The sequence below is a fragment of the Aotus nancymaae genome, unplaced genomic scaffold, assembly GCF_030222135.1.
Source record: "Aotus nancymaae isolate 86718 unplaced genomic scaffold, 86718_ANA_hifiasm-v0.15.2.pri h1tg000021l, whole genome shotgun sequence".
In the NCBI taxonomy this organism is placed as follows: domain Eukaryota; kingdom Metazoa; phylum Chordata; class Mammalia; order Primates; family Aotidae; genus Aotus; species Aotus nancymaae.
In genome coordinates, this window is record NW_026988433.1 from 27,706,059 (window position 1) to 27,778,147 (window position 72,089).

Genomic DNA, 72,089 nt, shown 5'->3' on the forward strand with positions numbered 1-72,089 from the left:
GGGAAAATTGTTGGTGAAAGAATCAATGAATAAATGAATTCTGCTAAAAACCTTAGAATTAGAATTCATTTTATCCCATTGACTGAAAATTTCTAGGTACAGAAAAGCCTAGTAACTTCCCAAAGGCCCTAAAAATAATTCCAAAGATACTGTTGCTCTTTTTCTTTTTTTCTTTCTTTTTTTTTTTTTTTTTGAGAAAGAGTCTTGCTCTGTGGCCCAGGCTAGAGTGTAGTGGCGCAATCTCAGCTTACTGCAACGTTCACCTCCCAGGATCAAGCAATTCTCCCGCTTTAGCCTCTCAAGTAGCTGAGACTACAGGCATGTGCCACCATGCCCAGCTAATTTTTGTATTTTTAGTAGAGACAGGGTTTCACGATCTTGGCTCAGCCAGTCTCGAACTCCTGACCTCATGATTCACCTGCCTCAGCCTTCCAAAATGCTGGGATTAAAGGTGTGAGCCACCATGCCCAGCCAATATATTGTTGCTCTTAAGAGAGATGACACTGTAGATGCCCAGAAGGCCTATCTCTGTCTGGGGAGAAAGTCACAAATTATTTCACTTTTACACAAATACAAGGCCTTTTCTTCATGATGGGTCCCTGAGGCTTGACTGTAAGAATTAAAAAGAATATACAAAGCCTGTGCCTTCTAAGGAGTCTGCACTATTTTAATATTAAATATTTGGAGAATACCCAAATTATATAATTGAATGCTTCATTATCTAAGTGTTACAGACTCCTCTGAAGGAGAAATACATTTGTCTTTTTCTTTCTTTCTTTTTTTTTTTTTGAGATGGAGTCTCGCTCTGTCACTGGGCTGGAATGCAATGGCATAATCTCAGCTCACTGCAAGCTCCACCTCTTGGGTTCTAATGATTCGCTTGCCTCATCCTCCTGAGTAGCTGGGACTACAGGCACATGCCACCACATGTGGCTAATTTTGGTATTTTTAGTAGAGACAGGATTTCATCATGTTGGCCAGGCTGGTCTCAAACTCCTGACCTTGTGATACACCCACCTCAGCCTCCCAAAGTGCTGGGATTACAGGTGTGAGCCACCGTGCCCAGCCAGTGGAATAGTTAATGGAATAGTTTTGTGAGAAAAGACATAGGAAGCCAAGCATGGTGGCGTATGCCTGTGATCCCAGCTACTTGAGAAGTCAAGGCGGATGGATTGCTTGAGGTCAGGAGTTCAAGACAAGCATAGCCAATGTGGTAAAACCCTGTCTCTACTACAAATAAAAAAAAAATTAGCTGGGAATGGTGGCACACAGCACTTGTAATCCTAGCTACTTGGGAGGCTGAGGTGGGAGGATCACTTGAACCCGGAGGCAAAGGTACAGTGAGCCGAGATCAGACCACTGCATCCAGCCTGGGTGACAGAGTGAGACTCATCTCAAAAAAAAAAAAAAAATGGGAGAAATATGTGAAGCAACAGGATAACCTCAACATTGTCACAAAACCTGAACTAAGCAGCTGGTGATTATACCTGGTGCTGGGATAGGCATGGCCGTGCCCTAATGGAATGTTCCTGACACACTCATTGCCTGGCTACATCTACCCCCACACAATGCACCTGCAAACTCCAAGTAGTTTGTATAATATTATAAATTAAATGGGAAAGCTGCACCTTCATAAAGCATGGTAAGTACTGCAAATACTTTTATCATGCCTACTACAGAGACCCACAAACCAGGCACTGGAGGAGAAACTAAAACCAGTCAGGACGGCCCCTAAGCACCTGAGCTCCATGACTGCTTCATTCCCCAGTGGCTTCCCACAGGCCTCAGAAGTTCAAAGGTGACCCTCCAGGCTCCAGGCAAGCTCACCTTGCCCGCCTCTCCCATCCCATTACCATCACCTCCCACCCAGCCAGGCTCAACTCGTAGCAGTTCCCAGGTTACACCAAGGGTGTTCCAGGTGCCTTTGCACCTGTGGTTCTCTGCCTGAAGCTGCTTTTTTCCTTGATGTGTGCTGGCAAATTCACACCCTCCCTGTGGCTCTGCACCGGGGCCTGCCCTCTGGGAAGTCTTTCTTCATCCACCATTCTGACTCAGGCGTCCCTGCTTTGTGGTTCCAGAGTAACCATGCCACCCCAGCCACTGCTCCAGATGTTCCTTCCAGGCTACCCAGGGTATCCACCACTCATCTGAAGAGCCTTGAGTGCACAGACTGGGTCTTTCAGCTGTACCCCAGTAACCACTGCCCATCTGGGGCACAGCAAGAACTCAACTGGTGATGACTGCAAAACAAATGAAAATCAGAATTGGGTACTGGGACAAAATCTACAAAAAGCACCTTATCCTTCTGTACTGCTTGAATTTACCAGGCGCATTCAGTAAATGTAAATAAGTATATAAAATGCAAACTATCTTCCTGGGAATGAGTTGCTTACACAGAAATTCTTCACACCCCTCGGCATGGATACAGTACAGATACACTGGCTCCCATTTGCAAGACTAAGCCTGTTTTCTCATCCTCTTCAAACTCTTGACAATTCAAAAAACCAGAAAGGCAACTCCCCATTGTATTAACGTAGTGCCTTCAATCGTTGTGCCTCTCTCCCCAAAGTCTCATCCAGATCACTTTCCAACAGACCAGCATTCTTCATAGCACACGAGAAGTCAGCTGTACCTGTCAAAACCAGAGTTTTCTACATTCCAGAGTTCCAAGCAGCTTCTCCAAAACTAATGTTATAGCTGTCTTCTAGCTTAGGTTTCTTAAGAAAACCTATTTTATTCAGACAATCTTATCAATCAGAAAATCTCAGAAACTCATCTCTTCATTGTATTTTTAAATAATAATCTTGCAAAGAAACCATATGTTGTTTGAAAAGGCATTAATTCTTAAATTTCAGACTTTTTTTTTTTTTTTTTTTTTTGAGACGGAGTTTTGCTCCTGTTACCCAGGCTGGAGTGCAATGGCGCGATCTTGGCTCACCGCAACCTCCGCCTCCTGGGTTCAGGCAATTCTCCTGCCTCAGCCTCCTGAGTAGCTGGGATTACAGGCAGGCGCCACCATGCCCAGCTAAATTTTTGTATTTTTAGTAGAGACGGGGTTTCACCATGTTGACCAGGATGGTCTCGATCTCTTGACCTTGTGATCCACCCGCCTCGGCCTCCCAAAATGCTGGGATTACAGGCATGAGCCACCACGCCCGGCAAATTTCAGACATTTTTAAGTAGTTACCCATCTCTCACTTTTCTTCTGAAATGTTTTAATGTTGTTCATTCTTCTCTAAGTTCTTCACTCAAGTTTCTTGCAGTACTTAATAAAAATTACAGTCATTAGCTTTAAGATATAGGTAAGTGGGTGGCAAGTGAGAATCACAAGGTTCTAAATTTAAAGAATGTCTAGTTGAAGGAAAATGCCAAGACTTGTCACAATATGGAAATCACTATTCAATTACGATGAAATGTGAGGAAGTTTTAGGAATGTGTTTTAAACTAAATTTTGAATTGGATTTTTATTTTAGAGGGCTGCTTGTTACTAAACATCAACCAAAGGTGGGGACGGGGGGTGGGGGGGAGGATGGGGCATGTCAGAGCCAACCTGAAAAAGCTCCCAGAGACCAAAGCTGGAATAATTTGAGCAACAAAATAGCAAGAGTATTGGATTATAACCTAAAGGACAAAATAAATATCCAAAAGCCTATACTGATGCAAATGAATGATTGAATAAATAAGTAAATGGAGAAAAAGGGGCAAATGTTCCTTAGAGAAGAATTCCAAATAATACAGGTATAGAAAAGAGGGAATAGAAAGTCACCATTTTTATGCCACATAACAGATGCTGCAGATGAGACCCAAGGATGACCCTAAAATTTGTGGGCAAAACTCTAAGGAGAAACAGGGTATTTGCAGGGTCTCAAACTATCTTCTTCAAAATACTTATTAATTACCATGGTGCCTTTAACAAGTGTCCAAAAATTCCTTGATACTCAAGAGGTGAAGCTTAATTCCCTGTCCTTGATTGTGGTCTCAACTTAGTGGTTCACTTATCACTTACAAGGAACAGGGGATGAAAACAGAAAACTAGAGGCCATGTGTGGTTGCTCACCCCTGTAATCCCAGCACTTTGGGAGGTTACGGCAGGAGGACTTCTTGAGGCCAGGAGTTCAAGAACAGCCTGGGCAACAGAGCAAGACCTCCACCTCTACAAAAAAAAAAAAAAAAATTTAATTAGCTGGGAATGGTGGCTTGCACCTCTAGTCTCAGCTCCTCAGAAGGCTAAAGTCAGAGGATTGCCTGAGTAAAGGAGTTTGAGGCTGCAGTGAGCTGTGATCGTGCCACTGCACTCCAGCCTGGGCAACCGAGTGAGCCCATCTCCAAAATAACAAAAAGAAAAAACTAGAAAGCTTATCGAAGAGAAACCTGCCAGATATCATCTAATCAAGTAATCAAGGTTAATATCGGCAGTAATAAGTCATGTTGAGATCATAAGATATAATGATATGATCTAATGAGGGGGCCATTTTACCTCTGTGGTCCTCTTCCCAACAATCTTTTTTCCAGAGACAGGGTCTCGTTCTGTGGCCCAGGCTGGAGTGCAGTGGTGCAATCATAGTTCACTGTAGCCTCAAACTCCTGGGTTCAAGCAATCCTCCTACCTCAGCTTCCTGAGTAGCTAGGAATATAGGTGTGTGCCACCACACCCAGCTAATTTCTCTTCCTAAAAATCTATACTCCCAGTCCAATCATAAGAGAACAGACAAATTCAACTGAGAGATGCACTACAAAATATCTAATCAGTAGGCTACAAAAGTGTCAAGGTCATGAAAAACAAGGAAAGATGAAGAAAATACCAGGAAGAGGAGATAATGGAGACAAATGGAGAATAAGAAGACAGGATGATCAAGTGCAGCAGAATGCAATGGAATCTTGGATTTGATCCTGAAACAAACAAAAAGGATATCCGTAGAAAAACTAATCGAAACCAATTAAAGGCTGCAGTTTATCACATTGTACTTATGTTTAATTTCTTACTTCTGACAAATGTACTGCAGTCATGCAAGATTAACATTAGAAGTAGCTGGGTTAAGCACATAAAGGAACTCTTCATATGATCTTTACATGCATCCATGAATTTAAAATTATTTCAAAATGTAAAGTTTTTAAAGAGTCAATCTGGCTGGGCGCAGTGCCTCACACCTATAATCCCAGCAGTTTGGGAGGCCGAGGCAGGTGGATCACCTAAGGTCAGGAGTTCGAGACAAGTCTGGCCAACATGGTAAAACCCCATGTCTACTAAAAATACAAAAAATTAGCCAGGTGTGGTGGTGCATACCTGTAGTCCCACTACTTGGGAGACTAAGGCAGGAGAATCTTTGAATCATGGAGGCAGAGGTTACAGTAAGCCAAGATCGTGCCACTGCACTCCAGCCTGGGCAAGAGAGCAAGGCTCCATCTCAAAAAAAAAAAAAAAGTCAATCTATCTATCATCCTTAATAGGACAAACTGCTGATATTCCACATAAATACCATTATGGACTTGTGGATATGAGACGGGAATGAGTGTATTGGGATAATTTCTTAGTAATTCTTAGCTTTGACATTTTTAATAAATTTGATATCCCTGTGGTTGTCACATGGACCAAATATATAAGATAATGCCTTTCTTCTTATGAAAACTGTTTTTTCATAGTAACCTACTTATACATTATTGTCTTTATATATATATAATGTATCTATACATCTCAATGCCATGTATGACTTCTTTAGTGTTCTTTTGAAAAATAATTAAGAAATGTAGGTGAAGAGGGATAAAAATGTTTTAATTGTTGAAATAAATTGGTAAATTGAGTAACTCACTTTTCAATACTAAGTACATACATAAGTCATTATCAAATTAAGAACTTTTCAGATAGCCCACTAACCATCCAAGTCCTTGAAAACAGTTACAGAATTAACATGATGAGATGCCGTGATGTCGAATGAGCAACCCAGTGGCTATGAAGTATTTGTAGTTGCATAAGCCTTTCATGAAAGAAAATAAAAATGTCATCAACATGTGCCTATGGCATGCCAATTTGAGTTTATTTTTAATATTGCAATGAAATACACTGTTCCTAAAAAGGAAATTCTGACATTTAAATGAAATTTGAAAACCAAATAGTAAAAAACTGAATGAGATAGTTGTAAGAAACCATTTACCAATTTTACAGCTAAAAATTAACATGAAGTAGAAATAGCGAAAGCTAACAGACAAATATATTATTTTAGGTCATTCATTTATAGTGCCTTATCATCTTAAGTTATAAATAGAATAAGGATTTTGTTATATAAAAACTATCAAAAAAGTATCAGTGAAAAGCCATGACCTCCATGGATTGTGTTGAGTGGCCAGGGTGGAAATGTTATCAAAATGCAGCAGCCCTGGCTGGGCAACAACAGCCTCCGTGACAGTTCGTTAACTTGTCTTTCGTAGGTGGCCACAGAAAGTTCCATCAACAAGTGTACTGTCTAACCAATTCCCTTCTAGTACCATAACAATATGTACCCAGGGTTTTACGTACACACTTAAGATTTGGGGGAACGAAAGAGGGAAGGGTGACTGTTTAGAATTTCCTTGGAAATGTCTGTGCGCATTGCAATGTCCCACGGAGCCAAATTCCTTCCAAATTGATGAGCAAGCTACAGAAACAACAGAAGAGGAGAAAAGAGTGAACAAAGGTACAACTTAGGTCAAAAAATGTATTAGCCTTAAGCCTACAAGTTATTTACTGACTTTCTTTTAAGTAAAGCATGTTTAATATTCACCCAATATTGATTTAAGACTTATGTGGCCACTATAGAGGTAAGCACTAATGATAATTATATAAAGAGGCAAAGATGGGTAAGAAAAGAGACTTGCAAACTTAAAATTAAAATATATCTTGATAAGCAATGCCCAAACCTAGCTGCATGTATGTTAACATCATCCAAACTAAAAAGAGAGACTGTTTGGCCACAATTCTATCCCTTCCCTACTTGGTCCAAACCTCCTGGGAGAGCCTAGTCCTCCACATTACATGGCACTCCCCCAGAAGATTCTGATGTAGCCAGCTCATCCATTGTCATCTGAGAACCATCACTTAAGCCCCTCTGTGCTAGAAATACTCTGCACATCTAAGTGGGCATAACTTTCACCATAGGGTCATCTGCAGAAGAAACTACACATTTGCATCCTGACATAAGTAATTTTAAGGGATTCTGAAATCATTCCTCAATTTGTTTCAAAATCAACAAAACCAAACCAGCTTTGAACTTTGGTCATTGTATGAATTTAGTTCAAAGAGAGTCTACATGTTAGGTTAAAAAACAACCAACAATGAGAGTGTCTCCAATCCTTTCCATGAAACATCTCCTTCCTAAAGAATAGTCTTTGCATCAGGATTTCTGCCCAAGAACTAAAGCCTAGAAAGCCATGAGTCCAGATATGTCACAGATAAGCACCACCATGGATGCTCAGTATCTACGGAAAATGCACAGCCTATCAACTTAGAAAACTATTCAGATAATTCAAACGAGGCTACAGAAAGACCAGGATCAAACTGATTGTTTAGAGAGAGACTTAAACACTGCATGTTCTCACTCGTAAGTGGGAGCTGAACAACGAGAACACAAGGACACAAGGAGGGGAACATCACACACTAGGGCCTGCCGGGGGGTGGGGGGAAGGGGAGGGAGAGCATTAGGACAAATATCTAATGCATGTGGGGCTTAAAACCTAGGTTACAGGTTGACAGATGCAGCAAACCACCATGGCACATGTATACCTATGTAACGAACCTGCACATTCAGCACATGTATCCCAGAACTTAAAGTAAAATTAAAAAACGAATAATAACAATAAATAAATAAATAAAATGTAAGGGTAATAGGAAAAAAAGAGAGTTAAAGAATGGGGAAAACAGCTAAAGCAGCACACTCAAAGTCAAAAAAAAGTGATGAACCTCACTGTTCTAAGAATGAAAGGCCAGCATGGCCACCACCACCCATCATGACAGATGGTGAAGATTTGGATTACACTCATTTTACAAACCAGCAGAGTTCTACACAGCATTTCTCAAAATCAAAGTCTTCTCATAAAGGTTTTCATTACAAGCATTAAAAACCTAGGAACCTGCCTTGAAAACTGACTCACTATAGCAACTATTACTGGGTGATACAGAATAAATTCTACACTTATTTTTCTCTCCTGTGTTTGCATTCCTGGGATTTATCCTCATATTTCTGACCATAAATAATTTTAATTCATTTCAAATGTTTTGGTTATTCATGATCACTTGGGCAGTATAAGAAAATGTAGCTTCTGAATATTGGCTACCTCTATGGAGCATATACTTCCTGGGATATAGTAACTAAAAGCTCTGTAACCTGCTATTTTGTAAGGTATGGAGTTTGGTATCTAGGGAATAGGCCTTATTTAGCAATTCAAATTTTATGGAGATGAATGATCAAAGTAAAACAATGTAGTAAAACGATGTTTGGATGCAACGCAGAATAAAAGAATATAAGAAATTTTTAAAAAAAGAATGGGAAAAATTGAGAAGACGGGTGGCAATAAAATAAAATATATTTACAGCCACGAATAGTAAGAAATGGTTTAGCTAGCTGCCTAAAGTTACATGGGCTTGCTCACCAGGATTATTGCTAAAGTGTTAGCGGCAAACTTCAGATCCACCCACAAGGTTGAGCAATCATCATGTCTAACACTCCCATGAGAAAACTGATTGAGAGAAGCTGAGGGAAGTTAAGGAACTCATCTTAGGTCTGTGTTGGTAGCAGAGCTACCCAGTCTCTTGACAGCTATCTAGACAGCACCTCTTTCCACTCTATTCCTATGCTTTTTGAAATGCATTCTGTTTCCAAGAGGGTAAAAGACAGTATATTCTTGGTTTTGACTCACGTTTTCTATTTGATATAAATAATAGAAGTACTTCTGCACAGGAGAAAACTATTAGGGAACCCAGAAAACTCTATGGAGGGCTAGAGCTATGTTAAAAATACTAGAAATAGAAAATCTCCAGTGACTTCTCAAAAAGAAACCGAATACTCTGTGTTTGTGGGTACTATGGGATAAACCTCCATAATGCTGCCTTGAGAAAATCTTCAAAGAAGTAGCTAACCAAAGATTGCTCTAGTTCTTGTCAGGAAGAAACTGTTAACAGTTTCTGTGTCTCCTTTCCCCAGCAGGTAAGCTTGTTTGTCTCTACCTGTGAAATTAGTCTGTAATCCCACCCCATCCCAAACAGAACTCCAGTACTGGCCCTGGGTAAGAAGATGGTTCAGTATCAAATCAGTCGTGCTTTTGGTCTGCCAATGGTTAGATTCTGGTTATTAAAAAAATTAATAGTATGGTGATGATGATGATGGTGGTGACAATGATGATGATAGCAGATGCTACCATTTATTTCATATTTAATCTTAACAACAACTCTTCAGTCTAAGTCTTGGTTCCATTTTTCAGATAACAAAACTCAGGTCATAAAGGGGAAGGAAACTGCCCAGCTAGTAAATGAGAGCCTGAATTCAAAACCAAGGCTGCCTGACTTCCAGAAGAGAATGGGCTCTCTCAGGAAATAGGACATTCCTAATCACTGGAGGCTTCAAAAAAGGTTGAGTGTCATTCAGCAAGACTAAAATGCAATGCGGAGCCCAGCATCGAATGTGTTGTTAGACCCCTGTTGGACCCAGTGAACTAAGATTCTTCGCCTGTATGGAAATGCTGCTCCACGTCTTTTAGAGACTGGTATGCAGGGTAGTTAATACATGAAAGCTATTTTTCTCTTGTCCTTGTTCTTGTTTGCCTTATTATAATTCTAACTCCTAGCTCTTCGCCATGTCCATACTGAACGTGTTTTGTAAAACCAATCTGTTAACTGATTCCCTGATTCTTACTATTCCTTCCTGCATAACTACACCTCTGTTCAGTTAGATTAGAATCAATATTGTTTGGCATTTAATTGACTGACTGCCCATCTCTACTGGAGTTTTGGTACTGACACATCTCCTCTCTGTATATTAACCACTGGCTAGTACCACTTAATAATGATTCTAATCTAATTCCCAGTTCTAGCCTCTCTGGTCTCTCTCTGTCATTTCTCAAGTCCTAGGCCCTCAAAGATTTTTTGCAATGAAAAAGGGTGAGATCTCAATGTTTTAAGTAGACACTTAGGTTGCTCTTACTAAAGTTTTATTTTTAACAAAATGAAATGAAAGAAAGTAGCTGAAAAGAAAATTAATCTAATTATTTACCTCTTTGCAATAAAACACCTTCAATTCCATAGGATGAGACCTGTCCTTTAAATTGTAAAGTGCAAGATTTCTTAGAAATATAGAGCAAATAATATCTACAGTCCATTCATCAACAAGTCTAAATATACAGAATTATTTAGAAAAATATACAGCACCTCTTGATTCTTGAGTCATGAGGTTATTTTCTTCTAATCTTAAAGAGAAAATTAAGAAAAGTTAAATGTTCAGATTATAAAGGGCATATTCTAGTTTTCTATAGAACTACACACAGTAATGACATATATGTATTTGCTAGTCTAAATCACAGAGTACAGAAAGAGCAATGAGGAACAAATATAGTATGTTAAAAATAATGTAATACAGGCTTGTGTATAAAGTGAACATATTAACAGTCATTTAAAACTATACATCAGGCAATATACTGTACAGTGGTTTTGTAAATCAGCATTGTTTACCCTGAGCCTCACTTAAAAACTGACTTGAGCAAGAAGCTATCTATCAGTCAAAAGGTGCCTATTAGTCAAAAGGACTTCATCAGTCCCACAACTGCTAACTATTAAAACTCAGAAAATAGAACCTCATTTCATTTAATTATGCAATAGGCAATTATTTTCCTTTAAACAGCAGATTGCTTATCAGTCAATCATCTTATATTACAGAAATTTACCTTTCTGTTCTATGAAAACTCCATAAACTTACATAAATATTTGCTTGCATTTCCATACCTGATCATCACTGAAATTAACAAGAAATTGAAAATACGGAGCATAACCACAAACAAAAGCTAAATATTGCTCTGGAATTCTTCTTACCATGTAGGTGGTCATTTCAACGAATGATTACAATGAATAGATGGTACTTGTACGTAGTTCACTGCAGCTGATACACAGGTTGAGTCAAGTAAGCCAAAATATAAATTTCATGTTTTTTCATAAAACATAAAAATAAATAATTAGGGAAAATCAATAGCACATGATTTCACTTACTTTTCCGAACCGTCTTTGTTTGACTGGACGTCATATTGACAGCTTCAGATGGTAGGCCAACATATACTCCCCCATAGTTTCTTAATAAAAAGAAATCAGACCAATTTCAATGGTACTATCTATTTACAGGAAGCAACAGAAGCATGAAGTACTCCAAACAATTATATAATTATTAAAATAAGTCATGATTTTTCAAAAGTAGAATTTAGAGTATTATTGCCCTTGGGAATATAATTGGTTTCCCATGTTAAAAAGAAGTTGTTTTTTTTTTAAAGAAATATGTATTGAATTAGAATTTTTAGATATTTTACTTGAAATGAGAAAGAAGAAAAGAATTTGGGATGTTATAATTTAGTATAGTACTAAATATCAGTAGAGTGATGTGTCACAGTTAACATTTATCAAGAATTCAGATGGCTCACACCTATAATCCCAGCACTCTGGGAGGCCAAGGCAGGCGGATCACCTGAAGTCAGGAGTTTGAGACCAGCCTGGCCAACATGGCAAAACCCCGTCTCTACTAAAAAAAAGTATGAAAATTAGCCAGGTGTGGTGGCACAGGCCTGTAATCCCAGCTACTCGGGAGGCTCAGGCAGAAGAACTGCTTGAACCCGGAAGACAGAGGTTGCAGTGAGCCAAGATTGTGCCACTGCACTCCAGCCTGGGCAACAGAGTGAGACTCTGTATCAAAAAAATAAATTCAGAGTGGTCAACATGGTATGATATTAGGCATTATGGACACACAAAGATATCTTACTAATAGGGAGATATAAAATGAGGGTAGAGAGAGCTAGAGAGAAATGAGGGTGGAGTGCAGTGAATCAGAAAAGGAGGAGGAAGGGGGGGGGCTGAGAGAATGAAGGGAAGCCGTCCATTTAGGAGGAAGAGCACACCCAAAGGTCACAGGATAAAAATTAGCACACGCCACATGCGCAGGACAAAAACAAGTTTGCTTGGAATGAGCAAAGATGATAAATCCTGGGCAAGTTCTTTTTCAGACCATATGCCCCTACCTGTATTCTCTGTGCCACAGTTTTCCTGGCAGAATCTGTGCTATTGGGAATGTGCTACAGTGTGTAAAATCCATGAGGTATGGCCAAAACCATTCAAACTAAAGCCAGCTGCAACATCAAACATACCTCCTCTTGTCATCTTCTGTTATGGATTCTTCTGTTCTAAAAGGTCAGAAACATTTGCTATGAGACACTTGGTTACATAGTTGGGGACTACTGAGTTAAAGGCAATTTGATTTCAAGTGTTTCCATCAGACTTAAGCAGAGGAGCAAAACTACCCATCAAGTGTTTCTGGGACAATATTCTGCCTTCACATCAATCGTCCATATATTAAAACTTGGTAATTTTCTACAAACCAAAATGTGCAAATCCAGCAAATGCCAAAATGCACAACTGCCATAGGAAGTGGAAAACTGAGGGCAGCTGAAATTGGAAAGAAGCCTGAGTTCTCGTTTTGTGTATGCCACCCACTCCCTGTCTGACAGACAGGCTGTGGGTGAGCTGCCACCCTGTGTTTCATTTGTAAAATAAGCTGGTTGACCAGATGACCCCTCAGGTCTTTTTCAATCCTAATACATGATTTTAGATCTCTTATGCCAGTTCAGTGGCACAACTATAGGTACAGAAAGATTTCTTCAATGCAAAAACAGTTAATGCCTATTTGATTTCTTTTTATCTAAAAACATGAGCCATTTCATACACGACCTATGCAAAGAGAGGGAGAAATGTTTACAAGGACACTTTTAGAGGGGATCACTACTTTAAAATGCACAGATTCTTTCCTTGAATTAAGAGGAGTCCAGGCCAAGCGCAGTGGCTCATGCCTGTAATCCCAACACTTTGGGAGGCCAAGGCAGGCAGATCGCCTGAGGTCAGGAGTTCGAGACCAGCCTGGTCAACATGGTGAAATGTTGACCTGTCTCTACTAAAAAGACAAAAATTAGCGAGGGCCTGGTGGTGCACCCCTATAGTCTCAGCTACTCATGGTGAGGCAAGAGAATCGCTTGAACACAGGAGGCAGAGGTTGCAGTGAGCCAAGATCATGCCATTATATTCCAGCCTGGGCAACAGACAGATACTTGGTCTCAAAAAAAAAAAAAAAAAAAAAAAAGAGGAGTCCATATTTTACAAGAATTTTTTGACATATTTCCAAGAGAATCAGGATGCTTTCCTTGAATCACTAGTTGGCATACATTAGTTGCTTTTCTGAAAGAAAAAAAAAATTCAACAAGATTCTAATGTATCCAATACATCTGGTTAAACTCAACTTGTAATGCTAAGGTGATTCGGTTGAGAAGAAAGCAGACTGGAAACATCTAAACATCATTGACTCTTCTGATTCAGAGATAGTCTGACTATGATTTTACCCACTTAAAAGTTGTGAATATTTCAAATGTGACTATATATGTGCATGAGATTTTTGCTTTATTGCAACAGCCAGTAAGTCCAAGTCTATGAAGAAGGAAAGTGTAGATTTGACAATTATCTGGTAAATGCTGGCCATGAACAGCTAATACTGGAAGAGAGTGCAAAATACATCTTGAGACCTAATTTATCCAGACTGAGCATATAACCTAAATTCACTAGATAGTTAACAACTTCATTTACCTCTTGTTAATGCTGGATCGTTTTTTAATTCAAAAGTGTCAAAGTCATACTAACGGTGTTATGCTTATTGATGTGGTATATGAAGGTGTTGTTTACTAGTTTTTTTTTTTTTTTTTGAGACGGAGTCTCGCTCTTGTTGCCCAGGCTGGAGTGCAATGGCGCGATCTTGGCTCACCGCAACCTCCGCCTCCTGGGTTCAGGCAATTCTCCTGCCTCAGCCTCCTGAGTAGCTGGGATTACAGGCACGCGCCACCGTGCCCAGCTAATTTTTTTGTATTAGTAGAGACGGGGTTTCACAATGTTGACCAGGATGGTCTCGATCTCTCGACCTCGTGATCCACCCGCCTCGGCCTCCCAAAGTGCTGGGATTACAGGCTTGAGCCACCGCGCCCGGCCTGTTTACTAGTTTTAATTAAAATGGATTTATAATCCTTTCATATAGATAATGGAGAAATGACGATGACAAACTTGCTCAAGATTATCAGAACTATTTACTTTGGTCCTGAGTGATTAACTTTATCATGGAATCACTTGAACCTGTATGTAACTGGTAGCTTATGACACACATTTCCTGACATGACTGTTCTTTTCACATCCATTTACATATCTGTTTATTTTAATTCTTTCTCCTTTTGCCTAACTGTGCTTAAGGATATATTCAAAGTTTTAAAAGATATTTTCACTTTCCCAAATGTAAGAAAATAGTCATTTACTTTCTCCTATTAATTATTCAATTATCTTAAAACTCAATCTATGTTCTCCATCATAAAATTAATCAACAACCTTATACATACAACTGGCACAAAATGATAATGTAGTTGCTATATTTATTGGATAATAAATTAAGCTTCGGATATAATGCCAAATCTTAAAAAATACCACCTATAAAGCCTTATAAGATGTCCACACTTCTAAACCTTCTAATACGTTGTAAAGCCTGCCTTTGTATACACACACCCGTGTTTAAGACTGTCACTCTGGCAGGGCACGGTGGCTCATGCCTGTAATCCCAGCACTTTGGGAGATCGAGGTGGACGGATCACAAGGTCCAAAGACCGAGACCATCCTGGCACTCTGTTGCTCACCAAGGACGTGATTATTTTCTTTTCTGGTCACTACAGCTCCAGTTGTAGGACAGTGACTACTGCATGGCCTGCAGCTGTGTTTGCTGATGGACTGCAGAATTTGTCTCCCAAACCAGAGAAAGAAATGGGGAGGGAGAACAGAACACAGAACGACACCCTCCCCAGCCTTGTGAGAACAGCAGCCACTGATAAGGCCCAGAAGGTCCTTGGAAGGAGGCAGCATGGCCCTAGTTTCTGCAGTCCTAATGCAGATCAGTAAGAGCAAGGAATGAGATTACTTCACCCTCTAGAATCTTCCCTTAGAGAGCAGGGCCTGGAGATTGAATTATTCTGCGCTGGAGATACAAAGTGAAGATGAGGGCAATTCACAGTGGATGAAACTAGAAAAGAGGTCAAACTGTCCTGCTGCACTTGATCACACTCTTTGGGAGTTAACTGGTCCAAATCTCTCTATAAACTCAGTTAACCCGTAATCTTGCTCCCTTAGAAAAGAAGCAGGTGGACATACAGCAACCAGAATAAATCTCTCATAGCACAATAGTAATTTTTATTTTTTATTTTTTATTTTTTTTTTGAGAAGGAGTCTGGCTCTGTCACCCTGGCTGGAATGCAGTGGCACAATCTCAGTTCATTGCAACCTCCACCTCCCGGGTTCAAGCAATTCTCCTACCTCAGCCTCCCAAGCAGCTGGGACTACAGGCACACATCACTACGTCTGGCCAATTTTTGTATTTTTAGTAGAGACGGCGTCTCACCATGTTGGCCAGGCTGGTCTTGAACTCCTGACCCCAAGTGATCTGCCCACCTCAACCTCCCAAAGTGCTGGGATTATGGGTTTGAGCCACTGAGCCCAGTTAGTAGTAATCCACTTCTAAATAATAGCCTCCTGGGGTGGGGGGCATACTTCAGGAGGCAATGCCCAGACACCCACAAGCCAAGGCACTAAAAACTGGAAAATGGGAGAGAAGCAACTTCGAGACAACAAGAGTATCCCTTAATCTACTATAAATGGGGAAGAAACCTTGAGAATAAGGCTTATACCAAGAAAGCCAAAATGCAGAGTTAGAAGAGATAAGGGATCAGGTGCCACAAAACCAAATCGTCTAAAAACAAAAAGTAACAGGTGAATTCTACCAGTTTCTGTCCCACCTCTTCTGCCCTGGCCCCAAGAATTGAGGCTTATCAGGACTTCTCCAGTTTCACAACCATGGAATCAAACGCTGGAGCCGATGCAGGGGAAGAGAAACTACCACAAATTACCAAGGGATGGAGGGTAATCTAGAAATAAGCACATGGCACATCAAGACAAAACCTGCTCTTGCTAGGGCACTGTGCTAGACATTAAGTCCATTAGAGAAGAGAAAGGGGAAGGAAGACGCAAGGGAAGGGACAGGAACCAAGAGCTGGAGTTTGGTCGAAACATCGTCCGCTTTACAGCTGTGCCCAGAGCCAATCTTAGAAGGAAGACTGATTTCTGTAGTCCAAAGAGTGCTGGAGGAAGCCAGTGCTAAAGTATTTACATTAATTTTACTGAGCAGTGTTCCATTTTCTCGTTATACACAAGCCAGTACTCTAAAGAATAAACTTGTATGATAAGCTCATTTTTCCAGAGTAAGTATGACTGAAAACCTATCGATAAGTTGCTTTCTCTGGTATTAAGGCAATGTTTTATTTCTCATCATATACACAACTGAAAACTGTGTGGAAAGTAACGCAACATTTGAAAAAATGTAAGAGTGAAATATTTTTTAATCATAACCTCAAATACCATCTTAGAAAAACCTTTTATTTATTTATTTTTAATTATTGTTTTGTTTTTTTCTGAGACAGGGTCTTGCTCTGTAGCCTAGGCTGGACAGCAGTGGCACAATTATAGCTTACTGCAGCCTCAACCTCTCAGGCTCAAGTGATGCTCCCACCTCAGTCTCCCTAGTAGGTGAGACCACAGGTGCACACCTCTGCACCTGGCTAACATATATTTTTTTTGTTTCTGTAGAGATGGAGTCTTACTATGTTGCCTAGACTGGTCTCAAACTCCTGAGGCTCAAGTGATCCTCCCACCTTAGCCTCCTGAGTAGTTGGGACTACAGGCACGCGCCACCACAACAAGCTGGAAAACCTCTTGAACCATGAAAACACTCCCTAAGAACCATGGAACATGTATTCACCAATTTGGACCAGGTTTAAAAATACGCTGGGCCCAGTGCAGTGGCTCACATCTGGAATCTCAGCACTTTGGGCAGCTGAGGCAGACAGATCTCTTGAGCCCAGGAGCTCAACATCAGCTGGGGCAACAAAGGGAGACCCTGTCTCTTCAAAAAATACAAAATAAAATAGCCAGGCACAATGGCTTGCACCTGTAGTCCCAGCTACTCAGGAGGCTGAAATGGGAGAATTGCCTGAGCCTGGGAGGTCGAGGTTACAGTGAGTCATGATTGCACCACTGCACTTTAGCCTGGGCAACAGAGCAAGACCATGTCTCTCTCTCTCTCTCTCTCTCTCGCTCTCTCTCTCTCTCTCTCTCTCTCACACACACACACGCACACACAGAAAATACATTGGGCATTTAATTAAAATCAGGTCTCCTTTTGTTAACAAAAAATGTAGCTTCTTTTATTAAAGAGCAGGTGATCAAGGATAAAGAATTCTTTGAGGTTCAAGTCACCCGCTGAGTATCATAATAATCTTCTGGCCTAAGGTCACATGCTTACAAGGCTCTGACTTGGACTTTCAGTCACAGCATTAATAAAATTGTTTGCAGAAACTGTTATTCAAGTTGGACCCCCGTAACTAATATTCTCCCCACTATCACCGTCGTTTGGGATTGTTGAAAAGATAAATCCTCAGTTGATGGTTTGAACATGACTCACTCTTGTAGAGTAAGATACTGATTAGTGATACGTACCTTACCAAAGTTGGCTTGACACTTGGCATGCAAGAAAAAGAAAGAAGAAAAGAAAAAAAAGCAACTGACCAAAGACAACCACTGCAACTAAGATTACAGATGGAAAGCTTTGGGTTTCCTCTGTCTCAGAGTTTTTATCAATTCTCCTTCTAGCCCACTTCCTGTGAACTTGCTAAAACCAGCCAGGTGCTCTTCTTACCCTTCTCAGGGTGAATATGAGTGCTAATCCAGATTCTCTAGGTAGTTATGCACCCTTCTGTTTCACACTAGGGTCACAGACTTTTTCTGAATGAACCAGAGACACCGAATGTCTCTCTAATCATAAAAAGCTCTGCTTTCTTTTAGATCAGGGTTCTGGAAGGTGGGCTGCCCCTATAACTACCATGTGTCTGTGGCTGCTCTTTGGGGCGGATGGGCTTTCGCCTGCCTGGCTTTTTTTAGTTAATGTATTTTGTGCATGCCTATTTAAAACCAAATATCTGTATGGAATACCTAAACCTTACAATCATTTCACATTACTATGATTTACCTTATCAATAACTATCACTTTCATTAAGTGAAATCTTATTCAGTTAATATATAAAACATGAATCTATTTTTTCTTCCTCAGTTATATATGGTAGTCAAAATTTTTCATTATATTTGCTTAGTTTCCGGGTTGTATAAAATAGCTATCCCAAATGACCTAAAGATTTTAACAGTGAAATAATGGACATGTCATGATCAAGGACAAATACAGATGACAAATATTAGAAAGCAGCCAGCCACTCAAAACAGCATCTCCCAACTCATCCTTGCTACAACTTGCCTGAAAATTCAGAAAGTTTTCACTTCCCTTAGCCTTCCAGAACTAACAAAGTTATGTGGCAAAGAAATGACTTTTCTACTTATTCATCAAGAAAAATGTTCTAAATATACAGCTATTCTTATTAGAGCTGAGCTAAAAAGCAAAAAAAAAAAAAAAAAAAAAAAAGCCTGTAATCTTTTCTTTTTCCATATTTGCAGTGTCACTAAAGAGACTAACTTATTTTGATTCATAAACAGTAAAAATTGAATCTGGAAACCCTGGAGACCACGGCTCTCCCGATCTGTTTCTAGTTACCATTCATGATAGCCTTCTGGAGTAGGTTTATTAATTGACTGTGTTTACTTCCATCTACACTACAATTCTCCAGATAAAATATAATTATTTAATTTTCTTTATAACATGTTTTCATGATGGTTCCGGCTCCTTGGGGTGGTTTCAATCCATTCTAGCAAGCCCTTAATTACACGATGACTTCTGACTGAATTATGTTTTGCCACTGGCTGTTTTGGCCTATGTTTATTATCATTCATTTCTTCCCAATTTCAAGACTTCTTTGGACAATTTTTTCTATCTCTCTCCCTGGATGAGCCCCTTGGCCATTATTAGTCCCTTTCTTTCTTCCAGAATGTATGACTGGAGAAGATGAGTAACATTCACTTCAAAGGAATGCTGTCAACATCTCTTTGTACGGAAGCAAGGGATCAAGAGCTGGACTGCAAATTCCCTGCATTCTCCAGCTCTCCTCCTAGTTGTTCTCTTCCCAAGGAGCATACAGTGTTTGGAATTATTTCAGTACTGTTTGTAGAAGCATCATTTGATATAAGGCAAGAGTGCTCCCTTCATCTCCTTAATAAGTTTTGCTTTCCCTTGCAGGCGTCACTTTTCTCAAAACTTCAAGAACACGCAGCTTGTTCTCACCTCTCCTAGCTTCTCCTAACGGGAGATGGAGCCAGCACACTCTGCACCTCCCCACAGAGCTCTCACAGGTGAGGCAATTGCATTTTCACTCAGAACATCTCCTCTCTGGGGTCTAAACCCTACCATAACTGTCCCCAGTGCACCAAAGATTTTGACCCTGACCCAAAGTTTTTGTTTCTAAGTACCATTAGCTTGGTCAATTTAAAAATCCATGAAAACCACCCATCTAACCTCTCACCTCATATTTTGCTGACTTCTATCCCAACAACTTCTGTGTGCTCTGATAACATACACCCATGGGTGCTCTGTGGAGCTTAGTTCTTGGAACTATTTTACCACGTTTTAGAGTAAAAAATCCCACTCCCTAGGGAGAAAAAAAAAATCTTCCTTTCGATATTTCCATCATTCTCAAGAAGGCTGCTTTCTTATTACATCATCAGCTCCAGTTCATCCACCCCTCCCCACCCTCCCCATCCATCAGTCCCTTGCACTTCCCTTCAGTCTCTCCCTAGCATATGTCTTGCAGTCAAGTGTTTCTGCAACACTTGCTGGTCACCACCCATTCTTCTCCATCCCTGGATGAATCATCCATCTGCTTTCTCTCTTCCTGCTCCTATTTCACAGAGTCCTACCTAAGGCAAATCTCATCCTGGCTACCAATATGAATACATGACTTCTAACCACACCAAGGCCCTCAATATGCTGGGTCTTCTGCCATCAAGTATTCATAACAGAGGCCCTGCCAAATTTTTTCAACATTTTAAACTAATAATTCTAGCTGTCATTCACCAGGGGCAACAAGCATGATGCCAAGTATTTTCCTAGGATATTAAATATACTGTATTTGTAATCTGTTCCTCAAGCAGTTACTTCAGTTCTCTGTGCTCCCCAACTCCTCACTTGCAAAATGAAACATCATTATTCTGTCCATCAGATTCTCATGAGTATGAAAGGTGATAATGTACAGAAAATACTGGAAGTCGGTGTATGATGCACAGTCCTCAGTAAAGATTAGCTACTAATGTAATAATGATCATGATGAAGATAATTACCCTGCACAGTTATTATATTATGCCAATTTCACAGAATTATACTAAGGACACAATATAATACAGCTAGTAAATGGTGATGGGAATTTTAAACACAGGTCTCTCTGCTTCCAAAATGCAGGCTTTTCCAATGCTACTTCAACCCCATCCTCTTCACTCTCAGAAGACAGCCCTGCCTCCTGCTACATGGATGAGAAAAGAGCCCATCAGATACTCTCAGGTCTGGATCTATGAGGAGCAGAGAGGGCTCAGCTGACATGGGTGCATTAGACATGGGAAATTTATAAAGGATCTCAAGAAACTCAACATAAAAGATGCATCATTTCTTTTTTTCCAAACACAAAAACAAATACAAATCACCAATGGGTTTTATGTTATTTCATTCTAAAATATTTTTCTCTATATTGCTACCTTCCATAATAAATAATAAAATAGCTTTGCTAAGGAAATAATCTCAATAAAATTCATTTTAGCTGTTTTAAGTGAAAGAAGTATTTGAATTACTTTGTTTACATTGAGCAGCTTTTTTTTTTTTAATTTCAACAGCAAACATTACATTTGAGTCAACTTATTTAACACTGTTTCTTATTTGAAACATATTCGTAATGTTCTTATAAATATTACTTAAACTTTAAATCAAGACTTTTTTAAGAACACGAAGATTGACCTACATAGAAAACATGCCTTCAATTCAATTCCAATTGTTTCTGCTTGCCCAGTTACAATTGCTTCCCCCTTTTCTGGTAATGGCATCCCAATTTTTCTGTAACGAATCGCCCCTCTCCCACTGGCCATGTGGTTAATGACACTGATTGGCTCCAGTGGTGAACACATGACCATAGCCTGGCCAATGAGAATCCCACATTCTCCTGGCCCACTGACTGATTCAGAGATAGGAACGAGACCCCGACTGGCCAGTGAAAGCCCAGCCCTAGGACTTTTGATTAAACTACAAGGAAAAATAAGCTATTTTTTCCACAGGAATTTTGAAGCTGGTAAGATATAAACTGGTCCCGTTTGTCACCACTTGGGGAAAGCTGCCTAAGAATGAAGACGAAACCAGAGAAGACAGTTTCTTGTTGTCGTTTGATCACCTGGATCCAGCTGTGACTGAAGCCAAGTCCCTGGAGCTTTTCCACTACACATGCCAATAAATTCCTTTGTGTTTGTTTGTTTAGACCAGTTTAAACTGGGTTTCTGCCATTTCCTACCAAAAATATCGCAACACAGCCTATTTGTGTCAAACAGCTAAGAATCTGCTACACTAAAATAAAAACATGGTTGATGTTTGCAGGTTTGTGAAAGCAGCCAAATGGCATCACCTTGAATTCACTTCTTTTTTTGTTTGTTTTGTTCAGTGTGTTAATTTCAAAGAGACAGAAAGAGAGGAAAAGAAAGTCTCATTTTCTGATATGCATGTAGGCTTCTTCTTATGGTGATTAAATTTCTAGACATTGTCAACCATGCTTTCAAGTTTTGAAGGTTAACCTAGCTAGGTTTTGAGTTCTCTAGCCTGTTGTAGGATCTACTTGCATCATTATTCTCTCTGTCACCACAGGAAAACCTCCTCCTCAAACCACCATCAGCTTTTCTTACTCTCCTGGTTCCTGCCTTTTAGCCTACAGGAATATAATATCCATGCGTCCTCCATGCCAAAAAACAATTTAAAAAAAAAAAGACAAAAGGAAAAACAAACTTCAATACACAAAATCAACCGTACTCACCATTGGGCAGAAAAAATAACCAAAAACACTTGAAGAAAAGTGTAAAATATTCATAATGATTGTCTCTGGTGGTAGAATAAGAACTGAATTTTTCTCTTAAAAAATACTTTCCTGTACTTTCCAAATTTCCTTGGTATTCTTTTTTATAACACAATATATAGTTGAAAATTCACCTCTTCTTAAAGCCACCAACATCTCTCCACTCCTTACTGCCAAACAGCATAAAATGAAATACCCACATCACTCTCTCCACTTCCTCGCACCTGGCTCACTTCCACTTTGACTTGGTTGTCATTCACACTGCTCAACTGAAACTACAGTTCCCAGGGTGACCAATGTGACTATGATGAAACAAGTGAAGACTTCCCTTCCTCCTTCAGCCCCAGTGACCTCTTTGGACTATCGGCCATCCCTTCCTTTGGCTCAAGTTTGCCTGCAGCATTAACCTTAGAATTTCCTTTCCTTTCCTTCCCCATTCAGTCATTAAACACATCTTACTAATTGTATTTTCTAATGCACTTTGTACGCATCACCTCCTTTCCCTCTGCCATCTGACCCTCTTGTAGCCTCACTTCCATTATTCCTCTATGCCTCCATCCTCCCTCATCCCATCTGTCACACTGCTTTGGGAGTTACTGCCCTAAAACTCAAACATAATCATTTAATTCCTCCAACTTAAAATCTCTATTGGCCCTTGAATGCATTAAAAAAAAAAAAAGTACAATTATTGGCCTTGCACCCAAGGCCCTTCACAAGCCAGTCCTGGCCATCAACCTCATCTTTCACTTCTGCCCAGACTGTACCACAGGCTCCAGGAGATACCACCTGGCTGGCTGTTCCCAGACCTACTGTCCTCTTGCACTCCCATGCCTTTTTTCATGCTTGTCCTCTGCCCTGGATTGCCATTTTCCCCCTTTTCTGCATGAACTCTTCTTGTTCATCCTTCAATGCCCAGGCCAGCATTAAATTCTAAATATTGTAATAATTAGCAATTATCACACCGTATTTTGGTCCCTAGTAGAGAGTGATCTACTTCAGGACAGATGCATCATTTTATTTGTTATTATATACTGACTTCTCAGCTACAGAAAATAGCAAATAAATAGGTAAAAAGGAGGAGGAGTAAAAATTGCAGACTTTTCCAAGAGAATTGATTTTTTAAAATATATAGTAAGGGAGTAATTAAAGTATTTCTGGCTTCCAAAAATAACTACCATTTTCCTACAAAGACTTTTCTGTGGTCTGTATAATACTGTGGCTGCCCTATTCAAAGTTCTTTACTCTCAGTACTTATTATATTACTTTGGCTAATTCTTCTGGTTTGGCATCAGTCTGTTTAGATTTTTTTTTTTTAAAGTGCATAATAAATTTAAGTCATCTTAATTTCTTAGCTTGTCATTCAATCATGGTATCACCTAATATTATAGTCAAGACTTATAAATCTATAGCTTCCACTTAAAAAAAAATTGAATGTGTTTGAATATACTTTTTGTCTAAGGAAAAGTAATATTATAACATTCCTTAACTTTTTCCAGTTAAATTTACTGCATTTATTTTTAAAAGGTCATATATTTCATAAAATTACTTTATTTTAAAGTTATAGGACACAGAATGAGGTATAGTCATAGAAAACCTAAATCTGAAGAATTCAGAATTTAAAAGAGTGAAATAGTTAAGTAGCTAAATGGCATCTGACATCCTGGAACAGTTAATTCTGCTGACAAAATCATCACTAAATTTCATTAGAAAAAGAAAGATGTCATGAAATCACTCTGTCCTTGAAGAGAAATGATGGAATTGATTCAACAACTATTTATTCAACACCAACTATGATCAAAGCATGATATGAATAACTCTAGAGCACTATAAAATGAGTAAGACACTTCCCCACTCTTAATCCCCAAGGAAGACAAGACAAGAACGTGAAGAATTACAATAAAAACCCAACACGATGCATCACAAAAAGATCCAAAATGTTGTGAAGGTTCTGAGAAGACACACTATGCAGCTGAGAGATCCAGGAAATACTTCTCACGAAGGATGACACACAAGCCCTACAGAACAGATGGCATTTCTATAAACAGAAAGGGAAAGGGCCATTCCACACAGTGGGCACGGCAAAACACAAGGACAGGAGCAGGAAACATGAGGTAGCAGGAGCCCCGTGAGAACAGTTGTCGGAAGCAGCTCTGCACCGCCCTCCCAGTCCTGGGCTCTGCTCGCTCCTCACTGCAGCATCTCCTCCCATGTCATGCAAGCCAGTCAGTTTGAGGCTAAAACATAAATGCTCTTCCTATTCCTAATAAATCCTGGGTTCAGTGCAGTAGACAATGGGGAATAATTGAAAGGTTTTGAGCAGAGGTCCTATACCAGTGCAGGGCAGTGCTTGAGGAAAATTAATCTGGCAACACATATAGAAATTGAAGGGAGCTACTGAAGGAGAGACCAAAATACTGCAATAATAGGAATAAGGTCAGAGTACACAACTCACTGTTGCTAAATGTTTGGGTAATAACCTACAACACTGTAACCAGGAGTTAGAAGAAATTGATTACTACTTCCTTTGTATCTAAAGTCCTGATTTTAAAAATGCATATTTAATTCCCAGAAAGCTTTACAACCCCATTCTCATCGTCTCTAAATTTTTTGTAATAAGAAATAAGAAAGTCTGACTCTTTTTTTTTTTTTTTTTGAGACAGAGTCTGGTTCTGTTACGCAGGCTGGAGTGCAGTGGTGTGATCTCAGCTCACTGCAACCTCCACCTTCCGGGTTCAAGCAGTTCTCCTGCCTCAGCCTTCCAGCTAGCTGGGATTACAGGCGCCCACCACCACACCTGGCGAATTTTTTGTATTTTTAGTAGAGCCAGGGTTTTACTATGCTGGCAAGGCTGATCTTGAACTCTTGACCTCAAGTAGTCCACCCTCCTCAGCCTCCAAAAATGCTGGGATTACAGGCGTGAGCCACAGGGCCTGGCCCTATTTTTGATATTTGACCATTGACAGCTTTCGAGCCCCATCACTCCTCTTTTGCCACATATTTGTATAAGCCAATAAGAAAGGAGGGGCACTTATTCCCTGTGCCAGCAGGAAAATCAAACCTCTGCCCATTCATAAGTAGCCTCACTGCAGCCCACTCTCCAACCAAAATCACTCACATCCTTTCCTTCACTCAAGCTGAACAGACCCATCTGGATGGCTGCCCTGCTCTCCCCAGAAAGGCTCATGTGAGTAATACATCTTTTCACACCCTTCTAGGGTGTGGTGAATCAGTCTTGACATCCAACCCAGTTTTGGGTGGGAGAGTTGATCCCATCCTCCACTGGGTAACCACAAACACTCTTCAAAGAGTGAACTGCTGCAATGTCCTTGAGATAGCTAGATTAGAGGAAGGAGGATGTAGAGAGAAGGGACATGGAAATACTGAATGCTCCTGAGCTCCAGAACCCTCCACAGGGAAATGCCCATTATTAAATGTCCTATGCTGTAAAGATAGCTCAATATGACTGCGTTGAACAGCCCTATATATTCACTCGAATATCTAGTTATCAACTTTAAAACAACTCAGTGTGCACTGGGTAACTGCTTGGCCCCAGCCTTTTCTCCCCGGCTAACTCTAAAACACTGCATAGTCATAGAAGCTACGTGCTTAATTCTCCTATAATCACTATGCAAGTTGGGATGGAAACGCAATTCAACATATCCCCTTCTTACGATCCTGAGTTAAAGTGCCCAGGCAACTAAAAGGCTAAAATGAAAAGCACAAAGAACATTCTCCAAATAGCACTTTAGTTACAAACCAAATGATCATCTTCACATGTGCATTATACACGAAGTATTTTCATGTCTTTTCAGTCATACCTACAGAGATCTAAAGGTCATAATCATGAAAAACAACAACTTCCTCAGAAAGAGAGCTTATAAAGTCATTAATATTCAATACTTACACATCTTTAGCTGCTCCTGCAGGGCCTAGAGAAAAAAAAAAGAAGATAGGTTTGTGTTGGTGTGATAGTTTTGCTATAAAAATGTTGTCTAATACCTAACAAAAATACAGTAATATTCCTAAAGAGATAAGAAAATGGTTTTTTAAAAATTTCAAAAACAGAGAAAGGAGGGCAAAACATCATAAAATTCAATTTTTTTTATTTTTTGAAACACGGTCTCACTTTGTTGCCCAGGCTGGAGTACAGTGATGCAATCTCAGCTCACTGCAACCTCCGCTTCCTGGGCTCAACTGATCCTCGCACCTCAGCATCCTGGGTAGCTGGGAATACAGGTACATATCACCATGCCCGGTTAATTTTTGTATTTTTTCTTGAGATAGGTTTTTACCATGTTGCCCAGGCTACCCTCCAACTCCTGGGCTCAAGCAATCCTCCCACTTTGATTGCCCAAAGTGCTAGGATTACAGGCATGAACCACTGCACCTGGCCTAAAATGCCAATCTTAAATTACAAATTTAGTTTAAGTTTCAAATCTTAAGTTTGAAATCTATTCTATCCATCTTTAACAATTCCTGTAAATTACAAGGTGCCAGTTCCTAAAAAGATTTTACAGATCACCTAATCCAACGTCCCATTTTACGAATTTTAAAACTGGCAGACTTCGAGAAACATTTTCTTTTCTAAGCCACACACCTTCAAAGTTGGTGTCTGCATGGCATGGTTGAGTCACACTGTGTACTAATGCAAGCAATGGACTACATTAATTAGGAAGCCTCAAAGACACCAGCCTAGTTCCAAAAAGAGCCACATGCATCCCTAACTCTGCTCCCATTGGCTTTCCTTCCACTTGTGATGGTTAATATTGATTGTCAATTTGATTGAACTGAAGTATGCAAAATATTGTTCCTGGGTGTGTCTGTGAGGGTGCTGCCAAAAGAGATTAACATTTGAGTCAGTGGACTGGAAAAGGCAGACCCACCCTTAATCTAGGTGGGCACCATCTAATCAGCTGCTAGTGCAGCTAGAATAAAGCAGGAAGAAGGTGGAAAGAGCAGACTTGCTGAGTCTTCTGGCCTTCATCTGTCTCCTAAGCTGGATGCTTCCTGCCCTCAAACATCAGACTGCAGGTTATTCAGCTTTTGGACTCTTAGACCAGTAGTTTGCCAGGGGCTCATGGGCCTTCAGACATAGACTGAAGGGTACACTGTTGGCTTTCCTACTTTTGAGGCACTGGGACTGGGACTGGCTTTGTTGCTCCTCAGCTTGCAGACAGTCTACTGTGGGACTTCACCTTGTGATCATGTTAGTCAATTCTCCTTAATAAACTCCCCTTCATACATTCATCTATCCTATTAGTACTGTCCCTCTGGAGAACCCTAAAACACCACCCATGTGAAAAAGACAGCCCATCTCTTTTGGTCCCCATCCCCATTACTTCCCACAGATTCTCTGCCCACAACATTTCCTCCTCCCAATATCTTTATTTGGGAGGCACAGTACTTGATTCCAGCTCTTACAAGATATATGTTATTAAGAATCATTTAACCTCTTAAGACCTCACTTCCCTCATGTCAAATGAGGGTAAAAGAATATCTTTCTCAAAGGTTATTGTGAAGATTTTAAAAGACAATGTGTAAAAAGACAATGTAAACACTTAAAACAAAGCTGGTGCATATAGAAGTGATACTTGTTAATATTTTAATTTTGAAATTAAAATAACTTCTGCACAAGTCACAGAGTTCAAGACCAGCCTGGGCAACATGGTGAAACCCTGTCTCTACTAAAAAAATACAAAAATTGGCTGGGCATGGTGGTGCACACCTGTAATCCTAGCTACTCAGGAGGCTGAGGCAAGAAAATAGCTTGAACCCAGGAAGCAGAGGTTGCAGTAAGCTGAGATGGCACCACTGCACTCCAGTCTGGGTAACAGCGCGACACTCCAAATGAAATAAAAAATAAAAATAAAAGACGTCAAAGTATTTTACTCCAAAATATATTTGTTTGACATATTTTGAAATGGTCAAGCAAAGCTGTCACTTGTGGGGGAAAAAATCTATATTCTGTAGAGAATTCTCCTCCCTTTCCAGGTCTTTTTCCTGATCTAGAAGAGAATTAACTTAGTGTCTGGCACTTCTATTTTTTTTGTTTGTTTGTTTTTTGAGATGGAGTCTTGGTATGTCGCCCAGGCTGGAATGCAGTGGTGCAATCTTGGCTCACTGCAACCTCCACCTCCCAGTTTAAGCAATTCTCCTGCCTCAGCCTCCTGAGTAGCTGGGATACAGGTGCCCACCACCACACCAGCTAATTTTTGTATTTTTTTTTAGTAGAAATAGGGTTTCACCATGTTGGCCAGGCTGGTCTCGAACTCCTGACCTCAGGTGATCTGCCTGCCTCAGTCTCCCAAAGTGCTGGGATTACAGGAGTAAACCACCGTGTCCAAGCCTGGCACCTTTTTAAGTCTGATAAGAAACATTTAAAGGAGCTTCATCTGCATAATAAAACCATAGTCTCCACAATCCCTTATCTTAACTCAGACAATTCCAGGCATCAATTGATTCCAGATTTTTAAATAAACTCTTTCAACCAATTGCAGATCAGGAAATCTTGGAATCCACCTATGACCTGGAAACAACCCCCCACCCCCCACCACCTTTGAGTTGTCCTGGACCAAACCAATATACATCGTACATGAATTGATTGGCATCTTATGTCTCCCTACAATGTATAAAACCAAGCTAAAGCCTGACCACCCTGGGCACATGTCCTCAAGACCTTCTGAGGCTGTGTCACAGGCATGTCCTTTATTTGGCAAAATAAACTTCTAAATTGATTGAGACCTATCTGAGATACTTTTTGATTTACATAGATTTTCTTCTAGATTCTCATGCTTGTTTGACTCTAAAACAGAACGCTCATTTTCATGGACTTATGGTGGCACTAATCTTTATTTTTTGCTATCAAAACACTCTACTGTTGGCAGTTTTTCCTATGTTACATTTTTTTTACGTTTAGGATATTTTGGCTTAATAATCTCTGATTCTAAAGCAGTTTACATATGTATCATTTAAACAATAATTACAGTGTAGAAATGTTCTTCCCTGAAGAAAGGAACTAAGTTTATTACAAAGTTTAGGTTTAGTCAAAGCCTTAAAAGAATTTGAGACATACCCTCAATTATTTTTAGGATCAGCTTTTAATTTGCAGTATTTCAGAGGCAAAATTAATATCATTGTTGAACTGTTCTTACAATTTGGCAATAACTTTTCCCACAGACTTATTTACTTACCTTGTAGCACATCTTCCTTTATCTTTACACCTTAGTGTAAAGGAAGTTAATTCTCTCCTGGATCAGGAAAAAGATGTGGAAAGGGAAGACAATTCTCTACAGAATATAGATTTTCCCCCACAAGTGATAGCTTTGATTGGCCATTTCAAAATATGTCAAAGAAATATATTTTGGAGTAAAATACTTTGACTTCTTTTAATTTTTTATTTCATTTGGAGTCTCGCGCTGTTATCCAGACTGGAGTGCAGTGGTGCCATCTCAGCTTACTGCAACCTCCGCCTCCTGGGTTCAAGCTATTTTCTTGCCTCGGCCTCCTGAGTAGCTAGGATTACAGGTGTGCACCACCATGCCCAGCCAATTTTTGTATTTTTTAATAGAGACAGGGTTTCACCATATTGCCCAGACTGGTCTCAAACTCCTGAGCTCAGGCAATCCAATTGCCTCAGCCTCCCAAAGTGTTAGGATTACAGGCATGAGCCACCACACCCAACCTGAGATCTTTTAGAGCCTGCTATCTGTCATGTCAGTATCTCATTGCTACAAAGAGTCTGCTTTGTCAGTCTTAAGGATTGTTTTAATGTTAAATGCTGGTTGGCTGTGCCTGAATTTCAAAGGAAGGAGGGTATAATCAGGTATGTACAATCCCCACTTCCCATCATGGCCTGAACTAGTTTTTCAGGTTAACTTAGGAATGCCTTTGGCCAACAGGAGGGGTCCATTTAATTGGTTAGGGGATTAGAATTATCAGTTTACATCTAGAAAGAAAATAATATCTTTTTAGCTTTTCTTTTCTTTTTTATTTTTGTGGAAAAGGATAACGAATGTGTTTGGGTTTTCCTGTAGTCAGGGAATGGAGAGCCAAAGGTGAGCCTTTGATTCTGCAAGTTTTACACAGAGAAGAAAACAATGATTACAATGTGGACCATGAGTCCTCAACTTTTTTTTTTGAGATGGAGTCTCACTCTGTTGCCCAGGCTGGAGTGCAGTGGCACAATCTCGGCTCACCACAACCTCCACTCCCCAGTTTCAAGTGATTCTCCTGCCTCAGCCTCCTAAGTAGCTGGAATTACAGGCACCTGCCACAATGCTAGCTCATTTTTTTTGTATTTTTAGTAGAGACAGGGTTTCTCCATGTTGTTCAAGCTGGTCTTGAACTCCTGACCTCAAGTGATCCATCTGCCTCGGCCTCCCCAAGTGCTGGCATTACAGGTGTGAGCCACCACACCCAGCTAGGTCCTCAACATTTAAAGACTAGGTGCGATCTACTACAATCCACAGGAAGAAGAGAGTGGCCAAGGATGCCTCCACTACATCTCAGGAATGGCAGCAGGGTGATGGGGTAAGAACAATGTGGAATTGGAAGGCAGATGACTGGAGTCAGGTCCCTGTTCCAATATTTGTCTAACAGTCACTAAAACACTTTGTTTCAGCATCTAATAAACAAAGACATACTGGGCCATCAAATGCAGCTAGGAAGGCAAAGCACAGTATCATGTATGAAATGAGAAATGAGTTTATAAATGGCCACATGTTGTGCATTCAGTGCTTAATCAGCATCAGGAACTCTCCATTCACTTCACCTTGATTGTCCCAAGCTATGGGCACCATCAAGGTCCTCTTCCCTGCTGGGCTCATCATTTAACATCCCAGCAGGCCCAAGGGAAATGCATGGTACCACATCATTTGAAACAAATTCAACAGACCATTCCCTCTGTTCTAAAACGGCCCTCCTTTGGAAGGGCATCATCGACGGAATAACTGCAATGGTAGGAGTGGGGCAAAGAAGTCAGAAACACTCCATGAAGCATGTGTATGTATATATATGTGATTGTAAAATGTGCTCCATGTTTTAATAGGGAAAAAATGTGCATCTTAGAAGCAAGGAAACATGGTGGGGGTTTTTGTTTTGTTTCTTTGAGACAGAGTTTTGCTCTTGTTGCCCAGGCCGGAGTGCAATGACACAATCTCAGTTCACTGCAACCTCCGCCCCCTGGGTTCAAGCGATTCTCCTGCCTCAGCCTCCCAAGTAGCTGGGATTACAGGCATGCGCCACCACGCCTGGCAAATTTTGTATTTTTAGTAGAGATAATTTTGTATTTTTAGTTTCTTCAGGTTGGTCAGGCTGGTCTTGAACTCCCAACTTCAGGTGATCTGCCTACCTCGGCCTCCCAAAGCACTGGGATTACAGGCGTGAGCCATCGCACCCAGCCACATAGTGGTTATTGATAAGCTTGTAACCAGGGTAATGAGAATATGACTCCCTAACACACAACTTCCCAAAGGAAAAAAAAAAGGTTCCAACTTTGTCCCTGGTTCCTAGTACAGAGCTCCTAAAACCCCTCGAATTTCCTGAGTGATGAGTGACAGAAGCCTCTCTCTGTGAGACTTCTAATGAGGTGACTCTTTATATATAGCCAAGCTCAGATACAGCTTCAGGATGGGGGCTGTTTGCTAGAAAGAACAAGCCTTGATTAGAAGCTTGGGACTTTCAGCTCCACCCTGCCACCTGCAGAGAGAGAAGAGGGGCTGGAGATTGAGTTAATAACCAGTGGCCAAGGATTTAACCAGTCATACTGGTGTCTTGGTCCTTTTTGTGTTGTTGTAACAGAATACCACAGACTGGGTAATTTATAAAGAAAATAAAATTTATTTCTTACAGTATAGAGGCTGGGAAGTCCAAGATTGGGAGGCTCACATCTGGTGAGGGCCTTTATGCTGCTCTATCCCATGGCAGAAGATAGAAGGGCGAGGCAGCAAGAGAGCAAGAAGGGGCCAAACTTGCTTTTATAACAGCCCTTTCTCTCAATAACCAACCCATTCCTCTCATCCTCTAGTTTATTGATGATTAAACACATTAATCCATTCATGGGAGCAGAGGTCTCAATCCCTAATCACTTTTTATTGCCCCACCTCCCAACACGACTGCACTGGGGATTAAGTTTCCAACACATGAAATTTGGGGGACACATTCAAAACACAGCACCTACAAAAACCTGAAAATAACTGGATGTATTAGTCTGTTCTCACACTAATAAAGACATACCCTAGACTGGGTAATTTATAAGGAAACAGTTTAATGGACTCACAGTTCCACATGGCTGTGGAGGCCTCACAGTCGTGGTGGAAGACAAAGGAGGAGCAAAGTCACATCTTACATGGCAGCAGGCAAGAGAGCTTGTGCAGGAGAACTCCCATTTATAAAACCATCAGATCTTGTAAGACTTACTCACTACCACAAGAACAGTATGGGGGAAACTGCACCCATGATTTAGTTATCTCCATCTGGCCCCACCCTTGACATGTGGGGATTATTACAATTCAAGGTGAGATCTGGGTGGAGACACAGTTAAACCATATCACTGGATTCAGTGAGCTTCCAGGTTGGTGAAGATATCTACGCACCAGGACTGTGACATAGCCCAACTCCACTGGGGTCAGAGGCTTCTGCACTTGGGATGCTTCCAGACTTTCCCAAGTACCTCTTCCACTGGCTATTCATTCAGACCCTTTATGATCAAACAGTAAACATGAGGAAAGTGTCCTCCTGAGTCCTATAAGCTAATTCCAGCAAATCACTGGGCCTGAGGAGAAGATTTGTGAAGATCCCCAAATCTATAGCCAAACTGACAGAAGTGTGGCAACCCAGAAGCCAGATATTTGCAACTAGAGTCTGAAGTGAGGGCAGTCTTGTGGGACCGACCTGTTAAACCTGTGGAGGCTGACAGTAACTCCAGGTAGTCTTAGAATTGAATTGAACTGTAGGACACTTGGTGTTGGGAGAATTAGATGTCAGGAAGGAAGAAAAAAAAACCTCTCAGACATTCTTTATGTTTTATATAAAAAATTTTATGTTTCCTAGTAATGGCTAAGGTTCTGAACAGTCCTGAAGGACTTTATGAATCATACCGAGATTGCATCATGCTGTATTTATTTCAGCAAAGAATTATTTATACTCCAGGTATAGAGTTTAATACATTTTCTTATTTTCTAATTTTGTCCCATTCCTGAACAACTGCAGAAAATATTGTCTTGGTTTCCCATGGCTGCTATTAACAAATTACCACAACTAGGTGGTTTAAACAACAGAAATCTAGGCACTCATAGATCTGGAGGCCAGAAGTACAAAATCAAGGTGTTAGCAGATCCACACTCCTTCCAGAGGCCTTAGGGAAGCATCCATTCCATGTCTCTCCTGGCTTCTGGTACAGTGAGCATTCCTTGGCATTCTTTGGCTTGTGGCCCCTCTCTGCTCCACCTCTATTTTCACATCACTTTCTCTTCTATGTCTGTCTTCTCTTCTTATGTCTCTCATAAACACCCTTCTCATTGGATTTAGAGCCTACTCAGATAATCTCGTATAATCTTCTCATCTCAAAATCCTTAGCTTTATTACATTTGCAAAGATCCTTCTCCAAATAAGACTGTATTGACTCACTGCAGAGATGAAAACATGGACATACCTTTTGGGGGGCTACCATTCAACCCACTACACCTTCTTATCTTTGTCCTTCCCTGGCTCCAAAAAAAAAAACTCTTTTAAAATACATAGTAAAATATCTGGAGGGAAACTAAATTTAATATATATATATATATCATGCACGACACAAACAGAAGCTTATTCCTAGTGAACAATAATGCAAGCCAGCTACAATTTACTGCATTGAGTAATTTTTTCTCTTTTTTCTTTTTTTTTGAGATGGAGTCTTGCTCTGTCACCCAGGCTGGAGTGCAGTGGCACAATCTCGGCTCACTGCAACCTCCACCTCCTGGATTCAAGCGATTCTCCTGTCTCAGCCTCCTGAGTATCAGGGACTACAGGCATATGCCACCATGCCTGGCTAATTTTTGTAGAGACAGTGTTTCAGCATGTTAGCCAGGCTGGTCTCGATCTCCTGACCTTGTGATCCACCTGCCTTGGTCTCCCAAAGTGCTGGGATTACAGGCGTGAGCCACTATGCCTGGCCTGCATGGAGTAATTTTAAGTAGATACAATATCTTGGTTCCTACACACAGAAGGTCCTTGGAGAGCTAATCAGCCTGTCTTATACATTAAAAACTGAGTCATACTGTCCAGCATGTCTTCAGTATTATACAGATTCAAACATTTATTGATGTGAGAGTTTCCTCCCACATGCCAAATTCCATTATGAAGAACATACTTATATCTTTTGAAAGAAAGAAAAGATCATATACACTTTTATATTTTAAAACAATAAGTCTATTAATGCCTTTAATGATCATTATACTATATAGACTCTATAGACTTTATAAAATATACTAGAAATATTCACAAGTAAATGAATTGCTATGTTACATATTAAGTTATATTCTTCAAACCAAGTAGTGATAATTCAAACACACACACACCAAAAATAAAATTATGTACGTGAAGAATTTGTAAAAAAAAAAAAAACTAAAGATTTACAAAGCACTCTTCTTTCAGCATAAATAATCAGAAACATAAATGCCTATGGCTCTTATGGGAAATAATAAAAACATGCAGGAATGTTTTACTCCTTATTTGTTTTAGAAAAGAAACAGTCCCTCTGAGAACTATATAAATATAACTGCAGAAAAATAAATAAAATTCTCTTTAATTCTGACAGCTTGCTATGTCTCTTCTGACCCATAATAGTTATAAAATTATGTCATAGTCTTGGTTTGGCCAAAAGAAATGTTACAACAGCTTACTACTTCATCCAGAGTAATGCTTATTTTTCAGAGGACAATAAAAAAAAAAGACAGATTCGTAATGGAGGAAAAAATTCAGGTCAATGTATCCTAGAAATATAAAATTATGTCAAAGAAAATGGAAGCTCTTATAGAAAATCTCATTTTTATAGGTCGTCCTTGTTGAGTAGCGCTAGAGTTTGGTTTATTTCTCCTTGTTTGTCCCCTCCAAATCTCATGGGGGTGGGTCTAATGGGAGGTGTTTGGACCATAGGGGCAGATCCTTCATGAATGGCTAGCGGCAATAAGTGAGCTCTAACTGTGTTCGTTTCCATGAGAGCTGGTTGGTTGTGAGCATAAGCCTGGCACCTCTCTCCCTTCTCTCTACTGCTTCCACTCTCCCCATGTGATCTCTGAATGCTATGGCTCCCTTTTACCTTCTGCCGTGAATGACAGCAGCCTGAAGCCCTCAGCAGAAGTAGATGCAGGTGCCATGTTTCTTGTACAGGCTGCAGAACCATGAGCCAAACATACCTCTTTCCTTTATCAATTACCCAGTCTCAGGTATTCCTTTATAGCAACACAAAAATGAACTAAGACAAGTAGCTATACTTTAGGCAAGTAAAAACAAAAAAAAATGGCCAGGCACAGTGGCTCACACCTGTAATACCAGCACTTTGGGAGGCCAAGGCAGGTGGATCACCTGAGGTCAGGAATTTGAGGCCAGCCTGGCCAACATGGTAAAACTGCGTCTCTACTAAAAATACAAAATTAGCCAGCCATGGTGCCATGCGCCTGTAATCCCAGCTACTCAGGAGGCTGAGACAGGAGAACTGCTTGAACCTGGGAGGTGGAGGTTGCAGTGAGCTGAGATCATGCCACTGTACTCCATCCTGGACAATAGAGCAAGAATGTGTCTCAAAAAAAAAAAAAAAAAAAAAAAAACCAAAAAAATAAATACAGCCATATAAGAAGTACAGGCATAAATAAGTTAGTGTGCTGACATTTAACTGATATAATACAACTTAAGCCATGCCCATATGGAGCTATAAGTGGCTCATGGTAAAACTGCCTTTGCTGAATTATAAATAATGAGAGAAATTTAATATATAATTGACTCTGTTTTGCTGTGCTTTTAATTTCACAAGCTTTTTTTTTTCTTTACTTATTCTAACATGGAAGCCAAGATAACTATGAGAGGAATTTAGTTTGTACTTAAACTTTGAAGCAAGGAAAACTGACCCCCGCAACCCCCTGACACCACTGTCCTTGTTCAGAGATCAAAGCTGCATTCACATGGCAAGGTTAAAATCATGATAGGGACTTAAACTTTACTAAAAAAAGGCATAAACAATGACCTGCCATTGTTTAGTGTGTTTTCCTATAAGTTGCCTACTGCCCCAGAGTCATGTAATCAGGGGTTACAAGATTTCCAACTTCCCCAAATACTACTATAGATAACATCACTATTGTGAAACCTAAAGACCTGGTCTTTGAGATATTTTTCAGATTTCACATTTTGGTAGACCAAGGGATGCCACCTGGTTCTGAGAACCAACTCTTTCCTGGGAACTGACTTTACTGCCCAGAGATATTTTAGATGCCCCTATGACTTCATCCCCAGCCAATCAATTGCTCCAATTCCTCAGTAACCCCCTGCCTACCATGTCCCCTTAAAAAACCCTAGCCTCTGAATTTTCAGGGAGATAGGTTTAAGAAATTTCTCCCTGTTCTCCTCACTTGGCCAGTCCTGCAATTATTAAACTCTTTCTTTGCCACAAAAACTGCTGTTCTCTCTCTTTTTTTTTTTTTTTGACATAATGGGGTCTCACTCTGTTGCCCAGGCTGGAGTGTAGTGGCATGATCTCAGCTCACTACAGCCTCACATGCAACCCTCCCAGGTTTAAGCAATTCTCCCACTTCAGCCTCCCAAGTAGCTGGGATTACAGGCACGTGCCACCACACCCAGCTAATTTTTGTATTCTTAGTAGAGATGGGGTTTTGCCATGTTGGCCAGGCTGGTCTTGAATTCCTGACCTCAGGTGATCCGCCTGCCTCGGCCTTCCAAAGTGCTGGGATTGCAGGTGTGAGCCACCGTGCCTGGCCCTCATTGGTTTCATGGAGGGCAGTGGGCAAGAAGAACCTACCAGGCTGTGACAATGGCAGAAATGAATCACTCACTTTGGATGCCTTTATGAACCATTCACATGGTTGTACCACCAATTCTGGGGAAACAGCAAGAGAATGATGCACAGACCTTCTTGGCTCTGTCTCACCAGGGATTACTACCTGAGCAGAGGGGTCTCCACACCTCTCTTTATTCATCATCACTTCAAACGTGGTACATTCAAGAGTATGTTGATCACTTGCCCCTTTCTATCTTACTTTTAGAGTAGCAACTCCTTCCAGTTACCAAGGCTCTAACAGTTTAATTTTTACTTCTCCCTCTTCCTTCATCCCACATCTGCAGCCTCTCCTTAGCCCAACTGTCTTCTACATATCTTTGACCTCAACGCTTCTCTACCACTCAGGGCCCACAGCCGTGATCCAGGCCCTCAGCACTTCCCTGAGCGCAGACAGCAGCTTTGAATTATGCCACTTCTATATGTACACGTCTTCAGTAGCTCACTCCTTCCTTCTACACCAGCTCTGTCTTTCCCTGTATTAACAACAAATAGTATATTGGGTACTTACAACATATAAGTCACTGTTCTAAACACTTTACACACATTAACTCACTGAATTTACAGTAGGATCTCTTATTACTCCCCCATTTTATGGTCAAGGAACCTAAGGAACAGACAGCTTCAGCAAGTTGCCCAAGGTCATACAAATGATGAATGGCAAATGTAGGATTTGTACTTGGGCCTTTTGGCTGCAGAGCCCACCCTCAACTCTGAGGCCTCAGTGCCGCTCTGTCCTCCTCGTCCTGTATCCTAACCATTCTTTCTTCCCATTACCCTGCAACCAATGAGAACGACTAAATCCAATCAGGCTAGACTTCTTACTACCCTGAAATGCACCAAGCCCATTTCCGTATATAGGACTTCCTACAGCACTAAAAATGAACTGCCTTCCATTTTCTGCTATCCAACTCTTACCTATTTTTCAAAACCAAATAAAGTTCTACTTCCTTCATGCTATTCTTCAAAGCCAAACAAAGTTCCACTTCCTCCTCACTATTCTTCAAGGTCAAATAAAGTTCCACTTCCTCCACACCATTCTTCAAAGCCAAACAAAGTTCCACTTCCTCCACGAAGGTTTCCCTGACTTCCTGAGGTTTTATTTTCTTCCCTCAATTACTACATCAGTACAGTGTGCCCACACCAACTTAGGAATTCATTTTATATCTTTTTTGTTTCCCAAATATACTCATTCATTCAACAAATATACCTCAAGAGCCAAAAAAACCATTAAAATTGTGAAAGCTGGTCTAGATGCTGAGGATACAGCTGTAAACAAAATGTATAGGCTTTCATGAGGCCTCCATTGCGGGAGGGGAAAGAAAAAGGCAAGAAATAAACATACTATCAAAAACGTGTTTCAAACAGAGAGAAAACAAGAGTGAGTTCAGCATGATTAAAGAACAGAAAGAAGGATGGTACATAGTTGTGGGGAAAGGGGAGTAGTACAAGATAAAAATGTTGGATGATATCAACAAAATTTTATATTATTTTTAAATTATTTCCCCCACAAATCTTGGACTAATGCTAAGCACAGTTGCATCATTTCAATACCTACCAGACCATTTACAGATGTAAATTAAGGTGGGACCAATATAGCTACCTCAAAAGAATGCAATTATCTAGCTAATTGAGGACAAGGACGTAATTAATTTAAATAATTGGACCCAAAAGGATTGTATTAACTCCCTGGGTACACTGATAAAATAGGGTAAATAATTATCAAGCTCCTCCTCCTCAGACTATTGTTACATAAACAGCAGAAAAAACGATTATGGAAACATTCTGACAATAAATTGCCTGTGAAGTTAAGATCAGTTGCCAATTACATATCTCTGGCAGAAAAAATTCAACTAACCAATTTAACCAAATATCATGAGCCAAATATTTCTGAGATAACTCCTGCTGCAAATAATTTCTAACAGCCTTAGCCTGTATTTAAAATAGGCTACTGTAGATAGGGGGAACTATCTAAAACTTTGAAGGGATTTTTCTGGTTTACATAAAAAGGAATTTCTGATTTATATTACAAAGACTTGCTTCATAGTCTATATGTATGTGACTGTATAAAAGGAATGATGGACCTGCTATACATCATTAACTCAAAATGCAAGCTTGCTCCTTTCTCTGCCTAGTCAGGAGATATGCTGGGGGGAAAAACAAGCAAGTAGAGAATCTGATTGCAGAGAAAGAGAAAGAGTGAGAGTGAGCAAGAGTGCAAAAGCTCCCGCCTTGTAAGAAATGTGACACTTTAAAATGAACTATTCTATCCAGATATTTCTCTATAATTTGGGGTCTAGACTCTATGCAGAAAAAATGTACTGAATCCTCAATATAGTCATAGGTTAGGAAAAATCAAATTCCCACCTTGAGAGAGTGATCATATCAAAATGTGAAAGTGGAGAGCTTCTGGGTACTCAAAATGCCTCTCACAAGTCCATCTAGGCTGGTAGCTCAACTCCTCCAGGAGGACTTCTCTGATTAAACTGTGTCATTCAACACCTCCTGGAAAATTGGATGTTCAGGTTATATTCTATTATACACTGCTTTGCAATGATTCTCAATTGCTTAATCTTCCTACCTAGACTATCAAAAATTTCTCAAGAGCAACAGTTTGACTTCATTCTACAAACATCCATTGCTGACTGCCCCCACCCTTGCCCTAGAAGTTCCCAGCAGAGGAGGTCTCACATAGGGGTGGAAGATTCGTATGCTTACAGTTATTAATAGAAACATACTCCAGGGGCAAGTCTTCCCAGAATTATCAAGGGATTGATCCATCTCATTACTCCTCCTTATGGTCACTCGACCATTGTACTCCATACCAGTTTCTCCACACATCAGGCATACGGAATCCACTTAACTCAAGTACACTACTGCATATCAATCTGTCCTGTTAACCGAGTCTACCAGACAAAAAAAGTCCACCAGACAAAAGCCAAGAGAGCCAGCTGTCCTGACAGCTCAGGGAAAGGGGAAACAATTATCTGGTTTACCTGAGTAACTCAAGAAGTAAAACAGGGCTTACAACGGAGAGTTAAGATTTAGGGGCATTGTAATAACATGTTAATGCACGAAAAAAGATTTCCCATGTTCTTATAGAAAAATACTCAAAGAAAACTACTTTGCCTTCAAAATGGTGATAATAATACTATTATTATATAGTAATAATTAGTTTACAGAGTGCTTTCACGTTATTTTTTGAGTTTCACGTAGCCTTATGAAACAACATACACCCAATTATTCCCATTATATTAACGAAGAAACCAAAGTTCAAAAAAGTAACATAAAACACACACAATAATGCAATCAGCACAGTACCAAACCTAAGCTTAAGCTCACTGTCCAGACGCATAAGTTCAACACTCTTTCCGCAATCTCTTTGTACATATTTTTTCCGAAAAGTTTAAGTATGGCTATTGAATTGTATAACTCCTGGGACATATGGGATGTTGTGCACTGTAAGTAGTTAGAAGAAAGGGACAACGTCTCTTTAACGCATTCCGTATTGCTTGAGTTCAGTCCTCCAAGTGTGCAGCTTGGTCAACAGTGTAGTTGACGCTGATGTCCAAGCTCACAGCTGAAAGAGATTTTCAGTACCTTTGCATTGTGGTTTATTTTTCTTAACCTTACATCCCTCATTCTGATGCATTTCCTCTCTGAAACTAAATTCCTACCACCAACTGACAGAACATTTCAAAATAACAATGACCAAATCCCAAAGTCAGCCAGTTGGACGCACAGGCAGGGAAATGTTTGGGAATGGCTTCTCCAAGACAAGCGCAGATCCATCAAAGAGGTGATGCAATAACTCCCTGCTCATCATGTTGTGTCCTGCATGATTTGAGTCTGCACTCACTATCTTGCTCTCCTCTGAACAAAAAGTAATTTTTGGCAAAGAGCAAGCTGGAGGAGAGAATACCATGCTCTCACATGCACTATCCTTCACAAACAAAAGTGAAGCTGCTCCTCAAACTACTCTTTGAGTATTTTTTTTTTCAATATGACTTCCCTTTAGGTGATAAGGGATGTGCTCCTAGGGAAATAAAAAAAGTCAATCTAATATTAATAAAGAGAATATTTGCCCAAGAAATCATATTTTCCCCCAAAATTTGATTTTTACATTAACATTTTAGAGCTAGCTCATCATACCTTACCATCATTCCATTTCCTTTTTTTTTTTTTTTTTGAGAGGAGTCGGAGTTTCACTCTTGTTGCCCAGGCTGGAGTGCAATGGTGCGATTTCAGCTCACTGCAACCCTCGCCTCCCAGGTTCAAGCAATTCTCATGCCTCAGCCTCCTATGTAGCTAGGATTACAGGCAGGCGCCACCACACCCAGCCAATTTTGTATTTTTAGTAGAGACTGGGTTTCACCATATTGGTCAGGCTGATCTCGAACTCCTGACCTCAGGTGATGCACCCACCTCGGCCTCCCAAAGTGCTGGGATTACAGGTGTGAGCCACCGTGCCTGATCCATCATTCTGATTTTCATTTGGCAACAGTAACCCCCCTCATCCCTAAAACTGACAAGGAATATATTAATAAATCAAAATGGGAGCCAGGGGCGGTGGCATAGCGTAAGGCGCTAAGCTAACCTTCCCCACTGTTACATGAATCTTAAAAACTCGCTTTCCTGTGGCTCTCTGTATATCACCAGAACAGGATTTAACTCAAGATGGTAAAGGTTAACTGTAAGTCATAAATTTTTCAACGCATAGCTACCTGGGTTCATTCACATCTCTAGGACTAGAATTGCACATACGTTAGCCCCTTCTCTTGAAACAGAATATTCCTGATGTGTGGCAATGACAGCCAAGGAGGAAAAACAAACTTGGCCAAGTAACTGAGCAGATTCCCACATCCGATTCCATTATGTGAACGTTAAAATAAACTGTAATATAAATAAGTGAGTCTTAAACTACATTTTTTTTTTTACCAGCGTCTGGGTTAAAGGATGTGACAGGCCCAAGGTTACAAAGTCATTGCCAGGGCCTCCACAGCCACCTAGGAAATACTGCAGCCTCCGACTGCTGTTTCATTCGCTGGTTAGGCTAGGATGTGGCATCTGATTGATCTCAATTGGAGGAGATAGGAACTCTTTATCCAAAAGGACACTGAAATAGGTCAGCAGATATTACTCAAAACAGATCCAGGCTACCTTAAATCCAGAGACGTAAGCAGTGTTAAATAGAAGGGTGAGTTTTGGAAAAAGTCACTTGACACAAAGCCTGGCTGGCCAGGGAAAGCTAGAAAACCTGGCCTGCCAATCAACAAAATGAAGTGGTATAAAAAGAAGTTTCGATCTGTCTGTGTAGGTGTGTGTGTTTAAATGAAAAGTATCTTAACAGACTGTTAATAACAAAGCTCTGTCTCACATATGTAAAACATCCTTACTGCTGCAGCTTCTCAAAGAAATCCTAAGAGCATCCCAGCCGGTCTTAGGCATCGAGACTGACACGGATGCGTTTTTGCAGCTATGCCTCTAGTTCTCCCCAACCCCACTCCCACCTTTCCCCACTTCCTGCCCTACCACCACTGTCCTAAAAGTCCTGTCTTGCGCTGCACTTTTCCAGGTGCAGCGCCTGGGTTCCGAGGAGCTGGGGAAGAGGCCTGGAGGAGCAAGTGTGGGAGGCGGGGGAGCGGCCTGGGGCCACGTCCTGGAATCCTCTCCCCCAGGAGGGCGCTGAGCCCCGCCGGCTGCAGGGGAGCCCCGGCGGCAGCAGGGGAACCCGCGACAGTCCTCCCAGCGCTCCCTCAGCAGAGATGCCCCGCAGGCTCGCCTGCTCCAGGCGCTACCGCCCCCGCGCGGGGCACTTGCCACGCTTTAGGTCTTTCCAGAAACGGGCGGTCTGCTCCTGTCCCGAAAATGGGGATGGGCAGAGGGGCTGCGCGCCCCCCACCCCACATACCCGCACCCTTCCTTCCCGCCGCCTCTCCCGACCTCCCCCGCCGGCCTCCGCCGCCCGCCACGCTCACCTCGGCCCGCGCCCGCGCTAGTGGCGGTGGAGTTCCCGCAGCCCATCGCACCGCCGGCCGGGGAAGCCGCGCTCCAGAGCTCTCAGCCGTGGGTCCTGGGGGCGGAGACCCAGACGGAGGGCGGCGCGTCCCGAGCGGGAGGCTGACTGGGCTGCTCTAGGCTGAGGACCGAGTGGAAGCCGCCCCCTGCGCCGCCGGGGGGCGCCGGCCTGGGCGCGGCTGGCTGCGGGCTGCGGGGCGGAAACCACCCAGCACCCCTCGCCCCCGCCCCGCCCCGCCCGGGGACCCGCCAGACCCACCCGTCGCCCCGGCAACCGCGGCGCCGGCCAATCCCTACCTTCCTGCGCGCTTCGCGGTCGGCCATTGGCCGTCGTTACGAGGGGCGGGAGTTTAAACTGGGCTCGGGGCGAGGGCGTGGCCGGCGCGGGTGGGGCGGGGGTACCCACCTGCCCACCCTCCGCATCCTCCTTGCCTTTGCTTTGCTTTTCTTTCCTCACTTCCCCTCCCTGCCCCAGGATGTGGGGAGCAGAGGAAGTAGCAGGGGGCTCCTGTTTTCCTCACAGTGGACGCCCAATTAATGCTATTGACTGAATGATGTTCAGGTCTGAAGTCAAAACCGAAATCCCCTGCTGCTTTAGCAGAAGGCCAACGCAGCTGTTTCCCATCCGCACTGCCTGGCAAAGAAAGTAAGTTCTTCCCCAGACTGGTCATATTAACCTATTCCTCTTTAAAACAAATGTCTGCCACAATTTCTATAACTTGGATTCAGGACCTCCTCTCTGATAAATGAGAGAATTGTGGATGGACACAGTGCTGTCCGTTTCAACCTGATAGTTGGGCCAGTGTTATTGGAGTCAGACTGTCTGGGTGACAGCTTTGTTCTGCCCCTTGATAGCTGTGTGAACCTCAGGAAAGTAACTTAACCCATCGGTACATCCATTGTTTCACCTGTAAAATGACAATAACTCAGGTACATATAAAGTACCTAACAAAGTTCCCTATCCTCAGTAAATATCAGCTATTATCATTATTATTATTAACTCTACTAGAAGTGACTACAAATTCCTTAAAGGGAAAGACTCTCTGATTTTTCATAGCATCCTCCTGGCTTGTAATACAGACTCAATAAATGTTTTGTGAGGTGAATGCAAGTCAGGAATTAAAGATCCATTTTAAATTCACTTAATATTTGTAGGGAGCCTAGCCTGTGCCAAGTCCTTTGTTAAGTTCCAGTGATACAGACATGTGGGAGCCAGTCTAACCAGGCAGATGGATTATAATAAATTAATTACAATATAGCTGGGATGTTAACAGAGGAAACAGGTGCTATAGAGTCCCAGAGGATGCTGGGATGCTGGTTAAAAGACTTTCCTGAAACCATACAGTTGTGTTTAGATAAAAATTTGAACCAGAATCAAGGACTTGGCAGTTTTGAACATGATCTTTGAGGCAATGGTGGGTTCTGTCATTCAGGATACAAAATACACAGCATTCTCCATTTGCAAATTAGCTATGCTAGCCATGTGCTGAGAGGATAATTAATTCGTGGATAAAGGCATTTTTGAGTTGACTTCTAGAAGTACTGCTTCTCTACCTTGGCCTGTGCTGTCTTGGTTCAGTGTCCATCCTAATACGAATCCAGAATTGGGGAAAAGGGGACTATCAAGTAGCCAAAAGATATACTTCTGCTTATTTCTCTGCTGACGCTAGACACCAGCCCTAGGACACTTGTAAGAGGCACAAAACGGACCTTGACACCTAGAAACTGGCCTAGAAGTTGTGACACTCACATCTGGGCCTTTGCATTCTCCTGTTAATCACAGTTGTACAGAACACCAGTATCACACAGGGCCACTCTATAAATTATGAAATGAGACTAAAAACAAAGCCACTCAGTAATCTTGTCTAAGTGCTGACAAAACAAGGTCATTGTGCAAACCCCCAAGACACCAAAATCTCCCCATCCTGCCTAATATGAACGACTGCTTCTGCCTTACCAGTTATGGTTTTAGCCCTGTTCTAGTCTTCCTACCTTAGAGATGAGGTTCATTAAGAATCTACAATCATAGAATTGTCCCTGCTTCCTGACAATATCCAATGTAGAAAAAAAAAGTCCTGCTCCCTTAAATCCCAACCAAAATCACCTATTATGAACCTAAATCCTGTAAGTTCTTTTCTAACACTCACTTACTGAGATACCTCATGGTTCCTCATGGTGTGCATTCTGCCTTATAATGTTATAGATTATGTTATTTATCAATTATTTCAACAAGCTCTATTGAATATCACCTTAAGAGCTCCAGCCATGAGAAATTACCTGTTGGGTACAATGTACATGATTTGGGTGATGGTTACACTAAAAGTCCAGACTTCACCACCACCCAATATATCCATGTAGCAAAAATGCACTTGTACCCCAATCTATTTTTTTTTTTAATTTTAAAGTGCCAGCCACTCTTCTAGATGTTTGAGATACAGCAATGAACAAGACAGAGAGGAAAAATCAAGTGGGATTTTTGAGATACAGTAATAAACAAGACAGAGAGGAAAAATCAAAATCACATCAAAACAAATACAATGAGATAATTTTAGATACTCTTAAGTGCAATGGGGAAAAATAAGTGACTGGAATAGAAGACTATGGGTAGAGGAAGAGTTGCTATTGTAGATATAAGGTTGGTGCAAAAGTAATCATGGTTTTTGTTTGCAATTACTTTTAATGGCAAAAACCATAATTACTTTTACACTAACCTAGCAGGAGGGTTACAGAGGCCCTCTGAAGAGAGGATATTTTTGTGGAGTTCTGGTTGAGGTAAAGAAATCAGACATGAGAAGATCCAAGGAAAGAGGATTCCAGGCAAAGAGAATGACAAGAGCAGAAGCCCTGAGGCAGGAATATGCTGGGTGTGTTTCATAAACGGGGGAAAAAAAAGGCCAGAATTCAAAGGCCCATCTGTGGAGCAGAGATGGGGAGGGTAGGGATTTCAGAGAGGGAGATCAGAACATACACCTTGGAAAGGAGTTAACGTTTTATTCAAAGGGCAAGCAAGGTCATTTGATGAGACAGAGTATGAAAAGTTCCTAGTAAAATGTCAGGCATATATTAAGTACCCAATAAATGTTAGTACCGTTCCTAATGTAGAATGAAACAAGTCTAGTGCCTCCTTTTTCATTTTTAGGAATTTTATTTTATTTTATAGGCAACAGTTAATTACATGTGGATGTTTTTAAAAACAATGAGTCAAAAGAAAATTATTAATACATGCCTCATTTCCTGAGTGGTCAATTTTAGCTTCTTTCTCTGTGCCAGTCAGATCACACCACTTAGCTGTTGTTTTCATTCTTCTAACCAGAACTGATTTGGTATGAAGGAGAGAGAAGAGGTGTATGAGTGAAATTAATCTGACAAGAAAAAGAAAGCAAGAGGTAGGAGAATATAAAGCTGAGTAAATCTAAGTTTTCATGATTTTCTTCCCATAAAGAGCTCCCCACAAAAAGTTTGGCAGCCTAGATTTTCTTTTTGCTTTTCTCTTTTTCCCTGTTGACATGCTCCAGCTTGCAATGACCCCAGAAGAACATGTGGAGATGTTGGCTCTTCCATCAACCTGTACCCTTAAGTCACTGCATGGCTTGGGGCAGAGGACCTCACCCACACCCACACTTAACCTGCAACATGAATGAGAAAGAAACATTTGTGATCCGTAAGCCACCTGAGATCTTAGGGTTGTATTATCATCACATACCATATTTTAGCATAGCATAGTAGAGCGTAGCACAATATAGCATAGCATACCAGAGCACAGGTGCAGCAACTAACTGTGTCTGCTATGGTATACATTTCCAAATATATGGGCCTACAACTGATAATAGCGTTTTCTTGTGGTGATTGTAATCTCTGTTATAAATCTGTGGATGTGCCTCCTTTTGCCTTCCCATAGTGTTTATTTGCATTTTTTCCTTCTTGATTAGTCTTGCTATAGATTTGTTCATTTTATTGGAGTTTCAGAGTCCGCTTTTATTATTATTTTACCATCTCCCTCTTTTATCTGTTTTGTTTTCAATTTCATTTATTTCCAGTTCTTGCTTTTTTTATTTTCTTCTTCCTAATTTCTTTGGGTTTATCCTGATATTATTTTTTACAGCTCCTTGAGTTAAATACCAAGTTCATTCAAGTCTTCTTTTTTTCTTCTGAATATTGCTTAAATTGCATTGGATAGTTTGGATATTTATTATTTTCATTGTCCCTCAGTTTTTAAATTCCTTATAATTTTCATCGCCTATTAACCCATGAATTATCTAGAACTTCTAAGTTCCAAAGTAAATTTAGTTTTCAAATACAGTAATAGTTTTACTCTTGATTTTTAAGTTGTTTTGGAGAGAGTTATCATTATGAAAGCGATTCTTTGAAATGCACTGGGACTTCCTTTGTTATTCTCCTTATGTTTAACATTTGAAGATGATTCAAAACACTTTCTCATAGCATATGCTACTTATTCAGTCCATAAATAACATATTTTTACAGACAGCATTGAATATACGTATTTATATCTCTTGTTTAGACTGTCAGTTCCTTGATGGTAGAGGTAGTGTCCTGTACTTTTTATTTCCTTACTGCACTACAATAGCACATAAAAGGTCTGTGTATGAGTGCAAATGTGGGAAGGAAGATAGAGAGAGAGAAGGAAGGAGAAACAGAGAGAGAGAGAGAGAGAGGGAGAAGGTCATTATAAAAAGACTTTTTTGTTGTTTGTTTGTTTGTGAGAGGAAGTCCTGTTCTGTCACTGGGCTGGAGTGCAGTGGCGCGATCTCGGCTCACTGCAACCTCCGCCTCCTGGGTTCAAATGATTCTCCTGCCTCAACCTCCTGAGTAGTTCCTCAGGCACACATCACCATGCCTAGCTAATTTTTGTATTTTTAGTAGAGATGCGGGTTCACCATGTTGGCCAGGATGGTCTCAATCTCTTGACCTCGTGATCCACCCACTTCGGCCTCCCAAAGTGCTGGGATTACAGGCATGAGCCACCCTGCCCAGCAAGACTATTTTTTGTTTTAGCTACAATGTTGCTAACAAACCACAATACAATATTATAATTGTATTATTAATCCTAGCGCTGGATTTCAAGACAATTCACATATCTTTCTGAAAATAATAATAATGAAAATATTTTGAGTACTCACCATGGATCAGGCCCAATGCTAACTACTTTGAATGAATTTTCTCATTTAATCCTCATGAAAACCCGAAGAGTAGGTTTTATCATTATAGTTACTTTACAGATAGAGAAACAGAACCATGGGCTCACTCAGCTTCCTTTTACTCTTCTGGTCAAGTGAAACTATGTTTTCCTAAGACTTAAATGTACTCTCTCACCGTGATGTCAGATATTTTTCTCATTATTATGAAGAGAGCAGAAAATGTCATTCTTCACTAGAGGCAGAAAATTCTTCCACATTTGGGTGAATGAATGAATGAATGAATGCTACATTCACCATTTAATATTGTATTGTGGTTTGTTAGCGACATTGTAGCAATATCTAACATACCATCTTAATACTTAGGAAGCACTATTTATAAGGCAATGTGCTGTGTGCTACAGAATTTTTAAAAAAGAGTTACATCTGATGAATGGCTTCAAGGAATCTCTAATTCAGTAAGGGAAAAATGACATGTATGACACAAGCAACCATAAAACAGTCAGTCTGTGATGCATGCATTAAGATGGTATTTTAGCTACTGTTACAATATTGCTAACAAACCATCCCAATATTCAGTAACTTACAATAACAAGCATTTATTCTCATGCTCACAGATCTGCAGACGGATCAACCGTGGGCCAATTCATCTGGGCTGGGCTCAGCTGGGTGGCTCTGCTTTGGACTGAGGTTGGCTGGGCTTGGATCCTAGCTCTGAGTTGTTTGTTCTGGGGCCGAAGAGGCAGTGGCTACGCAGGGCATGTTCTTCTCATAGTACATCACCAGAATGCAAGATCCAAGCCAAACTGTGACAACATATTTAAGGCTCTTATTACATCTGCTAATGTTTCATTTACCAAAGCAAGTCACTTGGCCAAGCCTAACATTATTGGTGTGGGGAATTGTACTTTGTCCACAGTGAAAGAGGGGAAGGAGTAAGTATTTGTTGGATAATAATTCAAATCATCACAGGGGAATACAAAATGCTTTAGGACAGAGGTTAGCAAACTATGGCCTGCAGGCAAATTTGGCCCACTACTTGTTTTTGAAAATAATGTTTTATTGGAAACCAGCCATATCTGCTCATTTACATACTATCTATTTCTGCTTCTATATTACAGCAACAGAGTTGAGTAGCTGCAACAGTCACTGTATGGCCAACAAAACCAAAAATATTCACTATCTGGCCCTTTACAGAAAAGTTTGCTGATCCTGCTTAAGGAAATACAAGAAGGAAACTGTCTGTCAACACAGAGGTTCCGCACCCATGCACATGCACCCTAAGGACAGCCTACCCATGCTACTCTCCAGACACTCTTCCACCACATTTAGCAGGGGAAAGAGACATGCAAACATTTATTTTCCTGCTGACATGAATTATGTCATCCTGTCTTGAAAGGCAAAAATGACTCTAGTTAGTTTGGGATTTTAGTAACATAGGTGTCCTCCATTATGTATCAGTCAGGATACTGGAGATGCAAACAGAAACTGACTCTGGTTAATGTAACCAGGAAAGGGATTAGCTGTCAGCCTGTTGGGTGGTCCACAGACTTGATAGGAAGGTTGGGAAACCAGACCTGGGATGCCGTCAGAAAGCCAGGGAGGCTGAGCAAAGGGAACACGCAGCCAGTATGCAATGTGCCTGTCCCCCAGTGTCATACTACTGCCACTGTGTTTACCCCATGCTGCTGCTGTCACAAACCTAACCCCACCTTCACTTAATCATGTGCCTCTCTCTCAAGGTTCAAAGTCCCAGAAGGAAAGGTCCCAGGTCAAATGTTGTATGGGGTCAGAGAGAGTTGCTGTCCTCCTTTCAATTGAGAGAGGGATGGAGGAGCTCTGCCTCCCGCTAACCCCAACAAGTTTTTCCAGAAGTTGCAAGAAGCTTCATTTTCTGAATAGTTTTAAAAGGCAGTTATCCAGTCTGATATGTATAACATCTGATTTAAGAACACTGAATACAATGCTTTTATTTGCAAATGAGGAAAACAGAAGCCCAAACAGGTCTGGCTCACAGTTCTTTTATGAGTTCTCAGAGCAAGAACTTAAACTCATGGCTTATTGTTTCTTGTCCAGATCTCTGGATGGTTCTGCCCCTTTCATCTTGAAAGAGAGAACAGAGCAATGTCACTCCCTGCCTGTCCTCCTCCCTTGCAGATAGTATTCTTCCTTTGGGAGAATAAGAGGTTGAGGTTTGTGGATGGATCTTTGGGCCTCAACTAACCACCAGACTTGAGAGGCAGCTCTGGCCCTGGAAACCTAGAGAGCTGGCTGAGGGGCCCAGAGGAGCTGGCTGGGGAGGCAGGTACTTAGCAGGCAGCACCCACCATAGGTAAGAAAGAAGGACAATCGTGATTTTCTCCCAGCTCCTGGATGGGATGTGGCAAGCACATCTCCCTGGAGCTGAAGCTTGTCCTCAGTGGCTGCCCTGTTCCCCACCTGACCCCACACTGATCCCTGGCTTCCAAGGCACTGAGACCTCTCTGGTTCCTTGGTTCCCTCCCTTTCTCCCTCAGGTAAGCCAAGAGCTAACCAGAGCTTCTAAAAGAGACGTTACTAGGGAACCAGAAGACAACAGCACCCACAGTGCTAAGCCTTCAGCACAGAGAAGGGTAAATTTACACAGCTACTAGCTAACTAGACTAGATTACCAGGCACCAAAAAATGCCTGTTCCCAGGCAGCAGCCAATTTGCCCCTGCTCCTCCTCTGAAAGCCTCTCTGCTTGGCAGAAGTAGCCCAGACAGGAATCCCAGCTCCTTCCACAGTCCTGATCCAGCAGATGGGCATGCCCAGGAGACTTCTTCCACGTCCCCCTCCTGCCTACGAACCCACTGACTCTTTGGATAAAATGTGGTATAGGCAAAGCAAAGCAGAAATGGATTGGCTTATGTAACCGAAAAGCACAAAAGCAAGTATGACTTCTGCTGTGCTTGGACAAGATATGAAAGCCGTCGGGACTTGGTTTCACTCCATTTGTAGGCTCAGCCTCACTCTCAGGTTCCACGTGGCACCTCCTGGTGGCATCAGGCTCTCACCTTATGGTGTTAAGACAGCCACAGCAGCTCTTCATGTGATCTTAAGTTCAAGGCCATGAACTTAAGGAAAGACCATGCCATCAGTTCTGCTAGTCCCTGCTAAATACCTGACAGTGCTTCTGATTGAGCCTGATTTCCTTACATGCCCATCCCTGAACCAGTCACTGAGGATGGAGGTTGTGGCAGTTTGGCCAGGCTTGCTCCATCAGCCTTCCCCACAGGCTTCCTGGACTAAGAATGAGGCCGCGAAGAGCAGCATCCAAGCAAGCACTCTTTCTCTTTCCACGCCTTGCACTGAAGAGTGGCTTTCAGAGTGTAAACTGACCAAATCACCACCCCCTCCTTTTCCTTGGACTCTCCAATAGCTTCCCATTGCTCGTTTGATAAAAACACAAGTCCTTCACTGGACCTACAAACCCCTACTGGGTCCTACTTCTACAGTCCATTCATCACCTTCTTTCAGCTCCTTGTACTGCTGGGCCCTGCCCTCCAATGGGCTTCTGCACAAGCTGTTCCCTCTGCCTTGAATGCCCTTCCCTCTCCTCTTTGCCTAATTAATTCCTGCTTAGCCTTCAGGCTTTACTCAAGTGTTGATTCTACACAGAGCCTTGTCTTACCTCCCTGATGAGGTTAAATTTTCCTATTAGAGATCCTGTTGGTCCTCAAAGCAGTTGTCACAGTTGTACTTTTTAAGTTTGTGTATGATTCTGAGATGTGCTTCTCTCTCTCCCTCTAGACTATCCCTCATTAGGGCAGAGGTCATGCCTGATTTTGCTTCATTGTTGTTTACGTCAACCTCAAATAATCAAAAGGGCCAGAATCTAGTTTGTTTGTTGATTTTTTTATTTTTAGAGACAAGGTCTCACTCTGTCACCCAGGTTAAAGTGCAATGGCACAATCATAGCTCACTGCAGCCTCAGTTTTGACCTGGGATCCTCCCACGTTCAGCCTCCCAAGTAGCAAGGACTACAGGTGTATACCACCACGCCTGGATAATTTTTTTTCCCACTTTTTGTAGAGACAAAGGTCTCACTATGTTGTCTGGGTTGGTCTCTAATTCCTGGCCTCAAGTGATCCTCCCACTTCAGCCCCCTAAAGTGCTGGGATTCCAGGCATGAGCCACCATGCCCAGCCAGAAACTAGTTTGAAGAGAGTTTAATTCAAGTGCAAAAGTTCAAGACGGCTGCTTGGGAAGCACAGATTCCAAAGAATGGAAGTCAGTGTTCTGAAGTGTAGAAGTTTGGGATTGTTTGTATAGACAAGGTTTAGGGAAGCTTAGCAGAATTTCAACATTTTTCTATATAAGGCAGAATGCAGAGGTTACAATGATCTGATTAGTCAAGGTGGTCTTTTCCTTTCAGGAAAGGTAACATTCCACACTGAAGCTGTAACAGTCATGGACTCTTTTGCACCATTTGGTCTGAATTAGGTACAAGAGAAAAATGGAGGGGCTTAATCTACAACAAAGATCAGTGTTTGGAAGGGAAGAAGTTCTGGTCTCTGTTCTCTTCTAATCATTTACAGAACAAGAACAATGCAGAAGAGAGTTAATCTATAATCTAAGAAGCGTAAGTTGCAAACATGCAACATGACTCAGTTTTCAGGTTTAACTTCCTCCTTGGCAAAATAAACTTAGAGGGTTCTGAAATTTTTTTCTTTCACAGTTACAACACCTTCATTGTCCATCTGTATTGGCAATTCACAGAGATCAGTCAAACTTTATACTAGGATCTCGAAAATGTGGCTAACACAGCCAGAACGTCAACATCATGTCCAGGTTTAGTTGCTAATTGACCTATCAAATGGCCTTGTTGCCATGACTAACTAAACAATATACATGAATGGTTAAGATTAAATTGCTTAGAAAAGAGGGAGGGAAATGGAAGGTGCAAAGGAGACATTTAATCATTATCTAAAGCGAAAGGAATTTGGACTCCTGCACCTGGGACCTGGACTCAAAAGGGATTTCTAAAGGAAGTGATTTTCAAATCCAGTCCCCTTTAGTTGAGAAGACTCTGCCAGGATTCAGAGAGATAATGAGGACATCATTTTCTGATTTTAAATGCTACAACAGATGTTTTTTTTTAAAAAAAAAAAAAAAGATTAAATAAACTACTACAGCATTTTGTAGCTTGAAGATCTTGAAGTGTGATTTCAGATAGTGTATCGGCTGGAAATGTCCTAGATTGAGGCTGCATTCTGAATCCCTGTTTCTTGTGGTCTCAATCCACCCACATTGAGTTTCTCCAGCTTCACCCACAACTGGCTGCTGCTAACCCCACCATGAATCAGACTTCTCCCTGCGATGCTTTGTTTAATTGAGCAGAAATTTCATTTTCTAAATGTCTTAGTGATAACCCTGGTGAACATTCACATTATGTTTAAGATAGAATGGGGCAGGAAATTGAAGGCTTAGGACTTTGGAGCCAGACAGACATGGAGTCAACTCCCAACCCTGCCATTTATAGCTAAATAACCTAAAGCCTCCTAACCTCTTTAAGCCCTGGGGATGGACATAGTCTATATGGCAGACAGAACACAGACTCTGCAGCTGTAGTGCCTGGGTCCAAATCCTAACTTCACTTAAGCCCAGGGAATGGAGAGTCTATACAGCAGACAGAATGCAGACTGCAGCCATGACAGTTTCTGGGTCCAAATCCTAACTTCACTGCCACTTACAAGCAAGTTACTTAATCACTGTGTATCTGTTTCTTTTTTCTTTTCTTTTTTTTCTTTCTCTCTCTCTTTCTCGCTTTCTTTCTTCTTCCTTCCCTCCTTCCTTCCTTTCTCTCTCCTTTCTCCTTCCCTTCCTCTCCTTCCTTCCTTCCTTCGTTCCTCCCTTCCTTCTTTTCTTCTTAAGACAGGGTCTCCCTGTTGCCAGGCTGGAGTGTGGTGGCACCATTCCAGCTCACTGCAGTATCAACCTCCTATGCTCAAGCCATCCTCCCACCTCAGTTTCCTGAGGAGCTGGGACTACAGGCATGCACCACCACACCTTGCTAATTTTTGTGTTTTCATATAGATGGCGGTCTCACTATATTGCCCAGACTGTTCTCAAACTCCTGGGCTCAAGCAATCCTGCCACCTCAACCTCCCAAAATGCTGGGATTACAGGTGAAAGCCACTGCTCCCAGCCTCTCAGTTTCTTTATTCATAAAAAAGGAAAAGAATACCATGATCATCCCTCAGGATTTGCAAGGAATTGGTTGCAGGAACCACCCTCAGCCATTCCCAGTGTACCTAAATCCACACACACTCAAGTCCTACAGCCAACTCTGCAGAACCTGCTCATAGGAGTTTCGCATCCCTTGAATACTGTATTTTCAATTGGGGCTTGGTCAAAAACAATTCCCTGATCAGTGGACCTGAGCATTTCAAGCCTGTGTTGTTCAGGGTCATAAAAAGGTTGATATGAGAATTAAATGGGTTAATATAAGTAAATCACTTCAGTGTCAAGCACGTTAGGCACCATGTGACAGTTTGATTTTAGTAGTAGTAGTATTCATGTTATTGTCATTATCATCTAAGTTTTGTATGGGAATTAAACGAGATCGTAAAGCACCTCACAAACAGTAAGGATCCAGTCAATGGTAGTTATTACATGTGCACAGCTTCAGAAAACATGAAAGCAGAGGATGCTTATTCTCATTTATTTAACAATAAATATTTTTAGTGAGTCATTATAAAATGCTGGATTCTGTGCCAGCTGCCAACCATAGGGAGATGCAGATGGGAGGCCAATCCTCAACAAACCCTCAGCCTGGCAGGGAAACAAAATGTGCGTGAAGAAGTTTCAGACTCTGTGATCCAGGTTTACATTGGATTCAGTGGAGGTCCATGGGACGGGTAGGTGGTCAGGCCATGAAGATCACGGAGGGATCCCTAAAGGAAACGATGCTTGAGCTGAGTCTTTAAATATGAGTAGTGCTAGTCAGATGAAGAAGACAAGGCATTCAGGAGAGGAAGCAGCCACACCCCACACTGATGCCAAGCACTTTTTCTGTCGTAACGTGTCTGATCATATCATTCTACTTTGGCTTCCCAAGAAGATAAAAGCAAAGCTTTCTAGCAGACATTCAAAACTTTGTCCCAACCCGACCCTAACTTCTGGCCTTGTCCCAACCTGACACATCTCCGGCCACTCTTCTTCATGAGCACTGTGTTCTAAGCTCTCCACTTGGGCTCCCACCACCATACCTTTGCTCACGCAGGTGCTCCCACCAGGCACACTTTCCTCTCCTCCTCCACCCAGCACCTTCATGCTCCACCTTCAAGGCCCATCAAATGCTGCCTTTTGGACAAGGCTTCTATATACGTGGGAGGAACTACTTCCTCTTCCCTCCATACCTTAGGGATATTCCTTATCACATTGCATCATTATATCTTATTTAGATCCCCCTGTACCCCATCAACTAAAATATAAACTCCATAAGATCAGGGTTTTGACTTTGCATTCCCAGAACTCAGCTAAACATGTGATAAGCATGGGTAATCTCCCATCGACTTGAGCTATTATTTTTCTGATGGATGCTGAGCAAATGTTCATTGAGTCAGGAAGTCAGTACAAGTAGAGCTTGTTTGAGGAAGGAGTCAATAAACCAGATCAGAGATTGTTCAAAACAATTTTGTGCAGCATTTTCTGACTTCCTCTCTCCTTAGTTTCCTGAGCACAGGCTTTTGAAATGTACAGCCAATAAGAAAAAAGTAATTGGAACAAATTACACCTTTGGAGTCCCACATCTCCTTGAAACACACAGCCCTGGTATTTGGGCTTCTCTTGCCATCCAGTTAGCACTCATTGGCCATTAGAGATTGTGACCTAGATTTCCCTGCACAATAAATCAGAAGTAATTTCTACCTATTGGCACAGAATGAAATTCTTATCCTGCATCCCTTGCCAGGTACATACATGAGATCAATTTGGCTCTGCTACTAGAAGTAGGGACTTGGCCCTCAGCTCCCCATAGTGAATGGTGCTAAGAGCTTCTTCAATGTCACTAGGAATGAACCTCACCTACTAGGAGAAGGCCTATGATAGCAAAAGTAGGATAAGGCCAAGCAATAGGTCCACATTACAAAGCCCCAGGGGGCACCATTCACATTTTACATGTCACCCCAGGAACACATGGAGTACAATGAAAATGTACCCCTTGGATTTATGCAACACAGAAACACTGGTCTGATGAAACTGGTTCAGTAGTTCTCAGCTTTTAGTAAGCATCAGAATTAGATGAGTTTCTTAATAAAAGTGCATTCCTAGACCTCAGTCTCAGAGAGTCACATTTAGTAAGTTTGATACGGGCCTATGAATCTGCATCTTAAATTAGGACACCCACCAGGTGATACAGATGCAAGTCTCCTTGGGATCATTTGCTGATCAACATTGACTGAGCAAGTATGTTGTTACAGGAACACTATGATAGTGCCTAATATTTCCTTCTTCCCACCCTCCCCAGTCTAACTTTAAATTGCTATGCATTTTAAATCAGCAAACTTTTCTTTTCTCTGATTTGCCATGTAGTATTAGTCCATTTTCATGCTGCTGATAAAGACATACCTGCTGATAAAGACTGGGCAATTTACAAAAGAAACAGGTTTAATGGACTCACAGTTTCACATGGCTGGGGAGGTCTCACAATCAGGGCAGAAGGTGAAAGGCACATCTCACATGGTGGCAGACAAGAGAAGAGAGCTTGTGCAGGGAAACTCTCCTTTAGAAAACCATCAGACCTCATGAGACTTATTCACTATCATGATAATAGCATGGAAAAGACCTGCCCCATGATTCAATTATCTCCCAATGGATCCCTCCCACAACATGTGGAAATTATGAGAGCTGCAATTCAAGATGAGATTTGAGTGGGGACACAGCAAAACCATATCACCATGTCACCAGGCTTAGGCTATCGAGGTAGTCACATAATGTGGCCATGCTCATAAAAAACTGAGATGGGCATTACCAACCCCATACCACATGTGAAAGCACTCATATATAATTTTGCTGCAAGTAAGTAACCATCTGCCTGCAACTCCACCCTCTGCTACCAAAATACTAACACTTTTACCACTTTCCTCTGCTGCAGGGAGCATTGGGGTTTATCTCTTCTCTGGCTTTAGGACTATGAATATCTCCCATCATTACAGAAACAAATTCTATGTGGTTCCTTTCCCCACTGCTCTTTCTGGCTGTCCTGACTTCCCCAGGGTACAGGTCACCTCTGGTCTCTCTGCAGTCTTTCTAGGTGTATACAGCATGAGCATTTGTGAGACTTACCACCTCAAAGGTGGGGAAAGATAAGCACAATCTCTCCTGTTCCCAATAGTGTGGGGTATTGCTGCTTGATGTCATAATTGATATACTGGTAACAGCAGTGGCCTGATCTGGTTTTTGCCTGCCCAGCATTTCTTCCCCTTTTCTCTTGTCACACACACCTGACTTTTTTGGTGAATAACTGTCCACCTCCCACTCATTATGGTTTTGCTGGGACTTTGAGCCATGATAGCGCACCAAGCAGAAGGAATGGTTGAAGGGTATGCTGTCATCCAAACTAGGCCAATCCAACTCTCCCTCAAGAATCTGCACCTTGAACAGAGGGACACAAGGCTGGAAAGTGGTTGGAGCTGTCATCCTGATGACAGTGCCCAAAAGGACCTATTCATGTCATCTCCAAGGCTTTCCTGCTTGTTTCTTTCCAGAGGCATCCTTTGATATTGTAAAGCTATGTAATTTTCTTTCAATATATGCCATTTTCTTTAAGTTAACTTGAGTTGGTTTTTAACTGTAACCAAAGAAATGTGACTGCTACAGTGACTAATAAATATATTATTAATTAATGAACGCTTCTTCAGAAACCAACCTAGGAGTACAAACTAAACTATGCAGTTTTCTCAACATTATCATAATTATAATATGCATTCTCATGCAGTTTAACTTTTTAAAGTGATAGTTTCCAAAATGGGATAGTTCCATGGCTGATAAAAATCAAACTGAAATCTCTGAGGGTGTTCTTTGAAAGTACTCAGCTTCTATTCCAGTTGTTCCTGTATATAGATGGCAAAAAAGAATTTTGCTTAAAAGGAGGTCTTTTGAGTTTTGTTCAAGTTTTTTATTTTAGAAAATATAATGCAAATTTTTAAAAAAGCTTTATTTTCATTCCTTGGGAACACATCACTTCCGCTATTTGTCACATGCTGGGGAGATGGTCAGGTTGGAGGTGCAGGTCACTCTCTAAGCTAAGCAATTTAAAAGATCCAGTATTCTTATGCCCCCTCCCCCATACTATTCATAATCTTTCCTAAGGGAGAAAACGGACTCTAACTTATATTGCTTTAATTAGTGTTCTTGGCAAGTCTTAATTTGACCAGCCAAGATTCATCCTGTAGAAAAACATGTTTCACTGCTGGTAGATGACAAGCCGCCTAGTGCAGAGAAGCCCAGAGAAGCTCCTTGGCAGGCTTATTGACTTGTAATTGTTTCCTGGAAAACTATTCAAAATCCCCACCAATGGCTTTAAATAGCTCTTTTCAAAAATGAAGTCTTTATCCCTTGGCAGAAAAAAATAGTTAAGGCAATTCATGGGAACCCAAGTTCAAGGTAAAGATTATTTTGATAGAAGAACATGCTTTCAGCTTTAAAAAAAATTATTTAATTTTAACTACTTTGCCATTATTTATCTATCGGTGAACATCAGGCATTTATTCTGGGCTCTGCATGCAGACCTGTGAGTACCATGTTTAGATTGCCTCACTCTGACATGCTCTCAATAGAACGTCGCCTTATTCTTATGATAAATTCCACCTATTATCTTCCATACTTGCCACAGTTGCCAAGGAAACTTTTCTTCCTTGTGTGTACAGTAGACTTTTGTTGTGTCTTTAAAAGAATCTCTTTGGGAGCAATTGTGTCTCAAATTTCTTGTTCTTATTAGGCAACAGGAAAGAAAATATAGTTTCTAATCTTCAGTGAGGAAAAGATTCAGCCAATCATGGAAACGATTTATCTTAAAACATGTTTTGTCACCTGAGCGAAGACGGTGATTTTGAAATACTAGTTCATAGACTGGCTTACATCTGAAATCATGGGAAAGCCTCTTCAAAAGCGTAAATCCCTAGTTCTGGCCTAATTCACTAAATCAGAATCATTTGAACGAAAAACATGTGCCCATTTCAAAGAATAAAGTAGAGATAGATGTGCTACAGTAAACGGTATCCAAGATACCATGGTCTGGAAAAGCAGGTTACGGAATAGTAAATATGGAATAATCATATTTATGAAAAAAACAAATGAAAATGCATATGATTGTATTATGTACCAACATTTTTGGAAGGCAAGACACAATAATATATTAACAGTGGGGTTATTCTAGTAAGTGCAAAGTGGAGAAGGGGTCATTTATCTTCCACTTTTCACCCTTTGTACCATTTGAATTATTTTAACCAAAAGCATGGACTACTTTTATAACTGAAATTAATTAATCAACAGTGAAAAAAACAAGTTAAAAACTTCCCAAGGGATTCTGATAATCAGCCAATTTCAGGGGCCATTGCACCAGCCAAATGAGATAAAAGTCCATTAGTTTGATTTCTCAATTAAAGGAATTCAGCTTCCTCTCGAGTTGCCAGTTCTTCCAATTATCCTGTAACTACCAGGCCTCAGGCAATGTTGACACCTGCTAGCACTTGTCTACACAGCAAGTAATAAAGGAGAGAAGAAATGATAAGGGGAAAAAACTCATTTGAAATTTGGAGGTGAAGCATTATAGTCTGGGAAGTGGGGGAAGCCCTAAAACCTTTCTTATAGGGACAGCAGACAGGAAAGCTAAATTCCTACCCACCATCTTATACTTCCAATATGTGAAGTGCTTTGTCTTACTTCCTTTGATGAAAAGATCTATAAATCAAGCTAAAATTTTACTCATTTAGTTCCTTCACACAAAGTTTAAATTTCGCTTGTTTAATGGCCAAGATATTGAGTGTTATTATTTCAAACTGCAATCATCTACATTTCAATGTAGATCTTAATGAAATAGGATGACTCAACACCAAGTGGAATATTCTTTAGTATTCCCCAGTGATAAAATCCCACTTCTACTAGACAAAGAAACTAGAATCTTCTGCTCTTTAGGTTATGGTTTTGAAACACCAGCTTTTCCACTCTTGCTCTCCTTCATGTAGGACTCAGCCCAACACCCTGTTAGAGATGGAGGCAACTTTACAAGCATGTAGAGAAACCTCAGGACAGAAATTCCTACAGGTAGGAATTTAGAAAGATACAAATGATTCTCAACTCAGGCTCTTCATCAGAACAACATGCAGTGCCAATTCAATATTCGGATTCCTGATGGCCACATTTAATAAGTTGGTGACTGGGCCCAAGAATCTGAATTTTAGCCAGTGCTCTAAGTGATTTTGATGCTGCCTTTAGAGGAATCATTGGAGTGGAAATAGTTCTGAACTGAGAGTTAAAATACTTAGATAATAGGCTGAGACCTCTTGTTGTCTGGGTTATTCTGAGCAAGTCACATCACCTCACTATGGCTTAGTCTTCTTTCTGTTGAATGAAGGTTTAGAGTATTATAATAATGTATTACAATAATGTCTGCGGCCTCTTCAACGTCTAAACTTTTATGATGCTATAAATTAACACAGGGATCAATGGAGTTTTTATGGAACCTCTCCATGTTGCTTCCTAATTCTGCAGTTGCTTCTGCTACCACTTAATGCAAGAACATTCTTTATGGGCTCTGCTGGAAAGCAAGGAATCCAGTCCTTTTCATTAGATGTCTCTAAGTGTTATTTTCAAGACCAGACCAGACTAGCCCACAGCATTGCTCTGAAGCACTTAATCACTTCAATAATCACTAATTCAGTAATTTCTAATGGGTCTCCAAGCCATGGAACCTCTCTGTGCAAGTGTTTCTCTCCTGACTTGAGCTGGTCACTTGGGTAAATTCCACTTGGGTAATTGGTTATCACTTTCCCCAACCAGGTGACTAATCATCTAGTCATGCTTTGACAGATGCTGGTTGCTGACCCAACATTCATCCCCATCCCTACTCTTTGTCCCTACTAAGAGAAGCTCAATTTTTTTTCAGGGAAGCTGAAAATATGCAGTTTCCCAATTTTCTTTGTAGCTAGGGATGGTCATGCCACACAGTTCTATCCAGTGAGATATAGGTAGAAGTCCCCAGAAAAGCCATCCTTTCCTGGATAAAAAGTCAAATCCTTTTGCTCCTTTGTTCTTTGTTCTCCCTGCCCCGACACATGATTTTTTGTGTGTGAACTTGGATGTGAGACCTGGAGGTGTAACAATCATATTGAAACCCCAAGATAAGATGTACAAGGATGAAAGCCTATATGGTCAGGACAGGAAAATGGAAAGATAGACAATGCTGGGCCCCTGATGGTATTATTGAGCCATCATGCCAGCCCTGGACTGCCTACCCTAGACATGAGACAAATAACCTTCTGTGTTTAAGCTGTCAAAAGGTTTTTTTTGTTATTTGTGGCATCTGATGAAATGCACACCTCCTTAGTTAGCTAACATCGCTCCCTTGCCCTCATGTAACTGCCATGCCTACTGGCCATCAGCTTTTCTGAAACATTTCCTTTTCTTCTTTCCACTCTTGTTCCCAAAGACTCATTACATCTTTATACTTTTAACTTTGGGGACATCTTCCTACTCCCAAAAAGTTTGTCCTGCCTTTTCCTGTAGTTAATATTTTCAAAATGTAAATATTCCTAAATATGAGAAATCTTCCATATAAATTAATTTATTATAAAACAAGTTACAATATAATCCAGATAAATGGAAAAGGTTTACAGACAGCTTCGAAACTGTCAATCTTCTAGCAGTCATCAGCTCATCCATTTATTCATTTATTAGTGAATTGCCTGTGTATAATCTGCTTGTCACCAAGTAATGCGCTAAGAACTGAAGGATGTTCAAAGGGAATTAGGTCCACCTTCCCCCCTGGAACTGGGATATAAGAGATATACAAGCCTGAAACTATTATGTATTCATGCAAAGACGGTAGGTGATCAAGTGACAAAAGAGAAGATTTTGCAAAAATAAATTATTATTCAGAAAGGATGGAAATCACACTGGATGCAACAGTTCCTAGACAATTTCTTTTTCTAAATAAGACATTTGCTTCAGCAAATCAAGCTCTTCGGACACATTTTTTCAAGGGCAAATAGTAAGAGTATTTTGGAATAAAGAGGGTTATTTATAAAAAGAGAGAGAGAGAAAGTCAGAAATTCTTTGTAGAAGAAAGCAAACGTTTTCATGTCCAGCCCTCAGTTCCAAATGTCTCGTTATTTTCCCCCAAAGACACATTAAACCCTAAGTAAATATGAAGCAGGATTCCAAATCTTTCCTGCCAACTAGAACTCCAAAATGGTGATGCAAATGATTTTCTTATCGTATCCCGTTTTTGTGTGTACTATGTACTCTTCTTACCAATGAGACTGCAATCACATGGAATGCAAAGACTGGCGCTTAGTCAGCTAACTCCCCACAGTGCTAAGCAAAATGCCTGAAATCTGGAGAGGAAGAAAACCTTTGAATTAAAACACAGAGAAAATGTATGTGAAAACACATTAAAGGCAAAGAAATTTCTGTGGAAATAAGGCTGTGTAATTGTTGTCTGATAAATATGACAATAGAACCCAATGCAATTTTTTACACTTTCCAGTTTTATTTCATCATTTCATTTATGTTTTTTTTAAGAGACAGGGCCTCTCTCTATCTCCCAGGCTGGGGTGCAGTGGTGCAATCATAGCTCACTGCAGCCTTCAGCTCCTGGGCTCAAGTGATCCTCCCACCTCAGCCTCTCAAGTAGCTGGGACTACAAGAATGTGCCACTGACACACAATTGTACATATTTATGGTGTACAGTGTGATGCTTTGATACATGTGTATCAAATCCAGGCTATTAGCATATCCATCACCTCAAATGCTTGTTATTTTTTTGTAGTGAGAACATTCAATATTCTCTCTTCTAGCAATGCATCATTGCTAACTACAGTCACTCGACTGTGCAATACAGCACCAGAACTTATCCTCCTATCTGACTGTAATTGTGTTCCCATTGATCGGTCTCTCCCCAGCCCCCTCCTCCCTACCCTCTCCAGCCTCTGGTAAACACTACTCTATTCCCTAGTTCCATGAGATCAACTTTTTTAGATTCCACATGTGAGTGACATTATGTGGTATCTGTCCTTCTGTGCTTGGTTTATTTCACTTAATATAATGTTCTTTAGGTTCATCTGTGTTGTCATAAATGACAGAAGTTCATTTTTTTCTATGGCTGAATAGCATTCTGTTGTGTATGTAAATGGTGTTTTTAAAAATCCAATCATCCACTGATGGACACTTCAGCTGATGCCATACCTTGGCTTTTGTGAACAGTGCTGCAATAAACATGGGAGTGCAGACATCTCCTCAGTGTACTGATTTCCCTTCTTTTGGATAAATGCCTTGCTAAATCATAGGTAGATCTATTTTCAGTTTTTTGAGGACCCTCCATCCTGTTTTCCATAGTGGCTGCCCTACTTGATATTCCCTCCAACAGCGTACTGGCATCCCCCTTTCTCGGCATCATTGATAGCATGTGTTACTTTTCATCTTTTTTATAATAGCCATTCTAACTGGAGTGATGTGGCATCTCATTGTGGCTTTGATTTCCAATTCCTTGATGATTAGTGATGTTGAGCATTTTTCTCATATACTCATTGGCCATTTGTATGTCTTCTTTTGAGAAATATCTATTTAGATATTTTGCCCAGTTTTTAAGCAGGATAGTAAAAAAGAAAAAAGTAATCTCAATTTTTTCACACTTTTTGTTTCACTATACAGTCATGTATTTCCTTCACCATGTCATGCAGAAAACCTAGATGCTTTAGTTTTAGAATAACAGAAATGTGAACCAATTAGAATCTTAACAAAGAATGCTACTTTACAAAAGGTCACTTTCCCTGAGTACCAGAAAGTTTATTATCTTTGTTAAAAGACCAGGCACGGTGGCTTATGCCTCTAATCCCAGCACTTCAGGCCAAGGCGGGAGGATCACTTGAGTCCAGGAGTTTGAAACCATCTCCTGGGCAACATAGTGAGACCTCGTATCTACAAAATATAAACAAAATTAGTCGGGCATGGTAGTCCCAGTGTGCCTGTAGTCCCAGCGTGCCTGTAGTCCCAGCTACTTGGGAGGCTGAGGTGAGAAGATCGCCTGATCTCAGGAGGTCAAGGCTGCAGTGAGCTGAGATCATCCCATCGCACTCCAACCTGGACAACAGAGTGAGATCTTGTGTCTAAATGAATACGTTAATTAATTAATTAAACACATGAATATATATTTTCAAAAACCTGTTTGCTTTATTAAATAAATGGCATCATTTATCAGCCATACTTCTCTTATCATAAAATAGTTTGTTTCTGAAAAATAAGTTAAAATGTTAACTTCAGAATTATAATTGACAGCTTCTACTCTGTCACAAATACCAATTATAATCACCATTGAAAGCAGAAAGGAAAGGATGTAGTACATCTTTGTTTAACGTATCCCCTGGACTTCCCAGAATAATCTTAATGTCAAATATTCTGTACCACTGTCTCTGTACATATCCTTGAACTGGTCAAACCAAGCATCTCTCTAATAGGCATCGATTGTTTTTTCTACTTAGCGTCTCCTGCTTTGCAAGAACTGCTCCCAACCTGACTCTAATCAGGTGATTTTGTTGGTGACTCTAAATTAGAATATCAAGGATAGGCACACGACCCTTAAAAACAGCTGTGATTCAAAATAATAAAAGCTATTTATGACAAACCCAGAGCCAATATCATACTGAATGGGCAAAAACTGGAAGCATTCCCTTTGAAATCTGTCACAACACAAGGATGCCCTCTCTCACCACTCCTATTCGATATAGTATTGGAAGTTCTAGTCAGAGCAGTCAGGCAAGAAAAAGAAATAAAGGGTATTCAGTTAGGAAAAGAGGAAGCCAAATTGTCTCTATTTGCAGATGACATGATTGTATATTTTGAAGACCCCATCGTCTCAGCCCAAAATCTCCTTAAACTGATAAGCAACTTCAGCAAAGTCTCAGGATACAAAATCAATGTGCAGAAATCATAAGCATTTCTATACACCAATAACAGACAAACAGAGAGCCAAATCAAAAGTGAACTTCCATTCACAATTGCTACGAAGAGAATAAAATACCTAGGAATACAACTAACAAAGGATGTAAAGGACCTCTTCAAGGAGAACTACAAACCACTGCTCAGTGAAATAAGAGAGGACACAAACAGATGGAAAAATATTCCATGTTCATGGTTGGGAAGAATCAACATTGTGAAAATGGCCATACTGCCCCAAGTCATTTATGGATTCAATGCTGTCCCCATCAAGCTTCCAATGACCTTCTTCACAGAACTGGATAAAACTACTTCAAAGTTCATATGGAACCAAAAGAGAGCCCGCATAGCCAAAACAATCCTAAGCAAAAAGAACAAAGCTGGAGGCATCATGCTATCTGACTTCAAATTATACTACAAGGCCACAGTAATCAAAACAGCATGGTACTGGTACCAAAACAGAGACATAGACCAATGGAACAGAATAGAGACCTCAGAAGCAACACCACACATCCACAATGATCTGATCTTTGACAAACCTGAGAAAAACAAGCAATGGGGATATATATATCCCTTACCTTTTAAACTATATTACACTTCATCAATATCAAAGTATTATGTTTTTTGCATAAAATTCAGATAATTTAGAAATATACAAAGTAGAACATTAAATCTTTCCCAATCCCACAATCCAGAAATAGTGACTATTAAGGTTTATGGGCATGCCACCATGCTTTTTCCCTATGCATCTATTTGAGAAAGAGGGGAAAGATTGACTCATATCCTCTTCCCATAGAGTCCCCTGATCACCATGCTTGTAGGTTGTCCTGCTGTTGTTCACTCACTGTGGCTCATTTTGTACTGTTCACAGACTATAATTCATGGACTCCACCACCCATCACCCCCACCATGGGTAATCGGTAATTAATGAGTAATTAATCCACTCTCCTTTTAGAGACCAGGAAGCACATGTAAACATGGAGTTTCATGGAGTTTCAGTTTAGGAACCCATCATTTACTTCCATTCTCAATACCAACTGAGAAAAAGCAGTAGGCTTTACTAAGGGAGAGTATAAAAGACTTAAAATAGCTGATAATAAATAAAATAGTTTATTTATAATAAACCATCACTAAGTAGTACCTTTCCCACCAACCAAAGGAAAAGCTATGCATGTAAACTTTTCCCAGGAGCTCCCGCATGGATTCATCCTTGTCCTATTCTTGTTCCCTTGGCCTTGAGTTTGCCATTATTTCTAAGATACTTCCTTTTTCTAGGCTCTGTCAAGAAACTGTCACCCCATCTTTCTAGAAATCACACCCTCTACTGGCAAGGTTGTTCTCACCCAAGTTCTCTCACCTGCCTCAGCACTACATATGCCTAAGTTATTCAGTCCAAAATAACACTCCAGGGACTCCCATAGAATGGTTCCCCAGGACTTCCCATTCCAGGTTACCACAACCTGTAAGTTACAACTATATGTCAACATACTTCCAAGTCTCCATTTGGATCAGACACTCATGAAACCACGTGGTCATCCTCCACACCTTGTTGCTAATGTCTGCATCATTTCAGGACTGAGTAACATAGCACTAGCTGCCATGACAAATAAACCCCCAAATCTCAGTAGCTTGATGTATGAAGCCTAAGGAGGACGTTCTTGGTTGGTGGCAAGTCTTCCATGTAGTCATTGAGGAACCAGATCCCTTTCATCTGTTGCCCTGCCATGCCCTGGATCCTCAAAATTTTCCACAGAGGACCCTTTGAAATTCCCTACTTCAGTTAACAGACATGGGCAAAAGAGTATGAAGGTGCAGGCAGGAGTTCTGATGGGCCAGATCTGGAAGGGGAGTGCATCTCTTTCATCCATGTTCCATTAGCCAGAACTCAGTCACAAGACCCCCAACCACCTGCAAGGGAGGGCAAGAAATTTAGTATAGCTATGTCTCAGCATGTAAGAGGAATGGATTTTGTGAATACATAGCAGTCTCTGCTACAACCTCCATAGTCTCAGTTTGAAGCACTCCACCCTCTCTTTGATGACCACCTCCTGTTTCCAACTCATTTCCTCCCATGCCCATGTACAGCAATGCTTTGTCTTCCCAGTATCTCCAGTGCATTGAGCCCATCATCCCTTCACTCTCTATTCTGCCACCTCCTATGTCATCACTTATATTTTTACTTGGATTGGAGGCTCAGTTCCATTATTATGAGCACCCTCTCTTGTGCACCCTTGACTCTCTTGTTTCTCTCTCCTCTGTCTTAGCATGTCTGTTGGTTGCTTAAAATCATCTCAATGCTTGAGCTCATGTAACTCTCTGCACATATACCGACAGCACTAGTTTCAAACCTTTTACATCAATATCTGGTTCAAGTTCTTGTGCTCTGCTTGCTGGCTTCATAGCCTAACTAATCTGCCTATATGGATATGAGATTTTTCTTTCCCAGTTCTCAGATATACCCACTCTCAACTCTAAACTTTTGACTTGTAATGTTTGCTTGCTCCTCTAAAGCTATGTAACTCGGAGTCCTTATCATCCACTCTTCCTGAAATCTCCTTAACAAAAAGTTATTGCCTTGATCAACCCTACCTGCTCCCATATCTACCTCTCTAGCTCCTGCCTAAGGGAGATCTCCACTTAAGTCATGATCACACTCCAAACTGACAGTGGAATTTAAACAAGAAAATTAGCATTTCAAATAAAAGGAATTAAATGAGAAAAAACACAATGGTAAGGCTATGGATAATAAGGTTAATTAGACTGGGGAAGGCCCTCCGTTGAGGACAAGCTATACAGAAACTGTAGGAGTAGGCGCTTGCAAACAATTAAAAGTTTCTGAGAAACATTAAAACATATTTATAAAGCTACAATAATTTTAAAACAGTGGGATTTTCTTTACAGGTATTGATGTGTCAAATGGGCATATTAATGAAATGCAACAGAAAGTCCATAGATTGACTTAAAACTATATAAGAATTGAGTATGTGATGAAGGTGACAGTTTAAGTTGGTAAGAAGAAGATAGATTAATTATTAAGTATGGAACAACTAGGTAGCCATCTCCAAAACAGTAAAGTTGAAGTCATACCTCATACCTCACCCCAGATAAAGATTTAAGTGTAAAAAAAAAAAACTTTGCAGGTACTAGATGCAAAGTTAGGGGAATCGTTTTCATAAATATTGAGTATGAAAGTCATTGTAAGTATGAAAAAATTTCCAGAAGTCAAGAAATGATTATTACATTCCATTTTCCGAAAGACAAGCAACAAATTAGTAGGAAATGTTTGAAACTGTAGACTGAAGGTTAATTTTCCTAAAATATAAAGATTTCCTCAAACTAGTAAGAATAACCTCAAAACCCAGTAGAACAGACAAAAAGAATAGCCTATTGCCAAAAAAGAAAATACAGGTGGCCCTTAAACATATGGCAATATGCTCAACTTTATTCATAAGAAGAAAAACATGTAAACATTATACCCGCACTGAGATATCCTTTTTTCTCTGTCAGGTTAGTAAACTAAGTTAGTGAGCGTTTGAGGAAATAAGAATTCTCTCACACAGAGATGGGGAAAATGTAAATTGATAAATCTTTCTGGACACTAATTTGGCAATATTAAAATTACATATCCACATAGCCTTTGATCTAACCATCTTACTTCTAAGAGTTCTTCCTACAGATACGTGCAAAATAACTTATGTAGACAATTATTCATCATGGAATTATGGGTAACTGCAAAAGATTGGGAACAACTAAAAATCTCACCAATAGAAATCTGGTTAAATTGATTTTTCATACAGTAGTACCCTATGTAGTCTTTTAAAAGACTGAGGAAGAGCTCTGTGTATTGATATGAGATGATTTCCAAGTTACACTGTTAAATTTAGAAAACAAATATGCAGCACAAAAGGTACAACTTGCTATTATATGAGGGAAAAAATACGATGGGTAACAATAAGTGTATAGAATAAGGTCTATATTTGAATTGGTAGCATTATACCAATATCATTTTTATTGAGTATATGCTATGCTAATGCAAGATTACCACTTCTGTAACTTCTTGTGATGTCACAAAAAAAATCTGAAATATTTGCTATAAACTACTTCAAACTAGAAAGTTATCTTTAAGGAGGAATTGAAATACCTATGCAGGTGTATATGTATTTGACTGTGAATGCATAGACTCTCTGGAGTGGGGAATCCATGACCAACTGAAAACATCGATTATCTTTGGGAAGGGGAACTGGCTGGCTGGGGAAGTAATGGAAGATATTTCTTTGTATACCCTTGTGTTCTTTGTAAATTCTAAATCAGGTTTGAAAACACAGCTTTTCTCAGAAGGTTTTGAGCAGTGACAGAACACAATGAAAATGAAGGAAGAGAATCAGAAATCAGAAATGAACATTCGTTTTCAACCTTGTGTTTCTCAGAATGTAATCCCCAGCAGTAAGAATAAGATTTTCTCTAAACTTTAGAAAGGAAGTGCCTACCTTCTCCACTGTTTGCTTTGTTCTTCCTTTGAAAATGATTTGCTGAAATGAGCACTTTTATAGCAATGTAGTAAAAAGGAGTATCTAGTACAAGAAATGTTAAAGAAATTCACAATCATCAGCAAGATCTAAAACTAAATGTTCCTCCTTTGCAGGGATACTGATCATTTTTCAATGTTCTTTTTACAGTTTGTCACATTATTGCAGAAAAAGCATTATGATTCTTTTGAAATTGTTTTCCAGCTTTTAAAATATAAACTACTCATATTCATCTGTTTGATGAATAAAGCTTAAGTGTTTCAAAAACAAGAAATCTATAGCAGTTAGAAGCAGGAAACTCTTGTGAAATTGGCAGAGTAATCTCAATAATTGGAGGAGGGGTGATCTTTACATATAAGTATTTTTCAAACTGAAAATTATTAAAGAGGTTGTTTTGTCCTTTTTGCTGGGTGAACTTAAAAAAGTCAACTTTTATTTTTGCCTTAAGTATGTTTAATAACTTATTTAGAGTAAGTAATTCTGAAATCATTCCCAGTACTGAGTCTATAAATTGAGGCCAATTCATTTGAACAACTGAAAGCAGCATATGCTGATTGCTGTTTTTTAAAGAAATTTAAAAGAAAACTGCTGGTGGTAAAGAGTATTTCTTAATAATTAAGAAGTTATTTCTCAATCTCAGAGTTGGTACAGCAGAGGGAATTTAAGAGCTCATGTTTGCCTTTTGCTGTTTTACATTTTAAAAACACAACCAAATTAAAAACCCATGTGTAAATTATTGTGCTTTTACATGTTTTTTGTGTGAAATTAATCTTTGTTAATTAATGACCTTTCTTCTTAATGAAATTAATCCTTTCTTCCATCACTTCACAAAAATTCCATCACTTCACAAAAATTCCAAAGAGCCCTGGGTAGATGTGGAGCTGAAGGCACCCATTCCTCTCAACTCCCCAACCTCCCAGCATCCTGAACCAACAACCTAACAACCCAACTTCTGTGACTGGCATCTCCAGTTCACCCAGTTGCATGGACCAGAACTGTGGGAGTGATTTTTGGTCTCTCTCTGCTTCACCCTCCACCTAAAGTTCTTCTTAGCAAAGTTCCTGTATAGACATGTCCATATTTGATATCCTCACTTCTCTACTTCTCCTTCTGTATTCAATTTAGTCCAGTTGGGCTATTATCTCTACCACTTCTCCATTATCAAGGTCATTATCAAGATGTAGATACTTTACATCTACCCAAAGCCTAGTTCCTTTTTCATTTACCTCTTGGTCAACCTCTCAGCAGCTCTCTTGAAAGTCTTCTCTGAGCCTTTGTAAGATCACTCACCTGAACTTTCTCTTAACTCAGTGGCCACTCTTTCTCAGCCTCTTTATTTTGTTCTTCCTTTCTGTCAGGTTTCTATCTTTTAGGTAGCTCAAATTTCTGTTCTTGGCCCTGTCTCTTCTCTACATTCTCTCCCTTGACTTCAAATTTATGATACCACCTCTATATTTATGATACTCAATTCCCAAGCCCCAATTCCAGAATCATATATCAACTTGGAAGTTCAATAGGCATCCCAATTTTATAGAAACCAAACAAAGCTATCTACTTTTCTCCCCCTGTCTCTCTACCACCAGTTAGCCCCTTACCTGCTTCCTCGCTAAGCCTTCCTCCTTTGGAAGTTGCACTGCCATACTCTTAATTGCTCAGGCACAAAACTTAGAGCTTATTCTGATTTTTCCCTCACCCTAAAACCTTGCATTGAGTCCAACCATGTATGTTGCTAACTCTACCTCCAAAATATAACCATAACCCTACATCTCATCACCCAAGTGGAAACCATGATGTCCAACCTC

At 40.6% G+C, this 72,089-nt stretch overlaps 1 protein-coding gene across 3 annotated transcripts; it reads right to left on the reverse strand.

Annotated features, from left to right (window-relative positions):
- Positions 1–6,541: 6,541 nt before the first annotated feature.
- On the reverse strand, positions 6,542–43,451 carry CUNH12orf75 (chromosome unknown C12orf75 homolog). Of its 3 annotated transcripts, XR_010343830.1 has the most exons (7): positions 43,393–43,451; positions 26,276–26,300; positions 12,361–12,396; positions 11,222–11,301; positions 10,391–10,428; positions 10,236–10,280; positions 6,542–6,629 (listed from the first exon to the last, which is right to left on the reverse strand). XR_010343830.1 is itself a non-coding variant. In XM_012469185.2 (6 exons), exons 1-5 carry the CDS (start codon positions 43,436–43,438, stop codon positions 10,424–10,426), a joined length of 192 nt encoding a protein of 63 aa, XP_012324608.1. In that variant the 5' UTR covers positions 43,439–43,451; the 3' UTR covers positions 6,577–6,629; positions 10,391–10,423. The 3 variants fall into 3 exon arrangements, 2 of the variants coding, with proteins under 2 accessions (XP_012324608.1, XP_012324607.1); XM_012469185.2 differs by lacking the exon at positions 10,236–10,280 and having other exon boundaries at positions 6,577–6,629; XM_012469184.2 differs by lacking the exons at positions 6,542–6,629; positions 10,236–10,280; positions 10,391–10,428 and adding an exon at positions 10,439–11,114.
- Between the last annotated feature and the right edge of the window lie 28,638 nt (positions 43,452–72,089).

Coding starts and splice junctions, on each gene's coding strand:
- CUNH12orf75 (XM_012469184.2), bottom strand. CDS start 43,438: ATGGGCTGCGGGAACTCCACCGCCACTAGCGCGGGCGCGGGCCGAG. Junction 12,397..26,275: donor GCAGGAGCAGCTAAAGATGT/GTAAGTATTGAA, acceptor CTGACCTTTTAG/AACAGAAGAATCCATAACAG. Junction 11,302..12,360: donor ACAGAAGATGACAAGAGGAG/GTATGTTTGATG, acceptor CTTTTTATTAAG/AAACTATGGGGGAGTATATG.